At 44.8% G+C, this 71489-nt stretch overlaps 4 protein-coding genes across 4 annotated transcripts; 3 read left to right on the plus strand and 1 right to left on the minus strand.

The window, feature by feature from the left end:
* Positions 1-8320: 8320 nt before the first annotated feature.
* Positions 8321-13260, plus strand: LOC130381301 (uncharacterized). Its single transcript, XM_056588812.1, has 2 exons — positions 8321-9679; positions 12700-13260. Exons 1-2 carry the CDS (start codon positions 9367-9369, stop codon positions 12819-12821), a joined length of 435 nt encoding a protein of 144 aa, XP_056444787.1. The 5' UTR covers positions 8321-9366; the 3' UTR covers positions 12822-13260.
* Positions 13261-24817: 11557 nt separating this feature from the next.
* Positions 24818-36580, plus strand: prkaa1 (protein kinase, AMP-activated, alpha 1 catalytic subunit). Its single transcript, XM_056588334.1, has 9 exons — positions 24818-25088; positions 26389-26530; positions 28164-28257; positions 28813-28957; positions 30003-30090; positions 30719-30943; positions 31513-32083; positions 32673-32799; positions 33174-36580. Exons 1-9 carry the CDS (start codon positions 24989-24991, stop codon positions 33491-33493), a joined length of 1812 nt encoding a protein of 603 aa, XP_056444309.1. The 5' UTR covers positions 24818-24988; the 3' UTR covers positions 33494-36580.
* A 1394-nt stretch (positions 36581-37974) lies between these two features.
* ttc33 (tetratricopeptide repeat domain 33) lies at positions 37975-52599 on the plus strand. The gene is made up of 4 exons (XM_056588508.1): positions 37975-38790; positions 42090-42171; positions 46758-46889; positions 49055-52599. The coding sequence occupies exons 1-4, from the start codon at positions 38567-38569 to the stop codon at positions 49424-49426; spliced, it is 810 nt and encodes a 269-aa protein (XP_056444483.1). The 5' UTR covers positions 37975-38566; the 3' UTR covers positions 49427-52599.
* ptger4b (prostaglandin E receptor 4 (subtype EP4) b) lies at positions 49722-54593 on the minus strand. Its single transcript, XM_056588506.1, has 2 exons — positions 53492-54593; positions 49722-53098 (listed from the first exon to the last, which is right to left on the minus strand). The coding sequence occupies exons 1-2, from the start codon at positions 54269-54271 to the stop codon at positions 52472-52474; spliced, it is 1407 nt and encodes a 468-aa protein (XP_056444481.1). The 5' UTR covers positions 54272-54593; the 3' UTR covers positions 49722-52471.
* Between the last annotated feature and the right edge of the window lie 16896 nt (positions 54594-71489).

Raw genomic sequence — 71489 nt, forward strand, 5'->3', positions numbered from 1 at the left:
AACAAACAAACAATCAGAACAGTGATCAGTTAGACGTTGTGTGCGAGTTTGAACAGGTGAGTTTTGAGTTGTGACTTGAAGGTTGTAATGGTGTCTGACTGTTTTATGTGAAATTAGGTTTTGTGACCAACCAGAAGTGCAAAAGAGCAGTAAAGTGCAGTTTGTACATGAATTATAAAGTATCAGAGCAGCATAGAGGTACAATAAGTGCAGTATATATAAATATAATATAATATAATAAAATAAATATGTACTATGGGTGTTGATACAGGGGCATTGTACATTCAAGTAGAGGGATAATTGTTCAGTCAACTAGTATGGATTAGTGCAATGGATGGCCGCAGGGGGGGGGCAGACACTGAGGGGCGGGGGGTTACTCTCTGCTGTATGAATGCTTCACATTCATACAGCAGAGAGTAACGTTGTAGAGAGTAACGTTTAAAGTATCACCTGAGGACGTAGACAAAATGTAGGCGGGCTCCTCTCTGGTCCTCAGGACCGGCGTCTTCGCAGGCGTCACACAGCGGTGAGGGTAAACCATTCGGCGCCGTCCCACCCAGCCGAATGGGAAATTGAAGGGAAATTCAAATTGTGCGGAAGTACTTAGGCGGGCGGAGCCAGGCTATGTGTCAGGTACAGATGTACATTTTTTACTATGAAAGCTTCAGTTACCAGTGTCGATGCTCTCCCCGAGGTGAGAGACCTTCCCTTACAGACGGAGGGGGCTCTGCTTGCTGTGATCCTCCCCCTCTGCCCCCTCTCACCACATGCACTTCCTGGAGTTCTCTGTCCCTGTCTCCTGCACTGTCAAGATGTTCCACTGCAGCGGAGAAACATACCATCAATCCTGTTTTGAACACAACTGACAAACCCAAGGAGTTGGGCATGAGATCTAATTCCATCACTCTTTTCTTACCCATTGTTGCATTTGGTTTTGCTTGAGATGCGATGTCCCACTCCTCATAACTTGCTCTACAACACATTCCAGTCATCATGAGGAACATAAATGAAACACTAAAACGGTTGTCTGAGGTCCTCTATAAGAGGCATGGTATGGCCGGTTTAACATGAATCTAGATTCATCTGACTCTGTTTCCATGATGCCCACCACTCCCAACCCTTCTAGTCTGTTTATATTGAAGCCCAACGCGCTACCAACCCTCCCAGACTGTTTCCTTATCTCTTACCTCAGTGTGTCCAATCCCAGCTGCAGCACCCTGCTTTCCAACGAGGGAGGCCAGAGACAGCCATGGAGGAACGCTGGCAGCATCGGTCACCTTCCTCAACCATGCGCCGTCATGGTGGAAGCGCTTCATGTGAAGCACTCTGTGGACACAAACGCTTCATCGTCAGATTGCTGCATGCTCAAACGCGCCCGCACACATGAAAAGGCTGTTTCAAGGCAATATTGGAGACAACAGACTCAAGTTCATGGCTCACCTGGGCAGAGTGAGGAAATGCTGAATCGCTGATGCCTGGCATTCAGCACTGCTGGCAGGTGCACTCCAAATCTGAAGGCTGAAGGAAAGCCCTATGTGAGTATCAGTGGACCAGTGTAAATGTAACGTACCAATACAACAGTGGACTGACTTTGAAGTAGAGTTGGAGGCCGGCTATCAACGACTGGTGGAGGTCAAAGGAAAGTGGTTCTGCTCCCCGTCGAGGAAGCCCTTGTCACCACAGCTTTTAAGACGGGCAGAGATCCGGACATCTTTAACCATTAGAACACAGCAGACAAAAGTGTTAGCGTAGCAGTGATTGTCTATGATATCCATCATTGAATGAAGGAGCTACTACAGTGGTACTATTACAACAATAATACATTCAATGAAGTCAAGCGTTACCTTGAGCAGGTGCAGACACACTGCAGTCTGAACTCAAAGTTCTGGACGGGGCAGATGTAGCTGGGTGACGTGGAGGTCTCCTGTAGTGCCTCACCTTCCATCTTCATCTTCATGAGGACGAGGAGCAGGAACTCATGAGCATCCTGTCAGAAACCAGCAGCCCAGTTGAGATGTGTTTACTTCTCAACCACGGCATTACCCAAGAGATAAGGAGTCATCAGCTGTACCTGCTCAGAGCAATGCTCTTAAAGCTCGTTGAACTCTGGCAGACAGCTCTTAATAGACCACAGGAGTCGGTGCTTGCCTTTGTAGGAGCCCTCACCCTGCCATGATTTATCGAGCTCCCCCAAGGACCTGGGGAACAGCATACCAAGACCAAGGGCATTCAGTAAACTTAATATTTTACATTGGAGCATTCCATTTGTCAGTAAATCATCCAAGCTGTACTGTATTGTTTAAGGGCTAAGGGTCAGGTTTGCCTCTAGTGTGAGGGCTAAGGGTCTGGTTCTCTAGTGTGAGGGCTAAGGGTCTGGTGCACTTCTAGTGTGAGGGCTAAGCGTCTGGTTCTCTAGTGTGAGGGCTAAGGGTCTGGTTCTCTGACTAGTGTGAGGGCTAAGGGTCTGGTTCTCCTCTAGTGTGAGGGCTAAGGGTCTGGTTTTCCTCTAGTGTGAGGGCTAAGGGTCTGGTTCTCCTCTAGTGTGAGGGCTAAGGGTCTGGTTCTCCTCTAGTGTGAGGGCTAAGGGTCTGGTTCTCTTCTAGTGTGAGGGCTAAGGGTCTGGTTCTCTACTGGACCTCAGCAGCTTCAGCAGGGTTCTTCTCCTGGGGCTCCAGAGGTCCTCCTGCCCCGTGATGTCCCTGTTGGGCAACCTGGAGAAAACACATCCCATAGTCAACGTTCCAGCCTGTAGTTTATAGTAGGGAACATGTGGTTTTAAAGAAGATACAACCAATGTGCTAGAAAGTGTAAATCTCTAAACTATGGACTATAAGGGGGTGAAGGTATCAGCGGCCCCGAACAGAGGCTGCTTGTATTCATGTTTATTCTCTCAAGAAGCAGCTTCAGAGATGTTCTTCTAGTATATTACCCGAGGGCCTCCTTGCATTGCTGGTTCTTGCTTCTACCAGAGGAAGCCTGCAGCCGGCTACTCTCGGCCCTCTGGGGCTGACTGCACCCCACAGGGACGAGGGGAACAGAGAGGGAAACAAAGCCATTAGTAACGTCACATAATAGCAAAATTAAGTAATTCATTCATCGATATCTATCTGATGTCCAAGCCTGTGCTGATGGATCTCCTTGATGCGATCAACAAAGGTTGGCTCCTGCCGACGTACTGCTGCATAGATGAGAATCGACAAGGCCGGGACACCTCTAAAGACAGACCACCACAACATTATAATTGGTCTGTGAGACATGGAGTCTACTCAATGGAGGTGTTATTCAAAGTACCAGTTATCTGGGCAGGAGGCCCACTGGTCAGGTCACAAGTGAGGATGGGAAGTGATGTTTTAAAGGACAAATAAAAGGCAGGAATACAAATTGCAAAGTTACAAACATGGATTAGTCATTTTTGGCATCATTGCACCGGCGGTGAACTTAATGCTACTTGTTACCTACATTTTATTCCCCAATACATCCTCATCAGGCAGGGGGGTGTCCTCTGAGTTCCCTGATCTGCTTTGCTCACTGACATCCGATGACCATCCTGGTGGGGAGGAGACATCACTGCTGCTGGGGGTGATGACATCTGGAAGACCAAGGATTCCTGTTGGGGGGAGAGAGTGGGGGGGGGGGGGACAAGGAGACACAGGGGACAGAAGAACAGGAACAGGGAATAGAAAACGGAAGGATGTGGCACTGGAAACAGGGGAAGATGGGGACGAGAAGAGAGGCGGGGAGATCAGAAAAAGGGGGGGATTTAGTGGGGGAGACACGAGTAGAGGGGAGAGATGTAATGGGGGAAACAGGAGAAGAGGGCAGGGATGTAGTGGGGGAGACAGGAGAAGAGGGCAGGGATGTAGTGGGGGAGACAGGAGAAGAGGGGAGAGATGCAGTGGGGGAGACACGAGAAGGGGGGGATGTAGTGGGGAAGACACAAGATGAGGGGAGACATGTAGTGGGGGAGACAAAATAAGAAGGAAGATATGTAGTGGGGGAGACATGAGAAGAGGGGAGGGATGTATTGGGGGAGACAGGAGTAGAGGGGAGGGATGTAGTGTGGGTGAAATAAGAAGGGGGGAGGGATGTAGTGGGGGAGACAGGAGAAGAGGGGAGAGATGTAGTGGGGGAGACAGGAGAAGAAGGGAGTGATGTATTGGGGGAGCCACCAGATGAGGGGAGACATGTAGTGGGGGAGACAAAATAAGAGGGAAGATATGTAGTGGGGGAGACACGAGAAGAAGGGAGAGATTTAGTGGGGGAGACTCAAGAAGAGGGGAGGGATGTATTGGGGGAGACAGGAGAAGAGGGGAGGGATGTAGTGTGGGTGAAATAAGAAGGGGGAGGGATGTATTGGGGGAGACACGAGAAGAGGAGAGAGATGTAGTGGGGGAGACAGGAGAAGAAGGGAGAGATGTAGTGGGGGAGACAGGAGAAGAAGGGAGAGATGTAGTGGGGGAGACAGGAGAAGAGGGGAGAGATGTAGTGGGGGAGACAGGAGAAGAGGGGAGAGATGTAGTGGGGGAGACAGGAGAAGAGGGGAGGGATGTAGTGTGGGTGAAATAAGAAGGGGGAGGGATGTATTGGGGGAGCCACAAGATGAGGGGAGACATGTAGTGGGGGAGACAAAATAAGAGGGAAGATATGTAGTGGGGGAGACACGAGAAGAAGGGAGAGAATCAGTGGGGAAGACTCAAGAAGAGGGGAGGGATGTATTGGGGGAGACAGGAGAAGAGGGGAGGGATATAGTGGGGGTGAAATAAGAAGGGGGGAGGGATGTAGTGGGGGAGAGACGAGAAGAGGGGAGAGATGTAGTGGGGGAGACAGGAGAAGAAGGGAGAGATGTAGTGGGGGAGACAGGAGAAGAGGGGAGGGATGTAGTGGGGGAGACAGGAGAAGAAGGGAGAGATGTAGTGGGGGAGACAGGAGAAGTAGGGAGGGATGTAGTGGGGGAGACAGGAGAAGAAGAGAGGGATGTAGTGGGGGTGTAATAAGAAGAGGGGAGGGATGTAGTGGGGGAAAATCGAGAAGAGGGGACGGATGTCTTGGGGGAGACATGAGAAGAGGGGAGGGATGTCGTGGGGGAGACATTAGAAGAAGCGAGAGATGGGAAAGTGTGGAAGAAAGAGGGTTCCTTCTGTGGCAGCGATACAACCACAGGAGGTGCCGGGCGCTGGTCAGGGGCTCCTCCATCTTCCTCCATGGCACGCTGTTTGTAGAAAGGTGAGAATAATTTGTAATATTACATTATTTTAATGATGATGGGTAAAATAATTATGATTCATGATTAATTAAAATAATAATAAATAAGAAAACACAAGCAGTTGTTATGCATATATGTTCAAACGTTTGAACGGTGTATACACCTTTATATATATATTATATATATATATATATTATATATATATATATATTTATACCATGGTCATGGGGAATACTCGATTCTGGTTTGCTGCAGGATGTGCATTAACCCCTGACTTACGGACACCTGATATTTCAATTCAAAATGTCTGCAGCCTTCAAAACGAGAGCTGGTAAATTGTGAAAAATGTATTAAACTGTAATCAGAAAACGCGGTTATGTGCTATACACCTGTGTAACTGTGTAACTGTGGTATAAAGGCTGGGACGATTTTCAAATTATAAATATGTACAATTTATGTTGAAAGTATAGACCGTCGCGATACCCATTGAAACAAATGGCGCGGTGATGCGGTCTTCAAAGCGAGCTGGTAAATTGTGAAAAATGAATGAAACTGTAATCAGACAATGCAGTTATAAGCTATAGACCCTAGAGTATCTGTGTTATAAAGGCTGGGAATTTCAAATTATAAATATGTATAATGCATAACGTTAGATCTCTGGCTCATAGCTGAGCGGACTAGAATACCTCCCGTCGCCAAGTCGTAAGGTCCGTCCTATTTACTGGAGGAGTGAACAACGTTTCGTTGTATAAGAACCTTACGGGAGGGTAATGATTGTTCCAGGTATTAGTCAAACCCTCAGGCGTTACCAGAGAAACAAAGGCATGGCTTGTGAAAAACTTTAGATTTGGATTGTAAAACGCATGAATATAAAAACGTAAAAAAACAATACTACGGCTACTTGCTAGTTCGCCAAAGACGTTGACGTCGCTTAGCAACCGAATACGCTGGGTAACCGGAATACTTGCGGACTGGTACGAAAGTAGGAATCAGAGGCAAAAAGTCCACTTTCCTTGACAGCGGTCATATGCTTAGCCAGGGTAAATTATCAAAAATGTATTTAACCGCCGGAAGTCGGGAAGGCCACACACACTACCGTTCAAAAGTTTGAAGTCACTTAGAAAGGGTCAATGCAGCCTGCGGCCTTCAGAACGTCCAGGTTGCTTCATGTTCAAAGCCCATGGTTCAAAGAACAACAAATAAGAAGTTGGCAGCAAAATGTGTTTTAAGAAAATAATTTATTGAAACAAGGCTTCCGTGTTGGCCGTAAATATCGGGTTACTAATCGGGACCATTACATAAATGCCGATAATTATATTGTTTACGTTTCATAATTTGATTAAAGGTTTCCATCGCAACCTGAAGGAGAGATAGCAAGGTGTAACATTCAAGAGTTATGATTAAGATTCTATTTTACCTGTCTGGAGCAACAGCCACCCATGTTTTCTTTCCTCTCGAACAAGTAGAGTGAAGTACAAATAATTATAAACTTAAGGAATAATGAACAACAATTAGCAAAGACCACTTCGTGAAGCGTGCGTCCGCGTAGCGTCTCGGTTGAATGAGGCACTGATGCGGTCGTCAAGGTGACCAGGGACCTCAGAACCTCTTAAAACAAGCCTTATATGGTAATGTGATGGATGTCGACATCACAAGCTGCGTTTACATGGACACATCAGTAGCCGCGTTTACATGGACACATCTGTTCCGCATAGATTTCTATGCGGAACAGAAAATGATCATGTATACGCCTCATTCGGAATGCAATTATCTGTTCGGCATAGATTTTATGCCGAATAGAAGAGGTGGTGTAGTCCGTTTTAATCGCCATGTATACACTTATTCCGAATAGATTGGGGTTTAATTTAGAGCAGCCGCAGTAGTTCGCAATTGGTCCACTGAGCTCCGTCGGTACTTTTAAGCACACCGAACTTCACCGCTGTCAAGGAAAGTGGATTTATTGCCTGATTCACGTCTTTATCACTCGTAAAAGTAGTCCGGTAAGTGTGTCCGGTTGCTAAGCGACGGGACATGGGTGTTTATTAATGACGTGTTTGCGTATCGTAGTGTCCGCGTGCGTCCGGGATATCTGTAAATGAGTAGGCTACTACTTGTACTTTTGCAGGCTGAACGTTAAAATACTTAAAATACTTCTTAACTTAGAGAGATGGCAGCTGCAGTAGGACCTTCGAGGATTCCTGGTCACTAAATTCCCGTAAGACCACTCTCTCCCACCAGTCTTGGCTGCGGACTCGCATCCAAATTCCTCATGTTTGCGGCGGAGCTTAGGGTTAATATATAATAATACGTTGCTGCGCTGTCCTCCTCCTTCTTAATTGAAGCAGCAGGCAGAGAAAAGCTCTCTCCTGCTGTGCTTTCATTAAAATCAAATTTAAAATCCCCGATAGTGAAAATACATCCATTATGTCGCCGCCGGTCCAGGGTTGTGTCAGGTGTGCGCGAGAGACATAACGGACACTTTTGTTACTGCCATTGTTAAGATATGTCCTCAGTTGTATGTGATGTGGTCGAGGACTGCGGGTGGACGGGGCAGCGTGCCACCCACCCTCGTCCCAGCCGCCGGCGTGGCCGTCGGAAGGCCAGACGTCGAAGGGCGGCGGAGGATGGGGTGCCCGAACGGCGCTCCAGAGCCCCCCTACAGCAGAACCTGGTGGGGGCCCCGAAAGAGGTGGTTCTCGACCACCACACCCCCAGGTCCTCTGCGGACAGTTGGAGACGGGCGTCCCAACGGGGCCACTACTGGCAGGGGCCAAGGCGGCGGCGCTGGCCCCCTGAACACTCGGGACTGTGCATTGGGTGTTGGGGTCGTCGGGACGTCTGACCCCTAAGGTGGGGGCTGTGTGGCGACTCCTACCCCTGGGGAGTCTGGGTAATGGGGTATTCATAATGTTGTTTGGGGAAAAGGGGGTTTATTGTCTTTAGATAACTTGTTTATGTTATTAGGTTAAGTGGGGTTAACGGGTTTGGGGTCTCTATTGTTTGTGTGTTTATTGTGTGTAGTGTTGTCGGCAACCGTTACCCGGAGTCGTATGTCCGTCGGTCAGGTGTGCCGTGTTTTCCGTTATGTGTCTGTGTTTGAATAAAGGCAGCTCTCGGGGTCGTGCGGTGTATTGAGGCACGTGAGTTGCGCCGCCATTTCAACCTGGGCTCCCGTCTCGTCCTTCCCGCGCTGCTCGCCACAATATGTACTGATGTACTGTGTATATGCTTGTGCCACGGGGAGGCGCTATGGCGCAGCATCTGCCTCATTAGTTTATTGTTCCAGCTGAGATGTCGTAGTAGAGCGCGGGAAAATAGCAGTGTGACCGTGAGAATGATGTGTCCGCTGCAGTCACTAAATAAATATGCCGAAGGCTAAAGAAGACTCAACATCTTTTCTTCCGAATGCAACGTTAGCTGCAACAGTACAGTAGCACAAACTCAACAGGTTATGGGCCCAGGAGTCGTTCGGAAGATAAGTTCACTCACCACCGACTAGAGAGTCGCGGCCGCAACGGACTGCGTGCTAGCGGGGGTGCTGGCTGAGAGGACTGGCGGGCTAACATGGCGGAACAACGAAGGAGATTGCCTCGTCTGACGTTCGACGGAGATGAGACGAAGTATGAGCTTTGGGAGACCAAAATGATGGGACACTTTCATTTATCAGGGCTAAAGGATACTGTGTTAAGAGAACCGAGGACAGAAGTCGAGATAGCGGCAGATACAAAGAAAAATGCTGACGCTTATGCAGAGTTGATTTTGCTGTTAGATGACAAAAGCCTCTCATTAGTTATGAGGGATGCGCCCGATAATGGAAGAAAGGCTCTGCAAATATTGAGAGAGTATTATGCGGGGAGGGGAAAGCCCCGTATAATAAACTTGTACACCACGTTGACATCGCTACACAAGGCTAACGATGAAAGTGTAATGGACTATATCATCAGAGCTGAAACCGCCATCACAGCATTGCGGAACGCGGGAGAAACGTTGGGAGACAGCCTGCTAGTTGCTATGGCTTTAAAAGGATTGCCTGAGAGTTTCAAGCCATTCGCAATACATGTGGCACATACAGACGATAACATCACGTTTGCAGATTTCAAAACTAAACTGGTAGTTTTGAAGAGACGGAGAAGATAAAAGCAGCCAACTCCAACGATAGCGTGATGAAGACCCAGGGGAGAACCGGACGGCGACCTCCCAGTAGCAGCGCACATGGACCGGGCAAAGACAACAGCGAGATGGTGTGCTTCAAGTGCGGCACCAAAGGCCACAGAGCGAAAGCATGTCGACAGAAGACCTGGTGCAGTTTTTGCAGAAGTTCCACACACAAAGACGTCACATGCAGGCGTAAAGACAGAGACCGAAGGGACGGCGTGAGCAAAGTGTCGGAGAATGCTGAGGTAAAGGAGGACTTCGCGTTCAAGATGGCGGACGGACGGGCCAGTGACCAGCGGCAGCCGGCGCGCACCTATGAAGGTATTATTGTAGCAAAAGTCTTTAGCACCTGTAACTGCAGAATTTGAATGCGTACACTAAAGTCACAGTAAATTTGAAGTCGTATATATTTATTTTGCATGTGTACTCTAAAGTCACAAATGTGTAACAGTACATTTGTAGTCGTAAAAAAAATATATATATTTTTTATACCATTGTAAACACAAAATAGGGTCTACGAGTACGCTAATCTGTGTTACAGGTGCACAAATCCTTTTGCTACAATTATTGCAGCGCAGTTGGTGCAAAACACATTCGCACACCCGTGTTTCATAATCTGAGAACATGCCCAAAAGGTGTGCATTCGTAAACCCAAATTTGAACAAATGCATCAGAAGTTGCACATCTGTGAACGCTATGTTAATTCAGCATTTTAATGAGCGAGCACAAAACCATTTTACAACTGCTCGAATCTGCTCCTGCAAGTCTCAGCTGTGGGGTTTTTTGCAGGTTGTTTTGCAACACCCCTAGGTGGTAAATGTGTAGTCCCGCCCATAATTTCCTAATCCAATGAAAGTCGCCGGCAGGGATGCATTTCTCAAATTACAGTGACGGCTGGTGGTGATTTTGGGTGGGTGGGCTAAAGAATGCATTACATTTATCAATACTTCACAGGGCTCCAGACGCCATGAGGTCACCTTTATATCTCTGTTCATAACTTTCATATAATGTGAATGATTTTTAAACAAGATTAAGGTGTAGAGAAAGGCATGTCTTTATTTGAAGCACAATTATAAATAGAAGAAAAATAAGGTGTTTAAAGTGCTTCACTGAGCTGAAATTGAACATTTCGAACTAAATTAAGCAACCATTAAGCAAAATAAAACTTTTTTTGTGCTTAAAGTATTACACAATTAAAATGTTGACTGGTCTCCCTTTGCGCAAAATGCGGCTGTAGACGATCACACACTCTTTAGTAGAGACGTCTGTGTCGCCGTCAATCATGAAGGACATGTAGGCCTATGTGGCGTTTCCGACGCCCGCAGCCGTCTTTTGCTTTAAGGTGTCGCCCATTAGGCCTACTGCAATGAATTGTGCACATGCCATCTCATTGCTATACGTCGGGTTGATGTTTAATCAATTTCTCTTCATGAGAATAATTTCGGATTTAAATTGAGAATGGCAACTCCTCTTTGGCAATGTTGTATGCAACATTAAATTAGATAATTTCCGATTCCTTAGAGAACCTTATTGTTACTGCCTGTCGCTGAAATGCAGCTTGGAGAGGGGCCACTATCTCTACACACTTGTCACGTCATGTTGGGTTATTTAGACAGCTTTTTAAATGTTTCGGTACGAAACGTAGTTGACCCGCTTACAAATGCACTATTACCGGCCATATTCTGACCGCACTCCTGACAGTAAATCTGTACATCGTTTGGTTGATGTGTCCCCAATCTTTTCACTTCCAATTTTTCCTCCAAAGACATTAAAGAAAACCGATTAGAAAGTAAATAATCGACTTCATTCATTTTCATGCTAACGCCCGCCATACTGCACTTGCGCTACTGACTGTGCTGTGATTAGTCGAAGGTCACTGTACTGTAGCTACTGTGCTAGGTCAGCCTTTGGGCTAAACTAGTTTAGCCCAAATGGGAAGCATATGAAGGGGGCGTGTCAGGGCACCTGTCAATCAAACGTCAATGGAAGCTTACGCTACTGCGCTTGGGCTGAATACATTTAGCCCATTCACAGGAAAAAAACGAAGATATATATATCCTGGGTTTTTCTGTCACTTTTGGGTGCTGTTGCTCCTTTAGGTTCTACCAACATTTAAAACAATATGTTCTAAGTTTTTAATAATATTTTTTTTATTTTCACTGTAAGAGGGATAGCCCTGTTAGCCCATTTATACCAGCCGTCCCTGACTGGGACCCATCGCGTGCCAGCCATGGAGCTATAAAGATCGCAGCATTCTCAGCGCGGGTACGTTTCTTTCTGGAGAAGTGAAGAGGGCGTCCTACTGAACGGAGGTGGGTATCCTACATTATGTAAAATGAAATGACTTAGTTCAAGTGAATTCTCCCCAAAGTATTGCATTAACATTTCTGAATTTATGTTATGGCGACCATTAAAATACATTCAAGGACATTTGCGGCATGTTAATGAAATACTTTGGGGGGAATTCACTTGAACTAAGTCATTTCATTTAACATAATGTAGGATACCCATCTCCGTTCAGTAGGACGCCCTCTTCACTTCTCCAGAATGAAACATATCCCGCGCTGGGTATGCTGCGATCTTTATAGCTCCATGACTGGCACGCAGTGGGTCCCAGTGTAATTTGAGAAATGCATCCCTGCCGGAGATTTTCATTGGATTAGGAAATTATGGGCGGGACTATTTTGTCCCGCTCACGGACGCTCTGTCATCTACGGATACGAATACTTTTGCTACACATTTACCACCTAGGGGTGTTGCAAAACAACCTGCAAAAAACCCCACATCTGAGACTTGCAGGAGCAGATTCGAGCAGTTGTAAAATGGTTTTGTGCTCGCTCATTAAAATGCTGAATTAACATAGCGTTCACAGATGTGCAACTTCTGATGCATTTGTTCAAATTTGGGTTTACGAATGCACACCTTTTGGGCATGTTCTCAGATTATGAAACACGGGTGTGCGAATGTGTTTTGCACCAACTGCGCTGCAATAATTGTAGCAAAAGGATTTGTGCACCTGTAACACAGATTAGCGTACTCGTAGACCCTATTTTGTGTTTACAATGGTATAAAAAATAATATTTTTTTTTTTACGACTACAAATGTACTGTTACACATTTGTGACTTTAGAGTACACATGCAAAATAAATATATACGACTTCAAATTTACTGTGACTTTAGTGTACGCATTCAAATTCTGCAGTTACAGGTGCTAAAGACTTTTGCTACAATAATACCTTCATACGCACCATCCAGGAGGGGGGCCTGATGGTGGACACGGGGGCTACCTCTCATATCGTCACAGACATCACCATGTTTAAAAGTTTCGACTGTGCGTTCAGGCCAGAGACGCACACGGTCGAGCTGGCAGATGGCACCCGGTGCAGCGGGGTCGCTCAGCGGAGGGGAAATGCTGAGGTTTCCCTCATCGACAGCAGAGGACAGCGACACAAGGCGACGCTGAGAGACGCTTTACTTGTACCGTCATACCCCCAATGCATCTTCTCGGTGAAGGCGGCGACTGCGAGTGGGGCTACAGTTGTCTTTAAAGAAGGTAAAGACGCCTTGATAACCAGAGACGGTACCAGATTTAACATTCATGTTTATGACAGGATGTATTATTTGCATACTGAAACTGAGTCTAATGATAAGTGTAATGCATGTCACGACATACAAGCATGGCATGAGATATTAGGCCACTGTAATTATGAGGATGTTCTTAAGTTACAGAATGTTGTTGAAGGAATGCAGATCAAGGGCAAAATGGGTAGGCCTGAACAAGAGTGTGAGGTGTGTATTCAGGGAAAGTTTGCCCAAACCAGAAATAGGGACCCTGATACTAGAGCAAACGCTCCCTTACAGATGGTACACACAGACAGGGGCGGCCCCAGCATATTTGGCGCTCTAGGCGAGCTTCACTCCTGGCGCCCCCCCCCCCCCCTCCGCAAAAAAAAAAATATGTATATATATATATATATATATATATATATACCGTATTTTCCGGACTATAAGTCGCGTTTTTTTTGTAGTTTGGCTTGCCCTGCGACTTATATTTCGAAGAGTCTTGTATGCCAAAATTGTGCGTACCTACATAATCTTCGGCCGCAAGATGGCACCGTCATTCATTAGGCCTACAACTGAACGCTGCAAGCCTACTGCACCACCGAATAAATTATATTCTCGTCGTCATCGTCCTCAATGTCCTCCGGTTCAACCAAAGCTACCCCAGCCTTAGCTGCAATGTTGTGCAACATAGCTGTCACTCACACATATCACAGCGCATGACTTGGCCGGCGAAAACTGGAGCCCTCCGCTGGACTTGTGAAGGCATCTAAAGCGCAACTTCCACCTCCCGATCGTGCGCTCAGGTTTAGGACCGCGGCGCATACGCGTCCGGTGGAATCCCGGTGTCACTGAATTCGGTATACTCTCAGAACTACGAGTGGGACCGACACACCTATATTGCTATTGCAATTTTATTCAGTCTCTCCAGATTAAACGTTCTTGTTTAAATGTTTAAAAATAAATGCGACGTATACACCGATGCGACGTATATATGTTTTTTTCCTCGTCATGGAGCATTTTTTGACTGATGCGACTAATACTCGGGAGCGACGTATAGTCCGTAAAATACGGTATATATATATAGTTCGTTAATTCCCCACGAAAACTGAATTGCAACCTTGAAAAACTGTTTTGCCCTGTAACTGCATTTCTTTCACATAAACACAACAACGATCGTAACGATGAACAAACATTAATTCAAGAATAAAATCCAAACAGAAAATCATTGACCCTTTTCTTAACAGTTCTACAGTAAAGTACTGCACCTTTATTTATTGCAAGAACAAAAGTGCAAAGTGCACACAAAACAAATGAACAACTTAGTTAACAAACAATAATAATAATAACAACAACAAACAATACAATAATATATTTAAATCTAAGATTGTTAAATAATCAGAATATTAAAAATAAACAAATAAATTGACAAATAGAAAAAGTGCAAATGAACGTTGTCTAAAGAACTATATACATTTTACTCCACACTTCAAAGGTTACAGTGCAGTCCTTCTGGCCTTCCTCGCTGCAAAGTCATCAATAACATCATTGTACTGAATCTGACCACCAACTTCATGATTAATGCTGATCATTGTACTGAATCTGACCACCAACTTCATGATTAATGCTGATCACAGCCAGACCACTGAGGCGTTCTTGAGCCATCGTTGACCTCAGGTAGGTCTTCAAAAGTTTTAATTTCGAAAAACTCCTTTCTGCTGAAGCTACTGTGACAGGAAGGGTTGCACTGATCCGCAGAGCTATACAAAGGTTTGGGTATATCTCTGTGAGCTGCTTTGTTTGGATGAACTTGAACAACTCAAGAGTCGACATGTTCTTTGAAGGCAAGTCAGGTAAACTTTCCAACTCCTGGGCCAGCTCCTTCCCATCCAAATCAGACTTCCCTCCATGGCTTAAGGTGTGCGCAAGTGCCTCTGCTTGCTTCATGAGCTCTTGGTGTGGCAGGTCTGGGAAGGTTGACAGAATGCCAAACTTGCCTTCCACTTCTTTAAGAGTGGTAAACCTCTCCTTGTGTGCTGACACTGCCACATCCACCACCACGTTAAAAAAGGTAACCTCGAGATTTTGTAAGGCATCCTTTAATGGCTCATCAGGAGACTCATAGGAAAAGTGCCTCTTTGTAGACTTCAGCCTCTTCTGTACAAGGACAGCATCCACATTCATCTCCTCACACATGGCCTTGGCTGATGTTTGTGAAGCCACAAAGCCTGTGGCTCTGTAGGACTCCAGAGCTTGTTGTGTTTTTTTTAGAAGACTTACGGCCACATCCACTTCCATAGTCTGGGACTGCAAGAGCTTACTCACGTGCTGAATTTTATTTAGCACATCATACCAGACCACTGTGCACGGTGAAAAGCGGAATGACCCCACTTCTTCTGCCAGATACTGGGCTTCAATCCTGATCATTGGGTCTTTGGCCTGGTTTCTCACCTCAAGCAGTGCCTCTCTCACAGCTGCGGCTTCGTATCGCAGAGGTTCCACAGCTTTCACTCTGCTCTCCCATCTGGTATTGCATCTTTGGAGCTTTTGGCAGCATCAGAAATGACCAAGTTAAGTGTATGTGCCCCACAAGGCACGAACAAAGCTCTTGGGTTTAACTGAAGTAGCCTGGCCTGTACTCCCTTGTTCTTTCCTTTCATATTTGCCCCATTGTCATAGGACTGTCCTCTGCAGTCATCAAAGGCAATATCCAACTCCTCCAGCCTCTTCAAAATCAGGGCAGACAAACTTTTTCCCGTGGAGTCCTCTGCCACTAGGAATCCCAGAAAGTGCTCTTTAACCCGGGGGTCTTCTTCCACTGTCACAATTCTTATTACTACTGACAGCTGTTCAATGTGGCTAACGTCCGGGGTGCAATCTAAAATGAGGCTAAAGTATTTGCACTTCTTTATTTCCTGCACCATTGTTGAGAGCATTTTTCCACTGATGCACTGGATCAACTCGTTCTGGATGGTTTTGCCCAAGTATCTGTGGTGTGATGTTTCACATTTAACCTTGTGGATGTGGTCTTTCATCACTGGGTCAAACAGTGCCATAAGCTCAACCTCTTTCAGAAAGTTACCATTTGAAGGAGAGTGGAGTTTATCTGAGTGTCCTCTAAATGACATATTTCGCAAAGCGAGCGACTGTACAATTGCAACCAGTCTTGTCAGTACTGCTCTCCACCGACTCTGCTCTGCCTCTAAGAGGGCCTGCTCTTTTTTGTCAATGGTTGTACCTTGTTTTAATCTAACTGCCAATTCTTTCCATGACGCCAAATTGTTCAGGTGTTCCTGACTATTATCGTGACTGTTTAGAGCAGCACTTGCATTCTTCCAATCAGACAGTCCTCCATGTGTTAAAATAATGTGTTTTGGGGAGAAAAGCTGACAACAAAAACAAAAAAGGCTGTTTTTCGTTTTTGAATAAGTCAACCAACTTCTTTTAATCCTTTCTCCGTTGATTAAGGTCCTGCTGAAGTACTGGTGGTGGCAACTTCTCCCATCATCTCTCCTTGGAAAAATAAAATCAGGTGTTACCTGATTCGGTCCTCTCCGAACAAACTCTGTTTTTATTGTGTCCGTGAGATGTGCAGGCCAGTCAGCAGGATCGGTTGGTAATGGCTTGTCTGTCTTTGCTGCATCTGGGTGGCACACAAAAAGCACACTTTCTCATCTCATATGCAAAATAACTTCACAAACCTAATTGTTGTAGTTTATAAACCATTCTTTCTTGATAGAAGATATTCAGCTGTTTGTATAACCTCTCTGCATTTAAATGGATCTCTATGAGAATGGAGGGGTGGTGCCGTGGTGGGTAGATATACACATACATATTTCAGTATTTAATAAATGTTTCAGAATGAGATATGTAATTACAATGTAATGTCAATTAGGTAAATAGCTAATAATCTTTAGATTCACGAGGCACACACCTGAGAAGGGTGTATGGGTGGAATCTGTGGAATCAGTGGTGCAATCAGGATGAGAAACAACACGCTGGTCTGAAGTTCCTTGCAGTGGTTCTGGGCCTATGCCTATAGAGTGAACACACAAGAGCAAATATATTGGCTGGATTAGACATGACACAACATATTGTAACTTTTACATTACATTATTTATCATCAGGAACATCTGTTGACACATTGCACTCACCTGAACAAGCAGACACAGTGGTCAGTGTGGAATCGGTGGTCATCTCTTCAGGATGAGCAGCTTGCTGTTCTGATGTTCCTTCGAGTGGTTGTAGGTCTATACAGAGAGAACGCAATAGTAAATATATTGAGTGGATTAGAAATGACTCAGCATATTTTCACTTTTACAGTACATAATTTATCATCAGGAACATCTGTTGACACATTGCACTCACTTGAGGACGGTGGCGCAGTTGAGGTGCTTGGCTGTTCCTCGTCAATTGAGGCAGCAGTTGGTGTCATGTATTTTAAAAGTGAACCTAAAAAATATATAACAAAAGTATGCATTATTAGTTATTGAGCATTTTGGTCTATTTGGACAGCCTGACATACTTTCTATATTCCTAGATGCATGCATAGCTCTTGATTAGTTAAATCATATCTAATTAAACTGGCTAGCTCGCTGTTTTATAGGCAAAGAACAGGATTTAAAGATTTACCTTTCTCCTTTGCACGTTTCTCTTCTTCTTCCTTTCTCTTCTTCTTAAATTGCGCCCCGGATGGCTTTTGCCTCTTCATTTTCTTGATTTCGTTCTTGATTCTCGATTCTTGAAAACATTCTAACTAGGGATGCAAACAATTAATCGATTATCGATTAATTGTCGATAAGAGATTACTCGATTAAAATAAATTACTTGCAATTAATCGCATTTTAACCCGTAATTCCCCAACCGTCCACGTGAGGGGGCACTTGACGCCAGACGTACTTGACGCACACGCGGGAACACAAGCGGGAACACAAGCAAAGCAGGGCCGTGTTCCAATACCCGTACTTCCATGAGTATACTTAAAGGAAGTATACTATCCGCACTGGCTACTACGTACATTTTTCAGATGCGAGTGCTGTTCCAAATCGAGTACTCCGTGGTGCACTAACCGGAAATTACGATCACGACTGCCGCCGTGGCTCCTCCCCCGCAATAAACATCCCGCTTTGAACGGTGAACTCTTTACGCCTAGCAGCTATAAAAAGCTATAAAAACTATAAAAACTACAAAATGACTATATTAATGCAGGCTATGTGGAAAATGCGCCGACTTTGGCTCAGCCTGGCTCCGCCTCTTCTGCTACGTAGCTAAGAAGGCTGCCGTTGAGTACGGGGAGTGTCCTTCGATCCACACTTCACGATTAGCCCGTTTTGAGTACGGCATCCGGGTCCTTGAAGTATACTTATTTTCGCCGGATCTGAATTGGAGTACTGCGTACTCAAATTTTGGCTAGTAAGTACGGACAGTACGGGTATTGGAACACGGCAGGACGGAGTGCAGTATGGAGCCACTTTAAGTTGGTTAATGACGACAAAGACGCCAAATGCACAATATGTGGAAGTATTCTAAAGTACAACAACTAAACGACTTTGTTGAATTACCACCTAAATGTGTCACATTCAGAAGGAAATTCAGCTTCTCAGAAGAATTGCCGCTTATCAATTAATCGATCATCGATCGATAAGATGAAACAACTATCGATTAATGAATTACTCGATAATTTGCATCCCTAATTCTAACCAAACGCCTTATAGTACTAGCATGTTCTGACGAAACCAAGGAGGTAGGTTCCCCTTCCGTTTTCGATTTTTGGCTCATTTTACCATAATGTTAGATTTATTTTTTTTAATGTCAAAATATTGGTTGGAGATATAGAAGGGGCCTAAAAATATGAGCCAAAAAATATATATAATAATATAATAATAAAAAAAAAAATTCGGGCGCATTATTTTGCGCTCCCCCTCTAGATGGCGCTCCAGGCGGCCGCCTAACCCGCCTGTAGGGAAGGCCGCCCCTGCACACAGACCTTGCAGGTCCTGTTGCCACAGAGTCGATAGATGGCTACAAATATGCGCAGTTATTTACTGACGATTACTCAAGCGTTTGTTTATTTTCTTAAAAAGAAAAGTGATGCATTACAGGCTACGGAAAAGTTCCTAGCAGATATATCCCCTTACGGGAAAGTGAAGTGCCTGAGATCCGACAACGGAACAGAGTTTACATGCGGTGATTTTCAGGCACTGCTCAGGAAAAACAATATAAGACATGAAACGTCAGCTCCGTATTCCCCGCACCAAAACGTAACAGCAGAGAGGGGTTGGCGCACTCTTTTTGAGATGGGTAGGTGCATGATTGTTGAAAGTGCGCTACCAAAGCAGTTATGGCAATATGCAGTACAAACAGCGGCAGTGGTACGCAACAGGTGTTATAACAGGCGTACAGGGCAGACTCCCTATGAGCTGCTGACCGACAAGAAGCCCAATGTATCCAAAATGCAAAAGTTTGGGTCTGTATGCTACACCTACAAACAGGACAAGGGGAAACTTGATTCCAGATGTGACCAGGGGCGTTTAGTAGGTTACGACAAGAACAGCCCGGCGTATTTGGTGTATCATCCAGATACGAACAAAGTTCAAAAGCACAGGCTAGTGAAGTTTGTGAGCAGGGCTTTTGAAACCTTAGTGTCAACCCCTGTATTGTATAAGCCAGAGAAATCACTTTATGGTCTTAAACAATCTGGACGCAATTGGAATAGGATTTTACATAATTGTTTAACTGAGAATGGGTTCACACAAAACCTAGCTGACCACTGTGTTTATGCCCAAGAGTCAAATGAAGGGACGGTGATCATAATCATATGGGTCGATGACTTGATTATTGCGGCAAGCAATACCGAGAAACTGAAAAAGGTGAAAGAGATGCTGGCAGAACAGTTTAAAATGAAAGATTTAGGCAAACTAAAACATTTTCTGGGTAACGATTTCAGTCAGGCAGATGTATGTATAAAGATGTCACAGGAAAGGTATACTAACAAGATACTACAGCGTTTTAATATGCAAGACTGTAGGATCAGAGAGACACCCTGTGAGCAAAAGCTAGAGTATACTGAGGATGCAGTAAAGATGGAAGATGTCAGGCTGTACAGGGAGGCAGTAGGAAGTCTTATCTACCTAACTACTTGTACCAGACCAGATCTAAGTTTTGTGGTGAGCAGGTTATCACAGTACTTTGCTGAGCCTACAGAGGAACAGTGGGTCACAGTGAAGCACGTACTAAGATACCTCAAAGGCACTGCAGAGAAAGGGTTAAGTTTTAGGAGAGACGACAGTAAGGAGCTAGGTATACAGGCCTACAGCGATGCAGACTGGGCGGCTGATACCAGTGATAGACGCAGTACCACAGGATACTGTGTGAGCCTTAGTCAGAACAGCTCCCTAGTCTCGTGGAAGACTAGAAAGCAACCTACCGTTGCGCTATCCACATGCGAGGCAGAATACATGGCACTGGCATCCACCATACAAGAGTGTCTATACCTAGAGCAGTTATTGGGAGGCATAGATAACTACAAATACACACAAACTATAGTACATGAGGATAATCAGGGAACAATCGCTCTTGCCAAAAACCCTGTAAACAGAAAGAGGTGTAAACATATCGACATAAAGTACCACTTCATCAGATCTACTGTGAATGAGGGAAGAGTGACTTTGATGTATTGTTCTACTGATAACATGGTTGCTGATGTGATGACCAAACCTGTGAATAAGTTGAAACTGGAGAAGTTTGCAGGTGCTCTTTTTGGGGATTGATATGTGTATGACAGGGGTTCACATTCATTCTGTTTTTGTTTTGTTTTTGCTTAAGAGTATAGCAACCTGAGTTCAAGTGGGGGTGTTAAGATATGTCCTCAGTTGTATGTGATGTGGTTTTACATTGAAATGTACTGATGTACTGTGTATATGCTTGTGCCACGGGGAGGCGCTATGGCGCAGCATCTGCCTCATTAGTTTATTGTTCCGGCTGAGATGTCGTAGTAGAGCGCGGGAAAATAGCAGTGTGACCGTGAGAATGATGTGTCCGCTGCAGTCACTAAATAAATATGCCGAAGGCTAAAGAAGACTCAACATCTTTTCTTCCGAATGCAACGTTAGCTGCAACAGTACAGTAACACAAACTCAGCAGCCATGTATACAGTACATTCGGAACACATTTTAGGAACAGATCTATGCCGCATAGAAATCTATGCGGATCAGATGTGCCATGTTAACGCGGCTACAGTCTCATCATAGATAATTTTTTCAGTATATGACCGTTTCAGACCGTCACATTTAGCATTCAAAATAAATCGAAATCGATCGGATGCAAGCTTTTCGTTATTAGTATGCTTCATATTGTATGATAATCGCTGTACATCAACCATGATTGGCAACATGCTATGTCACAGTCTGTCCAAATAATGATAACAAATTGAAAAGGGGCCCCCTTGCCCCCGCAAGGGGGCCCGGTCCAACTCATCGGCTCAACTACTAGAATAAGACCCCTGCTTGCTAGGATTCTTTAGTTGACCAACAGGGGGCGCTATTGCCATTAAATAATATACCTGCCAGTTGGGATAGTAGTCCCACATGATTGAACATTTGCAAACATAATCGAGCTTAATAAGCGCCGCTTATTACATTGTATGTGCAAACAAATGTGGAATATCGCTCAATACGCACTTGACCGTATGCTACTTTTCATCTAGAAACTTACTTTTAGATGCTTTGAATACATAAGCTATACATTGATATTTATTATATCCATGAATACATTATACATTGAGTATATATCTATATCAAAGAGCCACTGATGGTTACAGTAGTCCTCCACGAATACATTAGATATACATTGAGTATATATAAGGGCCACTGATGGTTATAGTAGTACACCATGAATACATTAAATATACATTGAGTATATATCTATATAAAGAGCCACTGATGCTTATAGTCCTCCATGAATATATTAGATATACATTGAGTATATATCTATATTAAAGCGTCACTTTCCACTATGAATATATTAGCTATACTTTGAGTAATATATCTGGTCGGCTCTGATTGGTCCACAGCACAGCAGTGGCTCCCTGGTTGGCTCTGATTGGTCCACAGTGCAGCAGTTGCTCACTGCAGTGACATTCAGATCAACCAATTATCAAAGGGGTTTGTAATACTATGCCGCCCATTTAGCCGAGGTAAAATGACAGATGTGATTTTTAATAAATGAGCATGGTTTTTGTGTATTTACTAAAACATATTTCAACCTCACTTTGCACTACAGCACTCGCCGCATTTTCTTCAGGAAAGGCAATTTGTAGTTATCTTTTGTCTTTGAGGATAGTTGGACTAGCCACAATTGAATTGTGCAAACATCCAACCGTTGTACCAGTAGATCTATGTATTTCCTCACTTCCTCTGCATTGCTTGGCAGACTGAAGATGTGAAATAGGTCTACCCATGCAGGGCCCACCCAGGACCTAACTAAGGCCTACCTAGGGCCCACCCAGGGCTTAACCAGGGCCAGGGCCTAGCCAGGGCCCACCCAGGGCCTACTCGGCCCATGCAGGGCCTACCCAGGGCCTACCCAGGGCCCACCCAGGACCTAACCAAGGCCTAACCAGGGCCTATGGCCAACCCAGGGCCTACCCAGGGCCTACCCAGGGCTCACTCATGGCCTACCCAGGGCCTTCCTGGGGCCTACCCAGGGCTTAACCAGGGCCTACCCAGGGCCCACCCAGGACTTAACCAGAGCCTACCCAGGGCTTAACCAGGGCCTACCCAGGGCCTACTCGGGGCCTGACCAGGGCCAGGGCCTAACCAGGGCCAGGGCCTACCCAGGGCCCACCCAGGGCCCACCCAGGGCCCACCCAGGGCCCACCCAGTGCCTACTCGGCCTTACTTGTCACGAGGACAAGGCTCTGAATTTTGGGGCGATCGCGCCTTCTGCTCACCTGCACCAAGTCTGTGGAATGCTCTCCCTGACCATCTAAGGGCCCCACAGACAGTGGATTATTTTAAAAAAGGCCAAAAACCCATCTTTTTAGAAAAGCCTTTGGCTAAACTGCTATTTTAAATGATTATTTTTCTTTTTATTCTAATTTAATTAGTCTTTTATGTTGTATTTCTTTTAATGTGCATTGTAGCACTTTGATGTCATTAAGTTGATTTAAAGTGCGTTATAAATAAAATGTATTATTATTAGATTATTACTCAGGGCCTACCCAGGGCCCACTCAGAGCCCAGCCAGGGCCAACCCAGGGCCCATTCAGGTCCTATTCAGGCCGTACATAACAAACTTTTATTCCCGGAATCAAAGATTCTCGTCCTTAACTAACTGATGCGTTAGAAAAGTAAGGTTAATAATAAGTCAACTCAAATTCATAGGAAGTTCATTCACTGATGTCCTCATCACCCCAAGCCCTCGTAGGGTACCTGTCCATCAGCCGCTGCACACCTCCGAATAATCCACTATTCATATCCCAGCTGGGGGTGCAATGGGTGTCGGGTGGGCAGATATCATAGCAAATAAAAAATTCATTAACCGTGTGCTATTAATATGACCAGCCTTTTTGAAAGCGAACCCATTGTCAACTCACCAACTAAAAGTTGGTGAATAGTAGGCTATTTATTTAGTATAGCTTATTGGAAATATAGACTACGTCTTAATGCCTGTCTACATTTTTCCCCACAAAGTGGAATACATGAATGGGTAACACTTCACAATAAGTAACATTAACTAACATTAGTTAATGCAGTGATAAACAATAATATAGCATTACCAGAGGGGTTGTGGCGGGTTAGGTTCAAGGTTCGGGCTAGGGGGATAACCCTATCAATCTGTATTTACTGGTGTGTGTTTAAAATGTCATGGCACTTGCATTGACCGTGTGTGAGTGTGAGTGTGTGTGTGTGTGTGTGTGTGTGTGTGTGTGTGTGCAGGGCCGTCGATAAGGGGTGAAAGGTGATGACGATTCAGGGGGCCCACAAATTTTTTTTTTATTCTAAATTATTATTATATCACCAGCCCATAGTACTTCCATAGTACACCCCCCCCCCCGTCAACAATTGCTTTCCCCGGTCAACAATGTGCTCCTTCCACCCCCCCCCACCCCCCCTCCCCCCGTCTTGCTTTCCCCGGTCAACAATGTGCTCCTTCCACCCCCCCCCCCCCCCCCCGTCAACAATTCAGCGCAGGGGGGCCCATCAGTAAATCTTGTCTAGGGGCCCAGGAATTGTAGCAACGGCCCTGTGTGTGTGTGTGTGTGTGTGTGTGTGTGTGTGTGTGTGTGTGTGTGTGTGTGTGTGTGTGTGTGTGTGTGTGTGTGTGTGTGTGTGTGTGTGTGTGTGTGTGTGCGTTCGCGTTTGCGTGTGTGTGTGTGTGTGTGTGTCCTTGCTGCTACCGACAACAGTCCTCAAGTCCAAAGGGAAGAGGAAACGTCAGATTTGCACAACGTTGGCCAATCATTAGCAGACCTGACAAACGTGTCCCGCCCATTCGTTGCGAAGCAGAGCAGTAGTAGTGAACCTCCTCCCGGGCGGTCACGTCCAAACCAAACCCCGGGACGGGAGGCTCACTATGTGCGAATCTAGCGAGAGAGAGGGCGGGATCTACAGTTGCATGGGTTTAGTGGCAAGAGGTAGAGAAGGCGGGACTTTTGAAAAAGTGGTATATCCGTTTCTGTTACATGTGTCTGATATTGCCTTGTCAAATGTTTATTAAAAAAACCTGTTTTTGTATTATTATTCTTGTTGTTATTATTGTCGTGTTGTTATTATTCTAGTTTAAGCGACTGCTGACGGGCTTACATTGCACATCGGAAGTGTTTAACCGGAAGTTGCATTGAGGCTGACCGGGAAAACGCTACTATTCCCCATCCGCCACTACTTAACCCTCTCTCACCCTGAATCATGTGTAGACATGACCAGTGTGTCCCGCCCACACGGCTATCAGAGCAGTGGGAGCCGCCGTTGGAGAGAGACGAGCCAGCCAGTAGCATCTCTGCCCGCAGCTAGCTAGCTACTAGCTCCACAGAGCTAGCTACTAGCTCCACAGCAAGGCCACTGCGGGAACATGGCCACGACGGACAAAACCAAACATGAAGGAAGAGTTAAAATCGGTCATTATATCCTCGGAGACACCCTCGGAGTGGGCACATTCGGGAAGGTTAAAGGCAAGTGTCTGAGTATTCTGCGTTGTCCACCTTTTTTAATGCGAACTCAACATATGTCAAGAAGACAGCATCAGAGCTGTTAGCTGCGCTGCTAGCATGCTAGAGCTAACGTTAGCTTCAACTTGGCACACTCTAGTCTTGGTTGTAACGAGACCCTCTGAATGGAGTGACGTCTGACAACTTTCGGGGTGAAGTTGCGGTCCAGGACCACAGGTGCTTGAGGGCGTGTTGTCTTCGGCCCTCTGCACTGGGGATCATTAAAGAGGGGCTTTGCACTGACGCTACCTTCAGTCTATGAGCCCATCAGACGTTATCAGCAAGCCAAGCAGTCCAGATAAGTTAGACTACTAGACACTCCTCGACTGCTTCACCACTGTCATCATAATCCTGTTCATCGGTGGTGTTTCGATCTGGTGTGTGTGTGTGTGTGTGTGTGTGTGTGTGTGTGTGTGTGTGTGTGTGTGTGTGTGTGTGTGTGTGTGTGTGTGTGTGTGTGTGTGTGTGTGTGTGTGTGTGTGTGTGTGTGTGTGTGTGTTCGAATGAAAGGGGGGAAACACACACCTTTACTGGTTAGGTTTTGTTCCTTGATCAGTATCGAATAGGGTTGGCTGGACAGTTCCACAACGCGCGTGTGTGCGCGAGACTGTTTGTGTGTGTGTGTGTGTGTGTGTGTGGGGCGGCGGGGGGGGGGGGGGGGGGGGGTGTAGTTTGGCCAAGCAGCAGCTCGCACCTTGTCATTACACGCTGTCAGGGAAGTATCAAGCCAGCCTTGTTTAGGAGCTGCTATGATGTAACACATTGCATTAAGATTCGCATGGTCACTTAAGTCTATTCTCACAATGAACCATACATTGTAATGTTTTGTCAAGTGTGAATGGACTAGTGTGGAATTTCTTTTGGGACCTAGCCAGTTTGGAACCAAACAGGGCCACACAGGATTTAACTTGTAAACCTGGGGGGTCGTCCCATAGTAGTCACTGCTTAATATAAAAGTAGAGGATGACCACAGCCCATTAAGGCTTAAGTTCTCAATAACTCATGGCCTTGGCCATGCCGGATTGGACCAAGGCTTCATCCAAACATAAATCAACAGAAGCTTATCATTCATGTACACAAGGGTAGACTTTTTTACTTAACATTAAAAGAGAAAAATGACCGAAATAACTCTAGATGCTCCTGTTGTTTACTTTGCATTTCTGTGACCGTAATTTGCATTCCCTTTTCACCGCTTCTCTTCCTTGCTTCCTAATGAGCCTCTGATTCTCAATCTTATCTTGTCTTCCTTTTCTTGGCCTCACAGTTGGCCAGCATGAGCTGACGAAGCATCAAGTTGCCGTGAAGATCTTGAACAGACAGAAGATCCGGAGTCTGGACGTTGTGGGCAAGATCCGCCGGGAGATCCAGAACCTCAAGCTCTTCAGGCACCCTCACATAATCAAACTGTAAGTCCTCCATTACTTCCCCCTGCGCTAACCAATCTTTGTGCCCCCCAACTGCTGCCAAACCGAGTGCCACCCACGGTGCTATTTTATGGCTTTAATGATATGGTCTGGAAACGCATCCCTCTGGAACAGGCTTTGTTTCACCCGGACTCATCTCTTTGTTTATTTATCTTTTGTTCGGTCTATCTTTATCCATCTGAGTCACATGTGGAGATTTTCAGCTTGTTGTGTGGATTGTGTCGTGGTGAGCTTTGTTCAGGAATGAAACAGACGTTTTTCACACTGGTTGGTTGGTTCCTTGGTATGCAGCCCAGTTTTGGGGCAGTTGGGTTCATAGTTATACATTACAAGAGTCTTCCGGGGGTCTTGTTTACCGCTTCGGTTCGAGGCTGCTGCAGGTCAGTTTGGAGAGTTGAGTAATAGTTTTAACAGAGGGGTAGCAAAGAAAATTGCTTTTTGTGGTATAGTGAAAAAAACTGCCCTGGGCCATTAAACTATGTCTATAAGGTAACTCATCTTTTTCGCTGTATAATGGGGTGACTGACCTCTCCTTTTTCTGGGGACAGTCTCAGGTTCTGATGGCCTGCCCCCATTAAGAGAAACAGGATTTCTAAAGTATGAGTACATTTTGAAATGGCAAAGGTTGTGGCTTACTGATTAATATACATTGTGAGACTCTTTGTAATCAGTGTTTTGTCTATAGGATAGGCTGTGACGTGACCTCACTGTGCAGCGGTCTATCTATGGACTTTATACCATCATCAGGCATGACCAATCAGAAACCGTAGGCTGTCAATATAACATAACGATTCTATATTTGAGGAGCCTACTTTGGGTTGTTTTTGGCTGGTTGACCAAAGCTTAAAACCGATCAATGAAACCGTTTGGCATGTTCTGCCCCAGCTAGTTACCTTTTATAAGAATAGACTTCATGTAAATGTGTCCCCATTTTCATTCTAGAAATAACAACATATATTTTTGTTGTTTATATGGACCGCTAAACTGCAAATGTCCCCGTTTTTCATTTTAGAAATCTGGTCCCCATACTATATTTATATTCTCCCTGGCCGTACCATTGCTGTCCAGGGGGAGTCACTACGACTGTGTTTGGATGATTTTGATGAATCAGTGTTTAACTATAAGACACCAGGATCCACTTTTGAACAACACACCCATTGACTCATTCTCTCTTCTTTAGTTCCCCATAGCGAATAGACATGAATACCATGAATAAACCATCCATTTTTTACAAACTACTGCAGCTGACTAGGAGACCTGGCAGTTCGTGGTCAGCACATATAGGGCTTTTATCCGGCCAAGCAAAACATTTGCATTCAGCCAACATCCAAAGCAAACTTAGATGTCAGGCTGATATTTCATAACACGTCAATGTAAACTATCGTAAAAACGAAGTGCTGCACGTGACGTTTCTAGTTGGACAAAGTGTAGAGTAGCTGGAAATCAGAAAAAGGGTTTTGACTCGTTTCATTCTACCTATCAAACACACATTTCTCCCATGACCTGGACATACAAAAGCTGGTGTATGAATCATGCGTCCCCTAATTTGATTGATTAACCTGCTGTGCAATAATCAAGTAATCCCAAAACCTCCTTTATTTTATTTTTTTTGAAGGTATCAAGTTATCAGCACACCTACAGACATCTTCATGGTGATGGAGTATGTATCAGGAGGGGAGCTATTTGACTACATCTGCAAGAATGGAAAGGTAAATGCATGCAAAGTTTAGGGTGGTTGGAGTGGGGCTTGACGTTCTGGCTGTTTTTTGAATGTCAGTGTATTTGTTCAGTAATTTAGCTAGTGGCTCGAGTTGTAGCTACAGTTATAGCTATATCCTTTGGAGATAAAAGTGGACAAGAATTAATGATTTATAGAATAGCATTGCCTGGATGGATTGACTTTTTTGGATTAAATGGCTGCAGTAGAAATAATACATTGTACATACATTGATTAAAGCGTTGTTCAATTCTCACCCATAATAATTTCCTTTTTGTTCGACTTAACTTTATTAGTAAAATATTTTTTGTTGCACATAACTGTATTTGCATTTATTGGGGAATTTTGGATAGAATTGCATTTGATTTATTTAGTCATTTATAATTATACCCCGTGATATAATTTTTTTTGTTCAGAGTGTTCTATGTCCATTCAAACGGTATTGTTTTCTAGCAGAATGCCTCTTCCCAGTCTGACCCCTTGGTTCTGTGCCTCTGACGGCACAAGCCCTGAACTCTAACGTACTGTCGTGCTTCTGCGCTGACAGCTGGAGGAGAAGGAGAGCCGGCGGTTGTTTCAGCAGATCATCTCGGCGGTGGACTACTGCCACAGACACATGGTGGTGCACAGAGACCTCAAGCCGGAGAACGTCCTCCTGGACGCCCAGATGAACGCCAAGATCGCAGACTTCGGTACACATCCCTATCGCTAACTAGGTTTCCTGCCACTACGTAAACACTGATAACGCGGAGGGGCGTGACCGCAACCGCGCCGCTTCATACGGCTCGTTAATTCAGTAGATTTTTATCTGCATCCCCATCGCTGCAGGACAATACTTTTGTGTGTTGTGTTTTTCACTATACTTTTCACTATACCTCGCAGCAATTATGTCCAAGAATAAAACCTTTGTTAGTTTTGCATAAACATTGTGTTGCATAACATGGCTTCTGCTGTGTAAAGCTATTTAGTAAGAGGAAACCATTACTAAACCGATAATGGTTGATGTGGAAATATCAATCGTAACTATAATATACAATTATATACAAATTATATGAACCTAGTTTATATAATTAATAGGCAATTTAAACTGATATGCCGACATTCTCCCTGTACCTAGAGATGCCTCACTTCCGCTCTCTTACTGAAAGACGTTAAGATAGTTAGCATTTGCGTTGCCACTGTAGCCACGAAGTCTGTTACTAAGGCCATGCCAATCGACTGACTTCTGAGTTGTGTAGATTCCTTTAACTGTTTTGCAGCCTTGCTTGCAGACTTGTAAACATATACACTTCCCACATATTGTATTGCAGTTTAATTTGGCCTATCCTGCGCCATGGCTGACTTCAACCATGACCAATCCTAAACTCTCCACGATGGTCACTCACATACATTGTTACCTTTTGTATTCACTACCTTCAATGCAAACGTTTCCCTGTAAGAATCTTGTTCACCCATTGTCTCACTGAATGTAGCCTTGGTAACTTTGCTGCCTGTTCTTTCCCATGATCATGCCCTATAATATTTTGCTGGCCGACGTGTCCTAAAATGAGTTTTTCCTTCATCGACGGGTCTCTGACTCAAACTCACACTGGTTTAATTGTTTGACAAAGTCTTTTTGACAATTTTTTTAACGTATAACTGGATAGCTTGGTTGGTACAGGCACAAACCGTAGCCATTAGCACATTTGTTTGTGTAGGGTTGCCGTTCTAATGGATTGTTGTGGTCTGCATGTGCAGGTTTGTCAAACATGATGTCAGACGGAGAGTTCCTGAGAACCAGCTGTGGTTCTCCAAACTATGCGGCCCCAGAGGTCATCTCAGGGAGGTGAGGTCGACCACCCACTCTGAATCATTCTTCGGTGCTGACGGTGTGGCAGCAATAGTCCTTTTTTCATGGAGGCGTCATCGCAAGACAACGACAGGTGTCGTCATGACACTTTTATGATTAGCCATATGTCCATAGACGCCGCATTGCCTGCCTTGACACATTGCTGCCATACCTCAACGCCACCGGCGTATTGGAGAGGCCAAGTCTGGCCTGTTAACAAGCTTGAGTAACTGGTGAGCTGTGGTCTTTCCGGATATAAAGCCTTATCACGATTACATCTCATCGGATTACAGTCATTTTTATATTCCTATTAAATCAGATCTGGGCTTATCTTCACTAGTTCAAGTGACGCTCCGCACCCTGTACACAAAAGGAGCTGACCTGTGTTTGTCCTAGGATGACACTATTAGCTGCTTGTCAATGAATCTATCTGAACGAAATGAACACGCACGCACACCTGACAATCATGTTCGACCTTTCAACTACTCCCTTCTCGTCCCTTCTCTAACAGCCTGGCTTCAGCTTATACCTCAGAGCATTAACATTCAATTTTACAGACATCTGGTGTTTCTCTGTGTGTTCTGACCCTCTGCCCCCCCCGCCCCCCCCCCCCCCCCCCCCCCAGGCTGTACGCGGGCCCCGAAGTGGACATCTGGAGCAGCGGGGTGATCTTGTACGCCCTGCTGTGTGGGACGCTGCCCTTCGACGACGACCACGTGCCAACGCTCTTCAAGAAGATCTGCGACGGGGTCTTCTTCACGCCCCAGTACCTGAACCCCGCGGTCATCAGCCTCCTCAAACACATGCTGCAGGTGGACCCCATGAAGAGAGCCACCATCAAGGAGATCCGGTGAGCCATCGGCCCCAGGTCCTGGGCTGAAAGGGCACGGTCTGGGTCAAACCTTTACAGCCTGGGCTGGTTTTAACCACTCCTAAAAATAAGATGTAGTTTAGTTATCCTAGACAGGGAGCTTGAGTGTTTCAGCGCAAGGACAGGCCATCAGTGACAATTATAAAGGATAAAAATAACACAAAAGTTAAAAGAGAAAATCTACTTTTATACAAAATTAGGACACAATTCTTATGTTGGCTTCATTGCAGGCAAAGAATAGCAGTGTTAAGCAGTGTTGACTATCAAATAGATGGGGATAAATATAGAAGCATTAATCTTTTAGGTGAGTTTAAGGACATGGAATTATGTTTTGTCTTGTTAGAGGCTCAGAACTACAGTCACCGGCAACTACCTATTGAGGGCATAATGTGCAAAATGGATCAAATATTCTAAATATCTAAAAATCGTTAGTCTGTCAAAATAAATAACAGACCGCTGACTTCCCTAATCGACCAATCAGAATCACGTATGTACCAAAGATAAGTGTAGCTGAAGCCTGACGGGCGTGGCCTCTCTCGTGTCCTCAGGGAGGACGAGTGGTTCAAGGAGGAGCTGCCCAAGTACCTGTTCCCCGAGGACCCGTCCTACAGCAACAACATGATCGACGACGATGCGCTGAAGGAGGTGTGTGAGAAGCTCAAGTGCACCGAGGAGGAGGTGCTGACCTGTCTGTACAGCCGCGACCACCAGGACCCCCTGGCCGTGGCCTACCACCTCATCATCGACAACCGCCGCATCATGAGCGAGGCCAAGGACTTCTACCTGGCCTCCAGCCCCCCGGACTCCTTCCTGGACGACCAGCACCTGACGTCCTCCGGGGCCCTGGCCTCCTCCTCCTACTACTCCTCTTCCTCCTCCGCGGCCGCCGCCTCCCCCGGCGCCCCCATCCTCAAGCCCCACCCCGAACGCGTGCCATTCCTGCTGGCGGAGACGCCACCGCGGCCCCGCCACACCCTGGACGAGCTGAACCCCCAGAAGTCCAAGCACCAGGGCGTGCGGCGGGCCAAGTGGCACCTGGGCATCCGTAGCCAGAGCCGGCCCAACGACATCATGTCGGAGGTCTGCCGCGCCATGAAGCAGCTGGACTACGAGTGGAAGGTAAGGAGCACCGTAGCCGACGCGGTGCTCGTGAAGGAGGCCTGGGCTGACAACGCCCAGGCGTGGCATCGTTAGTCGCCGCTCTGCTGGCATGATGCTGCGGTGGGCGACGCCCAGTTATGGGCTGTGCGACACACAATGCATCGCCTGAATCGTGCACAAGGGCTGTATATGACGCTTGTTTTGCCGGCATGTGCTTTTCACGCACAGCGACTATATATTAGGCTTGAGGCCAGAGGGTATATGTTCAAGTGTAAATGACTTTGTTGGTACTCATCCAGCTTGTTCATGGTTTTGGAAGTAAGAGGACTTGTCTCATCATCATTGTCATCAGAATGATTGTCTAAAAGGTTGAGGGAATGTGAAGATATCTTCAATGTAATGGCCAGCATCATTGTAGTTGTAGCGCACTGATTACAACGGTACCCGATGACCCTCACTGTTTATGTGATTGTGGAAAAAAATAATTATGCATTGTTTTGACTTCTCGTTGTTGTTTTCTTCGCATCAAAGATCCCGAAAGGCTTAACATATGGACACATTTAGTGTGTCCTTATCCTCCATCCCCATCCATGTGGCCTCTTCACAGGTGGTGAACCCCTACTACCTGAGAGTGAAGCGGAAGAACCCCGTCACGTCCATGCAAACCAAGATGAGCCTTCAGCTCTACCAGGTGGACAGTAGAACCTACCTCCTCGACTTCCGTAGCATAGACGGTAGGCTCCATACCTGCATATTACAGTTGTTATACATACACATGACCTATTTCATATCTATGACATCAAATGTGGATCTGACTTATCCAATATAGTATTTGATTTATTTGATGTTTACTGATCTGTAAACAAGGAATTGATAAAGACCTAGCAAAATCTAATATATTTGAATGCCTGTTATGCTCCATCTGTCAGTTTGAGTATCCTCTTAACGTAATGCCTCTCTAAGTAGTGCCAGGTATGTCCAACATCAATATGTATTCTGAAATGATCTTGCGGTAAGATTACTAAGCATAATCGATGTCGATATTTTAGCAAGTCCATTCAATTCGAAAAGAGCAAGAGTAACCTCTTGCCCTGTTTGATGTTCCTAGACGACATGCTGGAGACTAAATCCGGGACCACCACGCCCCACCGCTCAGGCTCCGTGGGAAACTGCCGCGTCGCCCTGAAGAGCGAGGGCGACGGGGCCGACGGGAAGGGGGAAGCCCCTCCCACCACCCTGGTCACCACCACCACCACCACCTCCTCCACCGCCAGGCCCCCTGGGGACGGGTCGCTTGCGGCCTCATCGCTGACCTCGTCGGTTGACTCCGTGGGGGGCGGTGATGCCACGACGTATCCGCGGCCCGGAAGCCACACCATAGAGTTCTTTGAGATGTGCGCCAACCTTATCAAACTGCTTGCGCGATAGCCACGCTAACTATCGCTAGCCTTTTTTATTTTTTCTTGCTCTTTCGTCTGTTTCTTCTTTTTCTTTCCCTCGTTCTTTCTTTCTCCTCTCTTTTTTTTTTAAGTTGTCTCTCGTTTCTCTCTCTCTTCCTCTCTCTTCCCCCCTCCCCCTCCTCTGAGTGTCTTTAAAGCAATAAGCATGCAACTGAGCCATGGCTGGGTCTGTCCCCCCTGCTCTGGATTAACTAGTTGTACAATGGCACTGATGCTGGTTCCCCGACACCCTGAACCCATGGAATGTTTATCAAGCTGGGGTAGTAGGGGAAGGGTTGGGTGAGGAAGGGGGCACGCAGGAAGAAGAAGTGACATGCGACTCAATAGTCACGGCCTAGTCAACGTTTTAAGAGATGTTTTTTTTTTTACATATTCATGATCAATTTTATTGGCACACGACCTCTTGTCTGTTGAGCGAATCGCCCCAGACCCTCCTGCGTCTATAGGAAACTCCTGAGTGATTACACTGAATCTTTCAGTACTGCAGCCAAGGAGACTTTGGTTTCAGTGCGGAGAACAAAAGCAAGGTTTACCCTGCAGAGGTAGGGCGGTGGGGGGAGGGAGAGTACACATTGAGGTGAGGGTAGTAGCCATGGGAAAGGAAGCAGGAAGCACTTTTGCACAGTTCTGTCCCTCTTGCTGCTCCACTGCTTGCTCTCTTTTTATACATGGAGACCAGAGATGCGGGTTGCAGAAGTTTCAGGGGCGCTGCTCATCCTAGCACTAAATTTGTCATGCCAACCGGCTCATTGGACTACAGATGTGAAATGACCCCCCTTGGGGACCTCTCGTGGAAGAGGGGCTGGAGGAGCAGAGGAGCGCGTCATCATGTTGGCTTGATTTTGTTTTTACTTTTTCTTCAGTTTTTTGTTTGTTTCCAAAACTATATTTCCATGGTTTTGTCCTTGTAAAGATACCTGTATGAATATGTATGTCCCTTGCATTTTTTATATATAAAGAATTGAATATATTTATCAGTGCTTTAAGTGGCGGAGTGGAGGTTATATATATATATATAAAAAAAAAAACATTTATTAACAATTTCTTCTTGCATTAAGGACTGTTGCTGGATGGTTTTTATTGGTTGGTTTTTTTTGGTTTTCTGAAACAATATTAAAGTCTGGTTTATTGTCAATCACCATAGATTTGAGACCCATGGTGGTCGTTCCATATAAATGTCCATATATTGTTTTGTTGCTACACGAGTATGTACTCCTTGCAATGACCAATTCTAGAAAATCCTATTTAATTGACCAAAAAAATATTATCCAATTTTTTTGTTATCGATTTAAGGTGAGCGCAGAATTACCGAATGACTTGCCTTTTGCCTACATTCAGTTTTACCGTGTTCGGCACAGGCTGACTGGGCACTTTGTACATTCTGACAATCTCTTCAACAACGCTATTGGGCTCAGGGCTCAATTTGAAAACCTGAATTGTAGCAGTTACATGCAGTGCATGACCAACGTTTGATGGCAGGTGAACACGTACAATGTCGACGTATATCGTGTATGCTTCGTAGACTTGCATCTCGCAGCCCATTATGTTTCCAGAGTGGTGACTGTTTTTTTTAGTTTTCCTTTTCATTTTGAAATCTTTAAAAATCTCTGTAGAAAGGTTTGGCTTTGTGTGATCACACCCACATGATTTTACTAGACTTTGGTCTAGCAAAGACCAAAGTCTTTTTTTTGTTTTTGGCTGCCTTATGTTTATCATTACTGTTCAATTTCATCAGTATAAAAGAGACCATTGGCATTAGAAATATTGGCATCCCATGAAATGATCACGAATCGATTACTCTTAAAAGTACTCTACATTACATAGCAGCAATTTTAAACAGAAAATCTCTATGCAATCGTCATTCTAAAATAGTGCTGCAAGTGCAAAGTATTCTCCACCTTGGGAATGTGATATAATCGTGCTAGGAATAGGAATCTAAATGATCTAATAACCAAGAGCTTCTCAACTACAGCCTTCGGTGATTTAAGGTCTATGGATAAAGCTGAATGATGTTCGATGGCTTGGAATTTAGCCGGTGTGTGAACAGTTGACTTGAAAAACAAAGAAATATTTAATATGGTTGGTTTCTAGCATATCAAAAAAAGTTAATTCAAAGGCTTTGATCAGTTGACAAAATCACATTTTAATCAAAGTAGCCTTTTTCTTTTACAAATGGGCTGATATCCAAATGTTTTGGGGGGGACTTGACTGAATGTAAAGGTGACTGCAGAAAGTGAATAGTGAACCCATGATGATTCTAACACTATTGAACTTATCCAGTGTCAATCCCTAAGCTGTATTTTCTACTTTCACATCGGACCTAACTGCACTCGATCACTTAACCAGTGAAACGGTCCTCAACTATAAACTATACCACGGCCAATGAATGTTTCCACAGCATGGAAGGTAGAAAGACTAATGACAACGTTGCACACAGGTTGAGCTGTGTAGTCGGTTGAAGCTCCCTCAGTATAAAGTGATCATTTTGGTTTACATAAATACGGATTGTTACATGCCAAGCCAAATTATTAGGATGTAACTAATGAAAAAGTAAGACAGGGGTGCCAATTATTCTCAATGTGTCTGTTTCCGTCTTAGTACAGGTTTGGATGGAAATCTGAACAGTTGACGAGAGTAATTTGGTCACTGTTTAAACATTATTCAAACTGTAATTATTACACCAAATGGTCTTCAGAATACTTGTGTTACTCACCCATGTTTAGTTTTGAGAGGCAGTTGCAAGAAAATATTTGATTTTGTGCCTAAAGTTTAATCATAGTTTGATGAGCAAACATGACAGTGTGTAACTACGTTTGTTGGATGGATCATGTAAGAGTGGTTAGTCCCTATACTGGACTTTATTCAGGAGATTCCATTTGTCTGAACTTCTTTAATCAAATCTTGTTCATTGTTTTATTTGTTTGGCTGCGTATAGGGACCCTGCCAGAATGACCAATGTAAATCTCAATGGACAGTGTTGAAATCAATTGCATACACAACTGCCTAATAAACAGCTAAATTGCATACATTTCCATTCAGCTCATTTGTTTTTCTTGTTTATCTTCGGTTGTCTTCTGCATGGAGAGGGAAGAGGACATGGGAGGGGAAAGCACATTATTATTCAGAATCACAGGACGCAGAGGATGCTCTCTACGTCCTCCGGTGGATCTCTAGTGTTATGGAAAAACTAACCAAAAAATGTGTACCATAGTTCGGAATAATTATTTATTTTCATGAATTATAGTTCGTTATTAATATATTTTGTACTATAAGCTAATACATTCAAACTACATTTGTATACTAGCAGTAGTTGTCTATTAAAGGAGGTCCATGAGGAAAGGAAAGTGTCGATGAGTAACATATGGCATTATTTTATTTAGTGAACTACATGAGTAAACATTAGTGTTATTACATTAGTGGTATGATTTATTTTGTTATTTAGTTGAAGATCCCATATCACGTTTTATTTGGGTTAATAATTGCATTTGGGGGTACAACTAGAATAGGGTTACATGCCTGTATGTTAGAAATACCCTTTATTATTCTAATTTCTGCAAAACCAATTTCAGATCTTTCAAAAACGTTCTGATTGTATCATCTCGCATTAGGCCCCCCTCCTAGGTAGCCTAGTCTACAAGCCCCCTCCCCCCCTTCTGCACTTCAGCACCGCTGTCACGTTAAAATTGTACCGGGGGCGAAAATTGTACCGGCCTACGTCATCGTTTGTTTACATCCTGACAACCTGCCCTGCAACAGACGACGCGATGCAGAAAACATGTTTCCAAACGACGAAATAACATAATACAGATAGCGGATCGCTATCTGTATTATGATAGATAGTGATAACACTTGTTTTTACTTTATATTTGTATTGTATTTAATTGTTTAATCGAAACAATAAAAAAAATTGCCCGCGAAACGGGCGATCGCGTCAAATGACAAATGTTTTGCCCGCGAAACGGGCGATCGCGTCAAATGACGTAGGAGGGTTCTTGAAACATAATACAGATAACGGATCGCTAGAAAACACTTGTTTTTACTTTATATTTGCATTGTATTGAATTGTTTAATCGAATTTAGCTAGTAAACTGAGTGTTTTAAGCAGGTTTCATAGTCTAGAATGTTCAAGAACCTTCCTACTTGATTTGACGCGTCATTTGACGCGATCGCCCGTTTCGCGGGCAATTTTCTTTATTGTTTCGATTAAACAATTAAATACAATACAAATATAAAGTAAAAACAAGTGTTATCGCTATCTATCATAATTCAGATAGCGATCCGCTATCTGTATTATGTTATTTCGTCGTTTGGAAACATGTTTTCTGCATCGCGTCGTCTGTTGCAGGGCAGGTTGTCAGGTTGTCAGGATGTAAACAAACGATGACGTAGGCCGGTACAATTTTCGCCCCCGGTACAATTTTAACGTGACACCGCCACTGCATAGTTTGAGCGCAAACAAGCTGTTTCACGCATTTTGAGGGGCGTTCTTGAACGGCGCGAACTCGCCCTGGCTCAGACTTAGATTGTTCCAGCTGCTTAGCAGACGTAAAACATGTATAAATACGGCATACAACTGTCTAAAGCAAAGTGAAAAGTCGAACAAACATATCACCCCTTGGATGTGTATTTATGAAGTGATTCCTAAAATACGTACTATCTCTTTAACTTTCCAGGACAACACGGTTCTTCTTCCGGGGCAGAATTTGAAGGCTCAAAACATGGCTGTAGTATCTGAAGTATAACTAAAGCTTCAGATTTTGGTGTGGCTGTAGATGTATGTTAATAATTCAATACTTTCTGAGTCATCCGAACACCCCTTCTGCCTTTAGGGTCAGACATGGATGCTTTCCATTAAGCTGTAGCGCTATGCCCAGGACTGCAGAAGACTAGCATAAAGGTTACCGAGCCACACAGCCACAACCGTATGGTTTATAAAGTTGTAATAACCATGAGGGCTGCAGTGAACTAAAGGTAGAACTAAACGTGAGTTTATCAAGTTGCCCCCACTGTCAACAGCTACTTAATCCTTTAGTCTCTCAAAATGGCTTCATTTGGCTGGAAGAGGAAGGTTGGGGAGAGGGTGTCCAAGTCCACGTTACAGCAGTTTGAGTCCGAGGCAGAGAAGGCAGGGGACCGACCCCGTAAAGAGGACGGCGTGGACTGGATGCACGCCATCAAGAGACGCCGGGAGGTTTTGCTGGAAGACTGCGAGACCAAGAGCGAGAGGCTGAAGGGTGAAGGTGCTTTGCTGGCCGAGGAAGGCAGGTAAGATCAAAATGAGGCTGATATCATCCCCTGTGTGTGTGACTCAGAGGACACTCAGAGGAGGGGGAGGGGGTAAGAGAGAGAAACGAGAGACAAATAGAAAGAAAGAACGAGAAAAATAAAAAAAAAGAATGGGCACCCATGAATCAAATGAAATTAATTATAGGATACTAAACTTATGCAGAAAGGGTTTCCTTTTGTACTTTAAGTTTTACTTATGGAACTTTCCTATGCAGCATCATAGCGTTACAGAGGGGGGGTACTATTATTGCAACGGTGAGTCCTCATGTAGTTAACTAATGTTAGTCCTCATGCAGTTCACTAATGTTAGTCCTCATGTAGTTCACTAATAGTCCTCATGTAGTTCACCAATGTTAGTCATCATGTAGTTCACTAATGTTATTCCTCATGTAGTTCATGTGAGTCCTCCTCATGTAGTTCACTAATGTTAGCCCTTTTTTAGTTCACTAATGTTAGTCCTCATGTAGTTCACCAACGTTAGTCCTCACGTAGTTCACTAATCTGTTAGTTCTCATTTTGTTCACTAATGTGAGTTCTCAAGTAGTTCACCAATGTGAGTCCAAGTAGTTCACTAATGTTAGTCCACTAATGTTCGTCCTCATGTAGTCCACTATTATTAGTATGAGATCTGAAAATTACGTTAAAGTTAATCTTCTTTTAGTTTGTGGTTATGGTTTGCGGTTTTACTCAGATGTTGTTGTACTGTTCTGCTTCTTATGGCGTGTAAGAAATCTAGAAGTTAACTATTCAAGTTAATCAATAGGTTTATTTATTATGTCCTTTGCACAGATGGATGCAAAGGACATAATGAATAATTTACGCACAGAGATTTACCTGTGATTTATACGGAAGAAACATCCACTGTTTATGTTTCAGCTTTATTAGTCACACGTAGGTTAACAAAGGGTCAATGGTAAAATGAAAAGCGCTGAGCCAGGAATTGTGCTCAACTATCCAGCAGTTAGAGCACTAGTTCCAATAATAGCACTAGTCGTTTAAAGATACAAACTTTGTAAGTATATTAAAATGAGAATTGGGTGTATAAGTGTATTCAGAAGTATTGCACCTTATGTGTGTAGCGGCCCTGAATCAATGTTACCTGAAAGCCGTTTAGGAACAACCATGGGACGTACCCCGTTTCTCGTCATAGTTTCTAGTACCTCCTCGTGATGAAGAGCGACGCATCCAAGGCTCGCATTTCTGTTTGCCGTGAACACAAAAGGTTTCAGGGGGCTGAAATGGTTTGACATCAACCACGCTTTGACATTTGATATTTCCTCCAGTGTAAGAGACCTTTTCAGATGTATTTTAGGTCCACTCTTCATGAAAGTCATCGCCCAGTGGACGTAATGTCGTTGCCCCCATTAAGCGGCCCCTAATTGGGTTTTGTGTGATCTAAGTGGATTCCGATGTGGAAATGATGTTTCTCTGGTCCTGATGCTTAGACCTGGATAATGTGCTTGGATCAGGATAATGTTCTGCACCCTCCTCAGCCACCAACGTATCGGCTATGTAGATGCATGAATGTAATCAACCGTAACTGGTTGAATTAAACAGGTTATTTTAATAGTGGGGACTGCTGCTGAAAAACCTGCCACTATTTCAAAGGTCAATTGGTTTTGCATTTGGATGGTCCCTCGTCGTCTGAGGAAGAGGTGTAAGAGATGGTCTCTTTCTTACCGTAGATGGGACATGATTGGGACATGAAAGGAAAACAGAGATTATTGCCCGCAATATGTGGATGGAGTCGATGTGGAAGATTAGTTATTGTGTAAAGTAGGCCCCCTAGTGCGTTGAATACATAACAACATGCATAAATCATTTTTGTTTTGATATAAATGGAGCGTAAAGGACTGTTTTTTAGTTTTTATGAAATCCAATTGTTTTATAAATAGTAATACATTAAGTGATACAAACATGTTTTTTTACATTACCGAACTCTGTAGCTGCAGCCGTTGCTTTTAAAAAAGAAAAAGAAAATTCTCTTTATTAGGATTTGGATTTCTGAGAACCCCAACCGCCATTTACGTCAGGTTAACTTTCGCTTAACTTAACCACGCTTTCCGTCAGACCTGGATGCCTGGTCTGTTGGCAATAAAGAGTAACCCTCATGAACCCCATCCTTTCTAGGTCAGTGCCTGTGTTTCTACATTATTTGATTAGCTAAGGCTGCATGCAAACGCAGCACTAATTGTCAAGCACCTGTATGAGCAGGTAATCAATCTAGCAGGGTTATCTCATGTTGTTCTTCTGTCAATATTGACCTGAGGAGCGCTGTGCAGAGGAGCATGTCACTCTCGGATGTCCCCACCTAGGAGAGAAAACTCAACACGTCTGCTGAGTGGACCGACCCATCGCATGCTGACAAGTTATTCTGATGAAAACATTTCGTGAATGCATTTTTACCAATTATAAAGTTGGTAACTGTTAGGGTTCACAGGCCAAAAGATAACTTGCTTAGGCAGAGCTGAAACAGCTTATAGCTTCTTTCTCAGTATATGTTAAAATGTTGTAGATCAGAACTGTGCAAGGCAGTTTAGAAGTCGATAGAGCCACAGTTTACATGCAAAAAGTTGGCATCAGTTGGACTTTATTGCACACACACACACGCACGCGCGCACACACACACACCCCTTTGTGTTGCATGAAATAGCTAGGCCGATATGAAGGTGTGTCTCTATTTAAAGGCATCTAGCCGGTCTTTCTCACAAACTACGCTCAAATGGTTTTTATTCATGCGAGGAGAAAGACATGGATCTGGTGTCAAACGTCCATGGCCGAGCTGTGACATGTCGCTTTTATGTCAGGGAAATGTGTTATGTTAAGTCTTGTTATGTACCAACTGATTAGTCTGGTGAGCTTTAACGGTACAAAAGATACAGCATAAAGGTCACTGATTTACGAGACATCTCTAACAACACAGGGTTTTCCCCTGCTTTGACAATTAGAACTTCATTCGGGTGTCTGTTACATAAATTATTTTGTTAAAAATATGCATTAAGGTTAAATATTTGTAACCAAAAATGAAAGATTACTAACGGTTCATTAACTGTTACCTAATGTGTTAGTAATCATTTAATAATGGTGTTCATATTACTGAGGTATTAATTTCTACATTATTGAAAAGGCTTCCACTAAACCTAACCCCTTCCCTTCCCTCTCTCTCTCTCTCTCTCTCTCTCTCTCTCTCTCTCTCTCTCTCTCTCTCTCTCTCTCTCTCTCTCTCTCTCTCTCTCTCTCTCTCTCTCTCTCTCTCTCCCCCCTCCCTCCCTCCACAGGCATTGGGAAGCCATTAAGAAATGGGACGAGGCCATTCAGCTCACACCAGAAAACCATCTGCTGTATGAAATGAAATCTCAGGTACAACCGTCAACCCATGATGGGCCTGGTCGTTTTAACCTTGCATTGAAGGTACCTGGCCCTTACCGCGGGAGGCGTGGTGTGTTGGTGTCCTGAGAGGTCTTCTCTCCATACACTGTGTTTGTGTGTAACTTTCCCTAGTGGATGTGTCACGTTTGGCAACATGCAGGATTTTCACAGGCCGCCCCTTAAACATATTCAGTGGGAAGAAAGGATGCATCGAAGGTGTGTGTGTGCATGTCTGTCTGTGTGTGTATGTGCACATCCAGCCTTGCGTTTATACAGGATCATATATTCCTGTGAGTGTGATGGTGAAACGGCCACCCTAGTCACTTAAAGGGGAGATATTATGGAAACAACACTTTTCCGTACATTTTTTAGTGAGGTGTGCATTTCTGAGAGTACCCTGCCTATGTTACCAAACGAGCGAGTCAGTTTTCGGCGCCCCCTCCTACATAGGAAGGGGGCACATTTGATTATTACCTCCCACTTCCCCAACCCCTCTAATCAGAGCACAGCTAAGATTTTGTGGACCAGCGGACAAGCAGCTCGGGCGGGGGGATCTCGGCAGCTCAGCTCCGGGAGCACATTCCCTTTCTCCGCCAGAGCTGCCGGACTGCCGCCGAGCTCCCCCCACCGGAGCTGCCGGACTGCCGCCGACGCTTTGACGGTGGTCCAGAGGAGTAGACATGGAGGAGAAAGGGATTGTACTCCGGGAGCTGAGCTGCCGGCTGCCGCCGAGCTTCCCCCTCCGGACTGCTGCCGAAGCTTCGGCGACAGTCCGGCAGCTCCGGCGTGTGTACTCCGGGAGCTGAACTGTCGCCGGCGGCAGTCCTGAGCTGCCGGACTGCCTCCGAGCTCCCCCCACCGGACTGCCGCAGAAGCTTCGGCGGCAGCTCCGGCGGGGAGCTCGGCGGCAGTCCCGCAGCTCCGGCAGGAGGAGCTCGGCGGCAGTCCGGCAGCTCTGCTGCCGGAGTTCAATCCCTTTCTCCTCCATGTCGCGGTTCATGAACTTCAGAGAGTCAAGGCCAAAGTTCCTTTCCCCCAATTCTTCTCGACCATGGCCGAGATAACCCCCACTACGAGTCTTTAATGTTGTGGAAGTGCCAGAGACGTCAGACGTTAGACATAATATTACATAAATACCTATATATTATTATTATATTATATGGATATAGAGCTCCAGGAGTCCGCACATGGCAACAATCACTTCTCCTCCATGCTGTGGTTCACTCTGACAGCTCATTGGTCAATGGGCAGCAGCTCATTTGCATTAAAGCTACAGACACCAGAAATAATGCATTATGAAGGGACTGAAATAGGGGAATAGCGGTGGGCAAGAGCTTAAAAAACATATTTTCTGGAACTCATATACTTTGTTTACATGTTGGGAAAACACCATAATATTTCTCCTTTAAAGTTGTCGCTTTGATATGCGTTCAGGCCACTTGGTCTCCATGGTGATGACCAACGACCCCCTTGGAATTGTCACCTCTTTCGACCTTCCCTTACTTCTTCTTTTGGTCGTTCTGCCGTCTCTGCTGCTCTAACTTCCTGTTTGTGTTTGGTCCAATTCTCCATTATCATACTATTCTATTTTTATTTCTCTCTCCAATCCCCTCTTTTCGGGAATCATTTGTGTTAATGCTGCGACCACGGGAACGTGCACTTCAAGTTGAGGTCCCCTGTCCAGCAGTCGCTCCGGCGTAATCCAATCCCCCTCTCCCACATCCCCCGTCTCCTCACATGCTCCTAATGCACCGCGTATCTGCCCATTATCCGACATTTGAGAAGGAAATCGCCTTCCGGAAACCAGGCCCACCGATTATTTTATTGTCTGTTCCTAATGTCCAGTGTCACAATTTAACGAGAAGACTTGACAACTGTGAGCACTATATTTAATGTTTTAATGTCGGCCCTGTGTCTGACACGTCGACGTCCATTGCTGTGAATGTATGTAGCTCGAGTTCATTAGATCATCATGGGAAATACTGGTGCGAGCTGATATCCTGCTGACACCAGATCGTGCGTTGATTTTATGTTTGAGTTCCTCTTCACAAATTTGATCCCTTATCTCTTACCACTCAACGACCAACGTAATTCTCCTTTTTAACAATTTGTTTATCGTCATTTTATAATTAATGAAATGCACAGTCACACAACAGTTTGAGGATAGAAATACCTACATTACATGGACACACACTCCTACATGCAAGCACACCGTGCACAGATATTGAATAGAATACAAATAAAACGAAATCTTTCCCTTTTTTTAACTTTACTTTTAATGTTGTATTATTCATGTCAATCAGTCATTTGTTTACTGCCAAACGCTCCATCTTCAATATCTTCCAAATGAAGAAACTCAAGGTATTTAATTGTGTGCCTCAAAGCTCTATATATATATATATATATATATATATATGATCCATAAACATCAGCCCAACCTTGCTGTTCTACAGTTATGCAAATGATAAGAGAAACACCAACACCCTGTTGGCAGTAATCCCCATGCAGCCCCGCTGCCAGCACTGGTTAGGGGATTAGTTTGAATCCAGTCTTAATATTGGCTTTCTTGTACTGCATTTCAACTCGATCTTGGATTGGTGGTTGCAGGTGAATCCTGGGTGTTGTGTTCGCTAGGAGTGGGTCTCAACTTGTGTAGATAAATTAATCGGGTAGCTTTTATAAAACTTTATGTGTTATAAAACATTGGTGGAAACGGATCAGAAGAAGATCATCTTGTGATAACAAACAAACTCAGAGAACCATACCTGGTCCATTAGGTCAGGCGTTTAAGCTGCTGCCATCAGGCGGCCCTTTGGCCTGTGAGAGTTCACAACAACATCCGAAAGGGCTCTGCCGTTCGGGCTTTGGACCTTGAGCGGAAGGACGTGCGGGATGGAAATGGTTTTCCTTTGGCTGATTCTTGTGTGTTATTGTTAATGACATAGCTTTTCTCACTGGTTTTACTCATCCTCTCTGGCTTTTAATACATTTGATTTCTTCTCTGAGGCAGAAAACCAGATTACACTTTCCGGACAATAGAGACAGTTTAACATAACATAATTGACTGCCAGAAGCATCAGATAGCCCATGTGTCAACTCTTTATTGTTTGTAATTCTTCAATATCATGGGTCACTGAATCAGCAATAATTATGAGGATTTGAAACTGTGTGCTTCTTCAACGTCTACACAGAAACCTTTCGTCAGCTTCATGTACCACACAGACACCATTGTGTAGTCCTGTGTGCAACTGTGCATATATTGATATTGTAGTTAGTTATTGTGCACTAAGCCCCAGACTGAGGGTCATATTAAGCTAATCCTGAAACCGAGCCCTGTACACTACTGTAGGCGGTTGGGTTAGTGGTTGAAGCTACTTTCTGGCTAAGGCTGGCCTGATTCAGTTTTGTTTGTCTTCAACAATGGAACGATCAAACGAAGAATAGCATCATTTGTCTTGTGATCATCTGATGCAGGCACATGGAGGTGTGCAGCATCTCAAGATCAGGATTAAAGTTTTCTTATAATGTTAAGGAAAAGCAAGTGCACAAACGTTGGTTTTTATTAATATCCTTTGACCTGTGTCATAATCCTAATTCTGATGACCAGGCAGCTGCCACGAACAGGCTGGACAACAACGGAAATATGGGAAACATTTTGACCTGAGAGAACATTGCTTGTTGAGATTCTCTCTGTCTATCAAAAACACAGATGAATGGTGAAATAATCACTTGACCCTTTGTATTTTAAATACACATATCATTTCTAATCCAATTGACATTTTATGTACCTTTTCGGACTGCAAAATAATCTATGTTCTTTTTTTTTTGTTGGTATTTCCCCTTACCCTAAATTTAAAGTATCCTTAATATAAACCCCTTAAATCACTGTCAAGTAGCCTCAATATGAACCCCCTTAAAGCAGTGGTTTTCAACTGATCAAGCCTCAGGACCCCCATGTTTCATTAGTCATCAAGTCACCCAAAAATAAGACGATGCTTTCATGTACTGTTAAAACACACTTAAACCTCATTCATTATCACCGGCGTGAGTGGAATACGAGAACCGGCACAAACCAAATAGGACAGCCCTGGCGCTGCACAGTTCATTGGGGGAGCTATTGTAACTGGACTGTATTTATACAGCGCTTTTCTAACTGTTTGCCACTCCAAGTGCTTCACAGCATTCACCGATTCATGCACACATTCACACACAGACGGCGGTGTCAACCATTCAAGGTGCCAGCCAGCTCGTCAGGAGCAGTCAGGGTGAGGTGTCTTGCTCAGGGACACCTCGACACTCGGCTAGGAGGAGCCGGTGATCGAACTGGCAACCTTCCGGTTCCCAGCCAACCTGCTCTACCTCCTTAGCCACGTGCTGCCCATATCGCAGAACTGAACGTTTGTTGTCGAGCTGCACATTGACACCAATGTTATGGTGAAACAGCCACTACAAACGTCATGGCCATTGGGCACGTACAACCCTTAATTTGAAGCCTTTGAACCTCTGTCCAGTGACCTGATGTGCCCTGTGGAAGGTGCGTGGATGTGAATGCCTTGTGTTGTGTCATGGCCGTGCAGGTGCTGTCCATCCTGCAGGAGCTGTTCCCGGCGGTGAAGGCGGCGGAGATGGCGGTGAAGCTGAAGCCCATGTGGTGGGAGGGCTGGCAGACCCTGGGCCGGGCCCAGCTCAGCCTGGGCGAGGTGGACCTGGTACGTGCGCCTACCCACCGCTACCACTTAGCCTTCCATACCATCTGCCCCTCTAGTCCAACCCCAGCCCAAACAGTAGTGGTTCCTGCCCTCCTCGGAGCATGTCCCCTTAGAAAGAGAGTAATTAGAGTCAGTTGTGGAATCTTTAACCGCAGAGTTTGCAAGGACATGTCTTGTGTGTGTGTGTGTGTGTGTGTGTGTGTGTGTGTGTGTGTGTGTGTGTGTGTGTGTGTGTGTGTGTGTGTGTGTGTGTGTGTGTGTGTGTGTGTGTGTGTGTGTGTGTGTGTGTGTGTGTGTGTGTGTGTGTGTGTGTGTGTTGTTATCGGGGCTTATTACTTCATATGAAAGCCTCAAGACGAACAAGCCGCTGTGGAAGCGCTACCGAGGGGCCCACGGCATTGGAACACGGAGTAGAGGAGCTCAGTAACAGGCCAGGACCTGAGAAAACAACAAAACCTGCCCGCTACCCCACCGCCCTGCATCCCAGGCAGGCCGGGGTGAAGCCAGCCAGCGGGCCGGGACTCGCATAGCATATAGCTGAGGATGTATGCAGAACCCGAGGGGCGGAGCGGTCAGAGTGCCCTACATCAACAATAGGACGTGTTGAAAGTCACTAAGCCCTAAGCCAGATGTAGCCACACCCCCCAATATAAAGGAGCTACGGGAAGAAGAGGTCGAACCAGAAGAGGAAAACCGGGTCTATTTTTAGCAGGGCATGTCAAGACACACCTTGGGACGTCCGTGCACAGACATGTTGTCGAGTAACCCAATAGGCTGAGAAAAGAGGTGCAGGCCGGGCCTTTGTGACCCGTTACCGTGCAGGTTATCGCCAGGCAGGGAACGCTTGGTAAACAAGGACTCTCAGACACCCTCGCACCCCGTTGAGCGATGGTGCTTGTTTAGGGCATTCTTTGTGAAACAAGTCAAGGGTATTTCTTCAACTGACATCCGTCGGTGGATAATGTTAATCGGGACAATGTTTGTTTTTTTGTTCAGCTGCCGAGTGTGAAACTAGTTGCCAGTTGTACACCGTTGGAGGAAAAGGAAATAAACTTGTAAAGAGAACGGGGGGGGGGGGGCGGCGGCAAGGTGATCTGATATGTTCTAATGGAGCAAGAATTAGCAGGCTTTGTTTTTAGCAGGTGTGTTAAATGCTCTCATGACACATCCTGGCTACAGGCTGATCAGAGGAGAACTGCCAAGGGCACCGCTCGACTTCTGGTTCAGCATAGAAGCCATGTCTCCCTGTCTAGACTACTTGGTTCTAAGCGGTTTTATTCTGTGTTTCTAATAGAACATTATTGGTACTGATACAGAGAATTGATGGCCGTTTATAACAATATGTCCCCATAACAGTAAATATAATACGCAGCTAGCTGCGTCACTGGCATTGGCATCAGAAGAACCACATTGATTTGAACATATCATGGTAGAGGAGGTGGTCTATACACTCATCGCCCTTTTAATTATTCAACCCCGATTTGTAATTTGCACCCGACTACGGTATCGCTTTCTGTTGCTTTTGTCATTCGACTTGTCTTTGTCCGTTCAATCCCCTATTCATCCTTTGTCTTGTCGATACTGCTCTGTGGGAGGATTGATTTCATGCTGTCGCTTGCAAGAAATTATTGGAACCAAGGCCTGATATATGATCCTATTACTGTTTGGAAGTAATTTGTGCGCTGAATATTGCAAGTGGCGCTGAAGCGCCAGGCGGACTGAGTGATAATGGCAGATTCAATCTGATTCATGGCATTGATTGTGCCCTGTATGGTTAGTCCCTGGTCTATACCATTCCTCCCTAAATAGAATCTTGTTATACCGTGATGATCGCATTTGTTGGACACACACTAACTCGTATTTACCCCAAGTTATTAATCTCAGTGAAATGGAGAGAGAGGACTTTGTGAGAAAGCCTACAGCGATGAATGTCCACAATCATTTACCAGCAGGAGGAAACGCCCCTCAGAAAAAGGCACTACATTAGTTACAGCCGAAAGCAGAGTTCTGGGAAAGGCCATCCCGAATCTCAAAGTCTGATCTTAATTCAACAGCAACGCCTCGTGAACATGTAGCGGTCATCACCCGGTGATAAACAGCTCCATAAAAAGAAGGTTTTATTCAGTGCTAAAACGTATCTCTGACCACGGGATCCCCCCCCCCAGGCGGTGCGCTCCTTCCAGGTGGCGGTGCACCTGAGTCCGTCTGACCCGGCACTGCGGGAGCAGGACCTGGCCTGGGCCCAGAAGCTCCAGCGGCAGCAGCGGGCCGCCCAGGAGAGGACCCTGCAGGAGGACGAAGCCCAGCGGCTGGTGCTGGACGCGCCCGAGCTGCGGCGCGACTACGACGACTTTGAGTCGGACGAGGTGCTGGAGGCGTGCACCGCGGTGGCAGAGCGCCAGCGGCGTCTGGAGGAGCTGAGGCGGACCACGGTGGTGCTGGACGCCGACGGGAACGTCAGGAGCATCGTGGCGCCGGCGGGGGCGGGCGGGGCTGAGACGTCCCAGGCGCCGCTGGTCAAAGCGCGGGGGCTCTGAGGCGGTCCACCGGCGGAGGTGGTAGTACGTAGCAGGGACAACACGAGCAGGGTCGACTTTATTTAACGTAGTGCTCTAGATGTTTATTTTGTTTGCAGGTGGGACCCGGTCGCCCCTCCACTCGCTCAGTCCCAACGCAGGGTTAATTATCTGCCGCACTGCAAAGAGAGATTTATGTGTCATTGTATGTACATATTTGGGCTTCTGCTGCGAGGGACACAAAGGCCGCGGATGCAGCACATGGACTACTTGATATGTTGAAGAAAAGCAGAACGAGAATAATCGTAGAGGCCATAGGTTCTCACATTTTTTATTGTTATTCTGCAAAATAAGGGAAGTTAAAAGAAAAACATTCTTATCTGAAGAAAGACCAAGGCACTTAACATCTTAACATGCTGTATATTCACTGTGAGGCTTCTGCTACCCAAACATCATTCAATTAAATAAAAAACCTCAAAAATATGAATGACTTTGTTTTGCTAAGATCCTATACACCACCTTACTCATTGCCTTCTGTATCATTGCTCCCTTCTCGTCGCATGCCTGTTCAGGGTCAGCAGGGCTTGGTGTGCACCATTAAATGGACTGCATCTATACAGCGCTTTTTGAACCAATGGCCAACCATGCAAGGTGACAGCCAGCTCGGCGGGAGCAGTTGGGTTGAGGTGTCTGGCTCAAGGACACCTCAAAACTCAGTTAGGAGGCGCCGGGGATTGAGCTAGCAACCTTCCGGTTACCAGCCAACCCACTCTATCTCCTCAGCAAATGTAGCCTCTTATTACTGCATACTACCACAGCATTTTGAACCGTTCCCTTGATCCACAACAGTTTCTGTAGTTCCTGTTTCTGGAATGACTTCTGGGTCCCTGGAATCGGGCTCAGTAGGCCTTCTGCAGCTTCCCAATTTTGAACACAAAACCATTTCTTCTTTAGAATCAGAGAAGTTCCTAAATGAAGATTTCACAATGATAGTAACCCCTCCTCCCCCCACGATGTCACTTTGGATAAAGTATATTTTTATACTATCTGATAACAGTTATAATATTTTAATGGGTGGTGTGTTATGTCAAGAATCTGGCACTAACCAAAAGCAGGTGACTTGGCATGGTTTAAGCCCCAGACAGTATGGGACAATAGTCTGGGCGTGGTTCCTACACACTGTTAAAACAAGGAACTATATTTCGATCCGCCCAATGTCATACAATTATTTATGTAACCATAGGGAGCACATTCCTGTGTGCTCACAGATATGCTGAAGAGTGTAAATAGTCATCATTCTGGGATCTCTGCTAACTTATTGGAGCAATTATTTAGCTTGGCCCTGCATATCCATAATATGTCATGAACCTTCAGAAGATTTTTCAAACTTTACCTTTATCAGAGAATACTGATTTTTTGTGTTTTTCATTTTATACTTAATTTTAAATGCTGATATTTGACATGTGATGAAGAGATGAGTCCCCTTATGATGCGATAGTGATTTACTAATTGTGCTATCATACAGCAGTTATCTAATGCGATGTGTATGTAGACCTATTGGATTCCTTCTGATTTGGTTATTGGGAAGAAATCTTTGGCAATCCGCGGGCAGACGATAACAAATCGAACGCAACATCTTTCAATCGTTCTCGCTTCTCTTCAATCCACGAGGTTGCGTGGGTGATCTGACCCCAGACGTGGTGATCAATAGTCAATCTGGCTCATGACTGGGGCGTTATTCCTTGGATGCTGTCCGCTGCTCGGGACAATTATTTGTCCGCTGAGCAACAAACTTCTCTTCTATTTTATTCTGTTAGGGGAACTCAAATTAAAAGTCACGTCCAAGCGTAACATTTTGGGTGTTTTAAAAGCGATGAACAGACAAATGCATAATGAAAAGAGGAAGGTGTAAGTCTCGTAACGCGGTCTCCTATAGGCTACATGGAGAGGAATTTACACTTAGGACAACGTTTTTAAATGTGATTTAGGCTTTTACTTTATTTAATTTTGGCACCACACAGTTCACTGGAAATGAAATGGATAGGCCTATTATAATTTGAAGTGGTCATAAAGACAGATTTATATTTGCATGTGTGATCTAACGTGAATTCAGCAGCGGTTCATGACGTTAATTCGTGAAAAATTATAACGTTGATAAATAGGAAAATATTCACAATGGGATGGAAACAATGGAAACCTTTCAAGAAAGCAAATGATTTATACTTAAATCAATGTCTTTGTTCAAATAGCGATTCTTTGAGCGATCATTTAGGAAATACACATTCTTGGATGTAGCATAGGCCTAGTTTAAGTTGTATTATGTATGTCTGTCTAGAAGTTACAGTATTAGCTGCCAAATGTCGAAATGAGTTATTTTCATAGCTTGGGTAGGACTGCATGCTGCCATGACAACCAGTATGGTTTAATATAAAAATGTGAATGCATGGTCTGAAATTGATGGAAACCTAACCTTATGGATCTTCTCACAGAGAAGACAATGTGAAATGCTAAAAAGTTAACATCATTCATGAGACACACATCGACGGTAGTGCAAAGCCAGTCAGAAGAATCAGCCATTTTTTTGGTTTGTAAAAATAAAATGTTCACTTTACACAAAGAATGTCAATATGAAAGTAACAGGGCTAGACCTAGTTGGTTTTTGAGATTACAATTTTTTGCGGGGGTATTTTGTCGGAGGCTATTTGCAAGAGATAAAATGCGATATTGACAATGACAACTAGTACGAGTAAAACATTCAGTTTTGCATTTCTCCCATAGGCCTAGGCCTGCCTCTCAGTAGTCCAATCGCAGCAGTCTATAGTCTCCATCCGTAATATTCACTACATCTCAGTAGTTTCATCACACAGTCCAGTAGGCTATCCATCAGTAATATTCACTAGCCTACATCAGTAGTCCCATTACACAGTCTAGTATCCATCAGTAATATTCACTACATCTCAGTATACCCATCACAGACTCTTAATAGTCACTACATCTCAGTAGTCACATGACACCGTCTAGTATCCATCAGTAATGTGTCCGGTGGATTTGCTCCGTGTTCCCGGTTTAGATGCATTTCTCCCGCGCGCTCTGCGCCACGTCGGTAAAGGTCACGTTAAGCGCGTGGTCCTTGGCGCCCATCACAAGTCCTCCTGCCGATGACATGCCGTTCCCGGTGCGCAGCCCGCTTAGTTCCGAAGGCTCCAACACGCACCCGGACTCGGTCCCCTCCGCCGTGCACCCCTCCGCTGTACTTCGCTGCCCCTCAAACAAAAAGCTCTCCGTCGTCATCGATGGAGAGCCGGAGTGGCCGGTATTAATCCCTGCCGGCTGGCCGGCGTGCGAGAAGCTCCCGTCGAGGCTGCCCTCCGACGGGCACTTGTTGGACTTGGAGATCCCGCGGACGCGCATCAGCGTGTTGGACGCCAGCGACGGCGAGTCATGCGAGACGATAGACGAGGTCATGTGACCGTCCATGCAGAGAAAGCGACCGCTGCCTTGCCGCCGCGCGCCCATCTTGCAGAACAGGCACTTGATCTTCTCAACCACCTTGAGGACCACTGTCTTCCGGAGGAGGATGTAGATCCAGGGGTCCAGGATGGGGTTGACCGAGGCCATGCGGATGGCCAGCAGGTCGGGGTTGATCTTCTGGTCGGCCTCTGGTGTGTACAGCTGGTTCACGAAGATCCTCAGCTGCGTGCAGTGAGACACTAGGTTAGGTTTCTGTAGATTAGTGTTATAATAGTTGAATTCAAATAGTTTGCATTCATTTCGTTGGTATGGGTTTGGCCGAGGCTTGTGAACACGGTTTGGCCGTGTTCACAAGCCTGCTCTGTGACCACAGTCACGCCTGGCCCGGAGCCAACAGCAGCACCAGGCCAAGCTGTTGTTGGCTGATCGAGTGACCTCAACTACATACAAGTTCAAAATGGTGCCATTCTTTTTTATTTAAAGTCTTAGATGACTTTGACTAGAATATAATATTCTAAAAAATGTTAAATGCTGTTGAAAAAATATATTGCGTGACCTCCTAAAATTAACAAAACTCCTTACACTTACAGCTTCATATTACGAGGTCGTACTCACCACCAAAGGTATTGAGCAGATGATCACCACGGCGGAGGTGGCGGTCAGCAGGATCACCATTTGGATCTCCGCTCCGGCCAAACGCCCGAAACTCCGCCGGCGTCCCAGCTCTGATACGCGCCTCGGGTCTGCTCCCAGCGACGTGCGCCGGAGGAAGCGCTTGTGCATCAACAGCAGCGCTCCGCACACCATCACGTTGCATATGACCGTGGCCAGTACCAGCGTGGAGTTCACGCCCGCGTACATCAGGTTATACGCAGCGACGCTCGTGTCGTTGGTCCGCCAGTCAATGAAGCACCATGTCGGCGGCTTCTGCAGCGCCACCTTCCCGAGCCCCATGCTGGGCAGCGCGCAGAAGAAAGCGTTGGAGATGTAGATGGCCAACAGAGTGAGCGCAGCGAGCCTTTGGTTGACGTGCCGGTTGTAGAAATACGCGTGGTTTATGGCCAGGTATCTCTCCACGGACATGGCGAAAACGATGCTGAGCTGCACCAGGAAGAAGAACAGGAGGATGAAACCGGAGTACTGGCACAGCGGGTCCCCCCCGGGCCATGCGCCCTTCATGTAGGTGCTGATGGTGACGGGGCTGGCCAGCAGGGTGCCCAGGAGGTCCGTCACCGCCAGCCCGCAGATGAGCGTGTAGAAAGTGGTCTCCTTCTGTTCCTTTCGGGATACTCGGAGGACCACGATGGCGGTGACGTTGCCCACCACCCCGAAGATGAACATAATGACGGGAATAGTGAGCTGCCCAGGCATCGCCGCTCCCACCTTGTTGTTCATCGCTCTGCGTCACCCCTTCAGTCCCCGATCTTCTACACGGAATATTTGCAACATTCAGATGTACGCCCGGTTCGCACGCGGTTGCTTGCCACCGTTCAGGCGCATTCTTCTCCAAAGTTATCCAAACACGCACGAGTCTTTTATAGTTCCTCCTTTACGCGCGCGGTCTTTTCAATCCACAACACATAAACAACCCGTAAGGTGTCTCTCACGACTTGGAGCGGTGTGGTGTGTGTTCTGCGCTTCCTATTTGGCAACTGACAGCATGTAATGGAAGTAAGTCCTGGAGACACTAAGCGCCACTCCTCCTCTGCAGTGCCGTCAGACGCTGAGTGGAAGAGCGCGCAAAGACGCATGCGGATCCTTCTTATACACCGTCCTAGAGGCTTGCCATAACCAAAGGTAATATAATGCTTTAAAAACGATTAATCTACAGTGTGTTTAAATGAAGCTTTTGCACACTTTGATTGATAAAAACATTTTGTTACCTTTTAATTATCTTAGGCTTTGTTTCCTATTCCTTGCATTGTCTTGCCACCCTACTTTTCCCCAGTGTCATCAAAATGTTGATTTTTATACCTGGGGTCAACAGGTCACAGGGGAGAGGGCTTCCCCTTATGCCTGATGAGAACAAAGCCAACTCTGTGTCTTGGGTAAACATAACCTGATTTGATTATTGACATCTGCAATGTGGGGAGGATGTGCAAATGTTTAAATCACTCTGTCTAACTGTATTCTGGACTCACTCTGCTAGAGAAGAATCTAACGTATGCATACATTAAAATAGGTTAATTGTCTACAACTATTGTGTGCTGGTTGCATTTAGAAATCTCATCTGTCCTAGATGCAAAATCTCCAGAGGAATTTCCACGACAACACACAAATGTATTATAATAATTAAATGGACCTCATGGTGCGAGTGAATATCAGCTAACATATAGGAAAGAAGCTGCATTGTAGGACTATTTTAATGTGATGAATGATGAATCATAATTATGTATGAGTGCATCAATTTGAACTATTAAGGAGAAATACTTGTTGTTTGTTCATGATATCGGTCAAATTAATGATAATCAGCTATCATGAGGAATCCAGAAATTGTGTTCTGAGCGAGACATATCTTTTTACCATCGGATGACTTTCCTAATTCTGCTGACGGTAAACTTGGAAGGTTCATGTCCATATGAAGTTCACTGGTCATGTTTTCTATTTTCATCGACTGTTGAACCTTCTCCTGAACTTGTTTCTCTCACCAAACCCCTTCAACTAAATCAATATGTGAAACCAAACATCTCCCAACCACGCAACTTCAAAAAGTTGCCTTTTTCAAAGAAGTGTTCATAACATGTGCTATCAAAAAAATACATATTTTAAGTATTTGTGTAAATAAGTTTATAGTCCAGCAAATATAAATTACAAATAAATAAAATATACACATATACTTAAGAACCCCCCCCCCCCCCTTTTCTTTAATTCATACTTTGAATGTCCATCATATGGTAAATCCTTCGAGGTCATGTTAATCCGTTGTGATGAGTGTGGTCCCTGTGTGGTGCTGTAAGCACTGACCTCAGGTGATGAGTCGTGTTGGGTAACCTGGACATCAGTCCTCACACGCATACAGGGGGATGCAGTGTGTGCTGTACCAGCAGCCCGCGTGTTGTGAATGGAAACAGCTGTATGGTGTAAATACGTTGTTGTGTGCGTCCAGCCGCCAGTTTCGGTTCAGTTTTACTCCACACAAACAAAGTCCAACTTTGCTGGGAGATATTTCACCATGGGAGGAAGTTTATGCTGACCAGGCACGTTTGTGACGTAAAACCATATTGTCCCGAAAGGCAATAAAGGTATCACCCTGAGGGTAAGACGTACAATGGAAATGTGAAACCCTAAACCTACCAAACCAACTGGATATTGTTTTCATTTGTTTGCGTTTTTGATGTTTATTTGACCAGGAAACAACCCATCCTTTCTCACTGGGAGCAACATGTTGAAACACATGCAATTAATGCTCCAATCCTTTTATTTCATACAAACTAAATAAACAGGACCCCAAATGATGGGTTTGGCCCTCATTATCCATTACTCTGTGACTGGCAATCCACCTCTGTATTTACCTTCTGCTCAACAGTGGATAGTGCACAGCGCACATCCTGTTCAGCCTTGCATCGTCTCAAGCTTGAGAGACCCTGATCTGCTCTGGTCGTTAAAGAACCGACCAGCAGCTCCCAAACTTATCCATCCACGCTGTGTGTGGATGGATCCCAGATATCCTAAGGTGACAGCCTCGATGTTGCATGACTTTGTTTGTCAGAGTCCATGTTAAACCCTACCTGGTATTAAGGTGCGCCCTTACATATGAGGCTTTGTGACAGGAGTCCATGTTAAAACTGGTAGTAGGTTGGGCCCTAACATATGACGTTGTGTGTAAGGTAGGTAGGTAGGTATTAGGCTGGGTCCTAACATATGACGTTGTGTGTCAGGTAGGTAGATAGGTAGTAGGCTGGGCCCTATGACGTTATGTGTCAGGTAGGTAGGTAGGTATTAGGCTGGGCCCTAACATATGAGGAATGTGATATAATAGTGGGAGTAGTCCCTACCTAGAATGCCTCATACCAACCTTCCTAGGCAGTATTGGTGTGGATGGTCCTAATATTATCATTAACAAAGGATTTGATTTATACTTTGGGGACATTTATATATTTTTTAAAATATTTATATATTTCCCTTCCATTAATAATAGTAGGACAAGAGTGAAAAATGTCTGAGAATGGTCAAAGATTCTCATTAAAGTGAATCATTTGAATAGTTACATGGAAAAAAGAAATGATGGCCAACAATAAATCAATACAATACACATACAATAAAAATGTTTTAGCATGTGTATGACTTGTAAAGCTATTTTCTCCTATGACCAAAACAATGCAGCAAACACTATACATTTCAGCTGTTGTGATCGCTGATACTGTCTTCACAGTGTTGCTTATACAGACCCAACGATGCAGTCCAGCGGCAAATTAGCATGTTAGCATTCCATATTAGCCTGCTCGCATTCTTGATCAACATGGAAGGCCTCCCACTTGGAGAAGACTGCCAACATGCTTATGAGCATGCTAATATGGAGGTTATGCTAGCAAACTTATAAGCAAGGTGACACAGTTACACAGGAAGGAATGCTGACGTGCTAATATGGAATGCTAAAATACTAATGCTAATATGGGAAAGAATGCTAACAGGGCAACAACAAGTTATTTCCCTGCCTGGGAAAACCATAGAAAATGCCCTGGGTTCTCCAGAGAGGGGAGGGGGGGTTCTGCCATTCTATCCTCATAGGTCCAGTCGCTGTGACCCAAGTCCTCCAGACATGGCTATGACCCGTAGATTCCTTTCCTGGTGCAATCCCTCCCACACATAACTTTGACTTGACTTGGCACATCAAAAATGAGGATGAATTATTGTTCTTATTTCCCCTCACATCAATCACTGCAATATCTGGTTGTGTTGCATTTGATATTGTCAATGCTCATCTGAAGGCTACTATTGATATAATGGATCATCATCTGTGCTGGAGTCCGTTGTCCTACAGAATAATGTATGTATACATAGGTGTCTAGTATATGATGATGGGCTCAGGTTGAATAGGTCACAGATACAAAACTATTGGCAATTAATTTTACAAACAATTCTCTGTCATCTGTGGTTGTTTAGGGTGCCCATAGGCGTCTGTGTGTCAGTGTTTTTTGTGTGTGTGTGTGTGTGTGTTTAGGTTTGTATACGTGCGTCCAGGCGGGGGAGGGGAAGAGGGCTCTGGGGGCCGGTGGGTGTGTTTGGCGGGGGTGTTTGGGGGCGGTAGTCTTATGAATTCCAGAGCTAAGAAAGTTAATTTCAGCTGTCGTTAATTTATCACATCGTCCTTGAAGAGTCGACCCATAGGGAAAGGGGGGCTCATGGATAGAACAGCTGGACTTAAGGGGGGTTCCCACCAGGGACGTTAGTTCCCTTGTACTCCACATTAACAGCCCCGTAGGGAGCGATCAACATGTTTATATTCCCTCTCAATGGTCATGTCTCCTCCTTCATGTTCAAAGCTTTCTAGGGTTATGAGCCAGAGTCACGTCATGCAGGCTAACAAAACTATTTTATTGATATTAACAAGCATTAAGTTGTGGCTGCACATTGAAACTTATGCTGCTTGAGTAGTGCAACCTCTCCTGACTGTCTATCATCATGGGGAAGTCCATGTGGAAACTGTTACACCAGTTATATGTCGGGTGGGTGGCGGTGAAATGAATCAAGCCATTCAGATCGTTAAGAAACGATCTGTGTCCGTGTGTGTGTGTGTTTGTGTGTGTTTGTGTGTATGTGTGTGTGTGTGTGTGTGTGTTTGCGTGTTTGTTTCTACATGTGTGCGTGTGTGAGTGAGTGATGAATGGAACGCCAGTCAATGATCAATTATCCCAGGGGATCATTATCAAACATTGATGGAGCATGACACCCTCTTCATCCTCTTAGTCTTCAACTTCTTCTTCTGTATTGCTTCTGACGTCGTTATAATAAACACTAAGTGAGTTATTGTTTAACACTGGAGAACTCTCTCTCTCTCTCTCTCTCTCTCTCTCTCTCTCTCTCTCTCTCTCTCTCTCTCTCTCTCTCTCTCTCTTTCATCCCCCCCCCCCCCTCTCTCCTCCCCTCCGAGAGGCAGTTGATTGTGTCATTTAGTTCCTGCAGATTTACACTTTCGGCTGTTCTTTTAATATAAGCTTTAGAGGAACAAGTCTGAACAACCGGCAACTATTTCCCCTCCAGCCATCCAGCAGAACAAACAGCAGACTGTTCACCTTGCCTTGTCTTTTTATACTCAATCAGACACTAAATATACACACAGGATCTGTCATGACCCGAGAAACATAATCACTAAACATATGGGGAACTAAATGTCTTGTGTCTGTGATCATAACAGGGAACTAGAGAAGGCTACTTATGTTTATACAAAGAGAGGAGGAGGGTAAGGTATATTTCATGTATTTGTCCAGACATTCCACATCACATCTCATGCTTAAAATAAGTGCACACGGCCTTTGATGCCTGACCCCAGAATGCAATCTGTTGCAGTCGATGCATACTGTATTGCAACAGCTGGATAAATACATAGTCATAGTCAACGGCTACAGACAAAAGCAGGCAGCACTTGGCGCTGACCAGGTGTTGTTGAAAGCGTGTCACGTCAGCATGACTAAAAGCTTGTCATTGATTCCAAATAAAATAAACGTGAGTGTGGGGTAAGGTTTTGGATTCGCCCCTCCCTATATTTCTTTTCATCACGAGATCACCCCAAATGAAGGTTGATTTGTTTGTGCTGGTATTTTTTAACGGCGCCGCAAGACCACAACCTGTTCTCTCGTCGCTCCGTCACGTTCTGACGGGCTCTGATGTGGATGATTGATGCGCTTAAATCACCCGGGGCACACATGCCAATTATGTTTACAAACTTGTGTGTGTTTCTTTAGTGTGTTTGGGAGTGTCTGTTCATTCCATATAGGCGGCGTCTTAAGATAATTAGATAAGGTTAAGATAAACTTCAAAACCTTGTACTTTCCGATTCAGAACCTAAGGACACACAAACACACACACAGAACAATAAGACACACTGTGCTCGCTCACATTGGAAGACATTAACACACTGACAGTTGCGCCACACACTTTAAAAGCATTGTGTGACTGCCAACTACTGTCCTAAAAGATTCATTTGAACTATGCCAGCATTCCTGACAGAGGCAAATAAAGAACCGTTATTAGGGAAAAGATCTTTTGTTGACTGATACACTTTTGCCGTTGTGTTATCACCGAAGGAGTGTGGTTAGACGTGAACCAGATAGAGCACAGATAAGAATGGTTGTTAATTCCCATTGGATAAATCTGTATAATTACCTCTTTCTTATAACGCAAACATTTGCAAGACAGCAATAAAACGTAAAGAGACTTATGCACAAGGTCAAACTGTGTTTTATTTTCCTCTGGTAAGCGAGGGTTCTCAGTGGAAACATTGTATATCAGACGCTGAATCCTAGCAGGCCAAAGTAAGCAGGGTACTGGTTGTAGGGCTGTGTGTCGCCTGAGGTACTGTCACTCTATGATAAACACTAGGTAAAAAATGAGGTAACAACACTCAATGTGCTATAAACAACAGTTTATAGCACATTCTGCCCATTAATTAGATTGTGTATCTGCTGTGTGTTTCCAAAACAGAGAGGGAGTGAGAGTGTGTGTGTGTGTGTGTGTGTGTGTGTGTGTGTGTGTGTGTGTGTGTGTGTGTGTGTGTGTGTGTGTGTGTGTGTGTGTGTGTGTGTGTGAGTGTGTGTGTGTGTGTGTGTGTGTGTGTGTGTGTGTGTGTGTGCTTGTGTGTGTGTGCGTGCGTGCGTGTGTGTGTGTGTGTGTGTGTGTGTGTGTGTGTGTGTGTGTGTGTGTGTATGTGTGTGCATGTCTCTGCATGTGAGTGTTCATGTTTGTGCAGGATTTATTTGTATGATGGATGTTTCTCTGTTTCTATGAAGCTTAAAGCTAACTTGACCTGGACAGCGAGAGCCTAGTCCGTGCATCACGCTGTAACCTCACTTCCTGTGCTCCAGGTTCTGGCTCCTGTACACCTGTCTCGAGCCACACTTGAATCCAGCTGTACCCTCACACTACTTTACAAGCACCTGCTTTTAATTCTAATTGGTTTTATAGTTTCATACCAAAGTATGAATATACAGTAGGCTACATTAATAATAACCCTTACACTTGATGATAAAAAAACAATAATAATTTCAAGCCTTGGCACCAGGTCACACGACCTCCAAAACGTAGACTGAATGGAACATAAAGCATGGGCACATGTGGGCCCTGTATGCCGAGTGGTTTACAGGGAACAATAAATCACTTCCTGTTGGAGCTGAGAAGCCCGGACTGGCAGCTTCCTGTGCATGTGAACTGCTTGACTAGGCTGGGGAATGAGGTGACAGACTTACAGGGTTTCACTCTCCATACCACAAAGCAAAGCTAAGCCTGCAGAGCACGTCAGCATTTGTTTCATCATCCACATGGCTGTTGATGATGAAAACAATGGATTAATAAAGTGTTCATCTGGGTAACTGAGTTTGGCTGCAGCCTATTCACACATCATATCTCACATTCAGCCATCTTTCAGCCAGGCGGGGAAGCGACAGGCTCAGTGGGGTGGGGCAGTTTAGGGTGACTTCTTGTTGTTAAGGGGACCGTTGTGGCTTCTGTCAAGAGAGGGCCAAAGGTCGAACCAGCTTCCAGACCAGATGTCAGGTAACCTGCCGAGTCACGGATGTCATAGACTTTATTAATGACGTTTTGGGCACTATCGCAGAAAGCTACCTAGTCAGGGCAGTTAGCATGTGCTAGCTTGTGTTGGAAAAACAGCAATCCAGTCATGGTAGCTGCTTGGTACTTGTTTGGTATGTAATAGATCTCAATGGCTCCCCACGGCCCAAGGTCGGATGGGGCCTCCACCAAAGGGGGGTGGGAGTTGAAAAAGAATCCTGGCCAATTTTCATTTAAACTAAGACAATGTCACCCATTGACCTAGGCGTCTCAGCACACCGGCCAAGTTATTTAAGTGTAACAATTAAATGTAAGTAAAAAGATTCTCACCGGATAATTTGTGGCCTGTATGACCTTTTACAAAACATCATACCAATGTTGTGTGTGGTCTCCATTGCCTGCAGACAATGTTTACCAACTCCTAGACAGGAAACACGTGCATGTTCTAGATGGTTTGAGGTGTCTCGTCAAGCGTCTTATGGTTCTGTGTTTGCGTCATCAGTGGAAAGGGTACAACTGTAAAGGGCTTCTGTGGGTGGGTTGCTTTTATTTCTTCCTGTCATAGAGGACAAGAGTTCACTGCAGTATTCTGTATGTGTGTTGGCAATGCATCATTTGAAATCTTAGTTCAATGAAACATCATCATCAGCTCCTAGGTCGCTGGCGACGACAACGGAATGGCCTACCTCAAGGTAGTGTGCTGGCTCCACTACTTATACACCAAAGACCAGCCAATGGACCCCAACATTGAGGGGTTCATCTACATTGACGACCTCTGTGTAACATCCAAAGAGAGTGCGTTTGAAGCTGTAGAAGCAAATCTCACCTCAGCCCTAGATGAGCTACACCTCTACTACGAGTGCAACCACCTGCACGCAAAACATGCGAAGACCCAAGCCTGCTTATTCCGTCTCAGTAACCGAGAAGCAAACAGGCCCCTTAACCTCACATGGTCTGGAACACCTCTTGAGCACTGCACCAACCCGCCCTACCTTGGTGTATCACCGGATCGCACTCTCTCCTATAAGGAACATGTCAAAAACACCAAACTGAAAGTCAACACCCGAATAACTCCCTCCGGAAGCTGACCACAAATGGGGAGCCACAGCAAACACATTAAGATCTACTGCTCTGGCCCTGTGCTCTCTCCTCTGAGGAGTATGCCTGTCCTGTTTGGGAGAAACCAAGAAGCTAGACCCAGCGTTGAATAACGCCTGCCGCTCAATCATTGGCTGCTTGAACCACACCAACATAAACAACCTGCATCTCCTCGCTGGCCTTGCTCCTGCTGATGTGAGACGCAAAGTCGTCAGCCGAGTAGAGATGACCAAGGCCTCAGTGATGAAGGCCAACTCCTCTACGGACATGTATCCCCAGCCCAACGGCTGAAGTCCAGGAGAAGCTCTCTCAGCCATGTCCAGTCCCCACGGGAAGAAACTGGACTCCAACTATGGACAAAAAGGCTTGAGGACGACCCCCCCCCCTCCTATTGACATGGGTATCCATCCTTCTGAAGCCCTCCCTCTGGGCTCAGAAACACCATGGGTCCAGTGGAAGATGCCTAACCGCCTAAGAACAGGAACAATAAAAATGAAAAGGACAGTGTAAAGAAATGGGAAACTGTCATATAGCCAACCAGCTTCAACGACATGAAAGGAAGAAGACGATCCGCTCCTAAATAAATAGAGCCGTATATCTGAGGGTAGTGATCAGACAAACACAATTCTACCTTTGGCTGAAATATGTGTGTGTGTGTGTGTGTGTGTGTGTGTGTGTGTGTGTGTGTGTGTGTGTGTGTGTGTGTGCTTGTGTGTGTGTGTGTGTGTGTGTGTGTGTGTGTGTGTGTGTGTGTGTGTGTGTGTGTGTGTGTGTGTGTGTGTGTGTGTGTGTGTGTGTGTGTGTGTTGTGTGTGTGTGTGTGTGTGTGTGTGTGTGTGTGTGTGTGTGTGTGTGTGTGTGTGTGTGTGTGTGTGTGTGTGTGTGTATGGGTGTAAGTAAGGATGTGAGAATTGAATCACCCCTTTCCCCTATGGGGCCACTTTGGTCATGAACCCTACTGGGAATTCCCCCCCTCGGCCTCGAGGGAGGATGGGGGCGATGTGTGCAGGGAATTAAGCATCACTAGGATGTGTGGGGCTTTCTGCGGCTGCAGCTGCCTGCATGTCATCCACTATCATCTGCTGCTGGACCTTCGTGGCGCTGAATGATCCATTGAGGCGTGTGTTTACTGAGCGTTACCCCGCCCGCCCACTGAGATCTCTCTGCAAGTCAGCCCGACAATTTCCATGAGATTTGTTTTTATTTTAACCTGTTGGAAATTGCGTGAAATGTATTGCGGGCGTGGAGTTTTTTCAACTGAAGCTTCCCTGATGGGCTTGAGTTTGGTTTGGGTGAAACCCCCGGCCACAGAGTCACTTCCAGGCAGTGCTCTTTAAAAACATAGATGGGAAAGGTTTGCTTGGATATGTTTGGTCTGTTGTTCCAGGCCAGGTCCCGCTCCAAATCGCCGTCCATCTAGTGATGCTGTTCTGACTGAGCCAAGAGCGAGCGATTACAGGAGAAACAGAATCCTATACATTGATCTGGTGTTTCAATGGTTCTCAATAGAACTCTAGTTTATAAAATATACAGTAGTTCATGAATGCATATTTGGTTGATTTCTTATAGTTTATTTATTCGATTCATAGTTTATTAATCTTGGAATTAAACAACTGCATTGTGGGAATATACACTACAAGTACTTTTATATGGGACTGAGAAGTACAAGAGTTACAAAATAGTTATTATAAAATGATAACTAATGAATTGATAGTTAACAATAATTTAAATCCGGATAAACCAGATTGCATATCCTTTTCAGACCAATTTCTTAAATAATTGCACTATTGCAATGAATTACAAAAACAAAACCCAGGGTTTAGCAGTTTGTGCATCAACCCCGCCCGGAGCCCCGAGCGAGGCCCACCTCAAACCATTCCCAGGGCCGTCTGTCCCCCAGCCTCTTTAGGCTGACCTTACTTGGTTCTGTAAACAAAGCTAAGTTGAGTCCTGGAAGAAGCTTCGGAAGGCAGATCGCTGACTAGCTGGCATCCATGTTGGCAGTGGACCGTAACACTGACCAGGCCCGGCTCTCCGCTCTCCTCCTCTATCCCCGCGCCGCCGCGCCGCAGTTTGTCTCCGCTGCTGATCCCGCTCACTAAAGAGGCACGATTCAAAATGAAAGATGGTGAGATGAAATTTAAGAAAGTAGGAATAATAAATAAAGAAGATGGAGTGGATGTAGTGACAGGGATTAATGCCTGTGCTCAGCCTCGTCTAAACCGGAGTCGTTTATCCAGTTCAACCACGGCTTGGAGCAGTTCCAGGGTTTCATATTGGGGGGGGGGAAGCACATAAAAATAGAAGCTTTATCACACAGAGAAACCTTGGAGAGATAACATCTAGGCCAGTGCTACACATTAATTTGGTTGTAAAGTATTCTGAAGACGTTAGAATACTGAGCTTGGGCAAATTCGGACCAAAAGTCAGTTAATCTAAATAAATTGAGTTTATACTTAAAGACTTCTATAATGTTGTAAGGTAGGTGAAGCAAAATACTTCCTGTTGGAGTTGCACTAAGGACGGCGACCTCACTCATTCACACGTGATGATGAGAGCCAACCATACATGAAGTAAATACACTTGACTCATCTCAAAAGGAAACTGTATAGTATGTTGTGCTCAGTGTTGGGGAGTAACGGAATACATGTACCGGTGTTACATATTCAGAATAGAAATTATCGCTAACTGTTACTGTTGCAATTTAAATAGTTGGTAGAATACATGTTACATTGTTGAAATCAATGGATTACATGACGATACTTCTGTTTCAGCAGTTTATTCGTGCTTTCACACCAACAGCATTTAGTGCGCACTAAACGAGTTTGGTCCCCTTGGTTCGGTACGTTTGCGTTGGTGTGAATGCAACCACCTCACTTCGATGTGAACCAAATCAGCCGACCGAGACCTCCATGAACAGCTGGTCTCGGTTCGCTTCAAAACGAACCCTGGTACGGTTCGCTTGTTATGTGAAAGCGAACGCACCTCGGTCCGATCCATTTCTATCCCTCTTTGGACGTAACAGGCACCCGCTCAGGTGAGCGCATTATGGGAATTATTGTTTGATTAGCGGTAACTCCAAGACTAGCAGCAAATTATCGGACCGTCGGGGAATTTGGACAGACACCCACATAAAACGTATGCTGGAAAACACACATAAAAATGTCGATGATTGAACGATCTTTTCTCTCTCTCTCTCTCTCTCTCTCTCTCTCTCTCTCTCTCTCTCTCTCTCTCTCTCTCTCTCTCTCTCTCTCTCTCTCTCTCTCTCTCTCTTTCTTTTTGTAGATGTAATAGCAAATATCTTTCGCATGAACATACCCTAATAGTCTTTGTTCCACTATACAGCAAATTATATAAAATAGTTCACTTTCAGGGAGACTTGGGCCTAACACATTCAGCCAGTTTGAACAGAAGAACACACCAGAATAGGCCTGTTTAGTAAGCAGGATTTGATGCCGCATTCCTACATTTATAAAATGCAATTCAATGTGGAAGCAATCTAAGTATTCAGAATACAATACTCAGATTGAGTGATGAAACGGAATACGTTACATATTACATTTTTGGGTGTGATGTGACGGTGGTGAAGTGTCTGAATGTGTGTGTGTGTGTGTGTGTGTGTGTGTGTGTGTGTGTGCGTGTGTGTGTGTGTGTGTGTGTGTGTGTGTGTGTGTGTGTGTGTGCGTGTGTGTGTGTGTGGGCGTATATGCAAGTGTGTTTGTTTGTGTGTGTGTGTGTGTGTGTGTGTGTGTGTGTGTGTGTGTGTGTGTGTCAGGGATGGAAATTAACACCCGCCACCCGCCATTTGCGGGTGGATTTGTATGGTGGCGGGTGAATTGTGTCACTTCACCCGCCACTGTGTCGGGTAATACTTTCCAGTAAGGTCCGCCTCTTTTGCTGAACTGCAACTGTCCGGCACCCGGGATAATATACCGGTAACAGGGCTCTCGTCTCACGCATTCGGCGTTTGACACACGCAATTCAACCCATGCACACGCCACACTTCGTATTTCTCACGCAGAGAAATTACCAGGATAGCGCCCACCAATTTGGGCCGCTATTAAACAGTGTTACAGGTAGGAACCAAATGGGTTTCCCGTACGTAGGGTAACCAGACGTCGTCTTTTGCCCGGACATGCCCTCTTTTTGAGACACTTTTAAAAAATGTGTGGCGGAATTTAAAAATCGTCCGGGATTTTATTAAAGCCTCATACATGTTCTCATTGTATTTGCGTTGCGTTTCTTTGGGTCGTTCGCAAACTAGTTATGCTACGCCCTCCCCTACTCAGTTCTGTTCGCTTTGCATTGGTGGAAGTTGGTAGGGGGCGTGGTTAAGTAGAGCCTTCAGATTGGACGGTTTGACTTACGCAGTTACGTCGTGTATTTATTTTTTTACCATTATTGTTTTATAGGGACAAACATTAACAAATTTCTCCCACAGGGGATTGATAACGTTCTATCTATTGAACAGAAAGAAACACTTGGTCATACTTTACATATTTTATCATAGCATTGGCCTACTGAATGCCACAGATATATTTCCAGCATTTGACTGAATGCCACATAAATATATAATTATGTTTTTGCACGTTTGCAACGTTTAAAAGTTCAGGGTATAAAGTTCAAGTATATGCCTCTACTAGCCAATAGGCCAATAGCCTTTTGAGGCAATGTTTTTTCTGAATATTAGTGTTAAGGGCCAATAATGCTTACTATCATACGTTAGTTACCATGTCTGTGGACACATTTGTATTCAGGCACTAATTAGATTGACTTATGATGGTGTAGCCATGCATGTTGTTTTATTGTTAACATTTCAATTTGTTTAAAATGTAGGCCTACGCATATATTAAAAAAATATATAGCGCATAAAAAGTGGCTGGTAAAAAAGATGAGTGGCTGGTAGATTTTTAAATCTACCTGCCACAGTGGCTGGTGGGCAAAAAAGTTAATTTCCATCTCTGGTGTGTGTGTGTGTGTGTGTGTATACAGCTAACCAGTATGGGGGGATGGTTAGGCTGGGACAGCGTATTGCTCTCTGCCATCAGTGTGCAGATAAACTGAGGACTCTGATAAGATAAGTAGCAGAACAACAGAGTGCCAGAGTGCAAAACCACGGGCAACAGCACTTCATCAGAACCAGACCAGAGACGTTATGCATAAACTACAATGGGTTAAAGGTTTTCGGTAGCACTAGCTTGGAAAACAATACGATGAGAAGGATCTTGTAGTTAAAAGAGGAGGAATATACATACGGAGCAATGTTAATAGAGCGTTACTAACTGAAGATGTAAGTAACAATGAGTGTGAAGACAGAGATCGCATTTAGATTAAAAGAAATAGCATCGCATCGTTGAGGACGACCTCTAGTGGCGTGGAGGGGAAATGCGCAAATCACACGTGTTCGATTTGTAAACACACCGGGTGGCACTTGCCTGATTACGGCACGTGAGGTGAGTGAGCACGGGTGAGGCTATAAAGGTCCGCGATTTCCGGCCGGGCTTAGAAGTGTTTGTGCATTGGAGGACACGAGAGCACGCATTGGTATGTAATTTATATTTTGAACTAAGGTGTAGTTTGCACAATGCGTATGTTTCTGGCACTTTTTCCCGTTTGTCATGTCTTCCATGTGACAGCGCATGGGACGGCGCAGACGTCGTTAGTGACGTCTTGGGCACGTTTGGTGGAGGCGCACATGGTGAAAATGTTTGTGTGGAAGACCATTGTTATTTTACAACACAGTGATATTAGATATCATAGTGATATTGTAATTATATATCTGTTTATGATATCTAACCGAATTACTTGGATTTGTTTGATATCTAACAGATATTTGGATTTGATTTAAATGTTTGATTAGGCATTTTGATTTATTTGAGAACTAACTTGATTTAATTTGTCTTTATCAATAGGTTTTCAACCTAATCCGAATCCGAATCCGAATCCGAATCGCAATACGGAATGCTTGTTGTTCATGTTTAAAACAATTCATGTTCAATAAAAGGGAGGAGAAGGATTTGAGCTGTCCTGCGTACTCTGTCTAACAGTGCCATTTCAAGTTGGGCAAGCACAAATGAAAACATCACCCAGATAACTTGACAATGAGATTACATAGATGCATACAATCAATGTTGAAATAAACCCTAAACTGCATTTCTATAATAAGATATATGGAAAAAATATGGTTTCTTAACATGTCCCATATTTCGATGACCAACAACCCTCATAGCTCATGGCCCGTGATCTCCAAGCGCCCATTTAGTTTGCTCCTCATAAACTATGGCTTTTATGAGATTACTTGTTATAAAGCAACACAGCATGGTTCTGCTGTTGGCCTGCATGGTGTGTATGCATCGTGGGTAGCACCTGGTCACTCGGATTGGCCAGTTAATCTCACCTCATATGATTCAATCACTACCCCGTGGTTAACGTTGTGCGTGTACCAGACAGTGTGGCCTTGTTTTGGAACTGTCTTTGATAAATGGCAATAGCATATTGCCTATTTACGCATTACCTAGGCCGCTATGAAATTAAATCATATCACTGCGTGTGAAAACGCACGTTTCAGATCCAGGGTCATGTGATGCAGCTCATTTGGTTCGCGGTAGCCTTTGAATTGCTATTAACATTTCAGACCGAGTCGATCTTCTATGCATGGCTAATTGCGCCCTCCGGTGGTTTAACTCTAGAAAACCTGACATTCTCTCTTTCCCCCTTTTCCTGTGGGATCACTAAGTGCTTTCATCTTGATGACGTTGTTTCTGATGTCTGCTGATGATCTCGTTGTTTTTGACAATGGTCTCTCCTCTGGCCGGTGTTGATAATACTGAAAGTTGCTGATGTTTCCAGCTGGCTGGCGGTCTGGCTGGCTGGCGGGCTGGCGGTCTGGCGGTCTGGCGGTCTGGCGGTCTGGCGGGCTGGCGGGCTGGCTGGCTGGCTGGCTGGCTGGCTGCTTTAATGACGTTAATTTGTTTTTTCGCGCGATTAATGCAATTCCTTTTTTTTTTTTGGTTCAAAACAAAGAAGAGGTAGCCTGACTGCTATGTTGAAGGCAGTAGTATCGCGATAAAATATTTTAATCGCTTGACAGCACTAGTATATATATATTATTATATATATAATAATAATTATTATTATTTCCTTATTTTTTCTGTAAATACAACTATTTACCCTTGGTATAGTATCATTTCTTATTTGTGTTCATTCTCATAAATAACCATTCAAAATTTAGTTGGTTTATGACTGGATAACATATTTTGGGGAGCTCTTTACACATATAACCACTAGAGGATGCTGGCGGTCAAATGATGAACCACGCGTATATGTTCTACACAGAGGACAACTGTAAAATACTCACACACCCAGCAAATAGGATAATCTGGCAGCAAACCGTGCATGATTCAAATTGTATCTGAATCCTGAATACTTTCAGATCTGAAAATAACCTGTGTTAAATAACCTGTGTTATTTTCAGAGTAGATCACTTTGATATTACACAGAAGAATTGGATTGAACAGAGGACTACTCAATGTTAATGACTTTTGGGGCTGCTCCAGAAAAGCTTTTTTCCCCTAAGATCCATCGGACGTGAAAGCTTTTAGCCTTATGCAATGTGCCCTTGTCTGTTGTGCTCTGCAGGTGATCATTCCAGTTAAGTACTTACCGATCAAAGCAAATACAAAGCAGTTGCATTCACATTTCTACTGAGCAGCAAAAGAAAGATAGAGAGAAAATCCCTTTACAAATTTAAATACATATAGTTTGCTTTACCTGCCAATCCACTCAAATGTTATATCACACGGTCAATTTAAACACATGTTACTCACACTAATGTGATGTGATGTGGATGAATGTGGTTGGCATGGAAATATTCAGATATTTACAGATATTCATGCACACACAAACACACACACACACACACACACACACACAACCCCCCCCCCCCCCAAAACACACACACACACACACACACACACACACAAATAGACACATTTAATATTCCTTCTATCTAACAACCAAACATACAAACACAGCCAAAGAAACCGATCCACGTGGACATCTGCACGCACACGCACACGCGCGCACACACTAGGGTGATAGATTAGCGTTTTCAGCACAGCACGTTGCTGTCCTGCTGAGAGCAATACCGCACAGAGAGCAGACGCCCTCCTGCCCCGCCCCGGTTCTATCTCCACCCTTTAGGGTTGGAATTCACCCCAGCAGAACACCTGCAGAGGGGCTGAATCCATGGAGGAGCTATAGCTCATCCTGGAGCTTTAGAACCAGATCTATTCTCAAAGGTCAAGTTGACAAAAGTGGTGAAGGTACATTTAACTTAAAGATTAAAGTAAAATTAAACATACAATTTGCCTTTTTAAAACAACCACCAACACAGCTAAGGCAGGACAAAGCAAATCAAGGACAAAATAATGAAAAAAAATGAATAATATTTCCTAAACTCAGTATTTTGAACCTGGTCCAGATTTGAACCGCTACATTTGGGCCCCTATCATCTTGGCCGGGGTTCCACATGTCCCTATGATGACCTCAGGACAGGGGCCCCTGGCCGCAGGCCCTCACTGGGCTGCACCTTTCCTCTGTCCTCCATGACCTCTGACGGTTGGCTGCACCAACTGGCTGGATGAGGAGATGCTTCTGTTGCTATAGCAACATAGATTTGAGACCCAGTCAATTTTTTTATGATGTTCAAATCGATACGATCATTACCATGATGCAACTTGGATCATGATTATGCATCATATCTCTCTCCTTTCTCCCTTTCTCTTACA

Source organism: Gadus chalcogrammus, chromosome 4 (genome assembly GCF_026213295.1).
Source record: "Gadus chalcogrammus isolate NIFS_2021 chromosome 4, NIFS_Gcha_1.0, whole genome shotgun sequence".
Taxonomy (NCBI): Eukaryota; Metazoa; Chordata; class Actinopteri; order Gadiformes; family Gadidae; genus Gadus; species Gadus chalcogrammus.

What these genes read in the sequence shown, in the direction of transcription:
- LOC130381301 (XM_056588812.1), top strand. Translation starts at nt 9,367, where the DNA reads ATGAAGACCCAGGGGAGAACCGGACGGCGACCTCCCAGTAGCAGCGCA. An exon ending in GCCGGCGCGCACCTATGAAG is followed by an intron (nt 9,680 to 12,699) that starts GTATTATTGTAG and finishes CTGTGCGTTCAG; the next exon opens with GCCAGAGACGCACACGGTCG.
- prkaa1 (XM_056588334.1), top strand. Translation starts at nt 24,989, where the DNA reads ATGGCCACGACGGACAAAACCAAACATGAAGGAAGAGTTAAAATCGGT. An exon ending in CGCCAAGATCGCAGACTTCG is followed by an intron (nt 28,958 to 30,002) that starts GTACACATCCCT and finishes CTGCATGTGCAG; the next exon opens with GTTTGTCAAACATGATGTCA. An exon ending in AGCTGGACTACGAGTGGAAG is followed by an intron (nt 32,084 to 32,672) that starts GTAAGGAGCACC and finishes GCCTCTTCACAG; the next exon opens with GTGGTGAACCCCTACTACCT.
- ttc33 (XM_056588508.1), top strand. Translation starts at nt 38,567, where the DNA reads ATGGCTTCATTTGGCTGGAAGAGGAAGGTTGGGGAGAGGGTGTCCAAG. An exon ending in TTGCTGGCCGAGGAAGGCAG is followed by an intron (nt 38,791 to 42,089) that starts GTAAGATCAAAA and finishes CTCCCTCCACAG; the next exon opens with GCATTGGGAAGCCATTAAGA. An exon ending in TGTATGAAATGAAATCTCAG is followed by an intron (nt 42,172 to 46,757) that starts GTACAACCGTCA and finishes ATGGCCGTGCAG; the next exon opens with GTGCTGTCCATCCTGCAGGA.
- ptger4b (XM_056588506.1), bottom strand. Translation starts at nt 54,271, where the DNA reads ATGAACAACAAGGTGGGAGCGGCGATGCCTGGGCAGCTCACTATTCCC. An exon ending in TCTGCTCAATACCTTTGGTG is followed by an intron (nt 53,099 to 53,491) that starts GTGAGTACGACC and finishes CACTGCACGCAG; the next exon opens with CTGAGGATCTTCGTGAACCA.